Here is a 72,089-nt window from a genome sequence, read left to right on the forward strand (position 1 = left end):
ACACCCATTTCTAATGCAGGGATCCATAACAATGTACTAATTTGAATGTTATTGGTCTGTTGCTGTTCAGATGAAGATTTAAATGAACAAAATAATCACGGGTTTTCTAAACTAATGCAATTTCTACCTTCCCTCCCTTGTGTTGCTGTTGGAAACATTAGTATAAATAGCTGTTGTCTTAGACTACTGACAATCTCAATCACAAATTGTTCTGGGTGTAGCTCTTAGCTGGTATATAAATCTATAAGAGCTGGGAAGCTGGACGACCTAGATCCTGTAACACTACCCCTCCAGATGCCTTTGTTGACAGAGAAAGCTCTCCTCCCTTTCTCTCTCTATCTCTCTATTCCTTCTCTTGCTCTCTCTCTCTCTATCTCTCGCTCCCTTCTCTTCTCTCTCTCCATCACTCTCTCTTTCCTCATTGTGCCCTATGAGGAGGGGAGAGAATCAGAGACGGAAAACACACACACACACACACACACACACACACACACACACACACACACACACACACACACACACACACACACACACACACACACACACACACACACACACACACACACACACACACAAACACGGCAACAGAACAAACTGAACAAATACAATGTAATCCTGGAGAAGATGAAGGCAGACAGCTAGGAAACGGTGATCCACACAAGCAGAAGAACAAATAGACTGACGGTTGGGTAGTATTTTCACAGGGATCGGATGATCTTTTAGAAAGTTTCCCCTCTCAATTATGTCACGTTTGTTTTTCTGGGTAACCGAATGCAGTGAACAAAATGGAACATGGCATGTACTTTCAGACTGAAATCTTGAACTTGAAAGAACTCTTTGTACATGTGTTCTGTTCTGTACAGTAACTCAGACTCTCTTGTAAATCAAAAGTTCATCCGAATACAGTATTTAATCAATATGCACAATATGGTTATCGTTCTGATGTTTCTTAATCTCTTGTTTCTTCCTCTTTTTGTTTTGGGATTATTTGTGTATTAGTATTGTACTGTTAGAAATGTACTGCACTGCTGGAGCTAAGAACAAAAGCATTTCGCTGCATCTGCTTTAGCGTTTGCTAATCTGTGTACGTGACAATTCCACTTTGATTTGATTTATGGTAGGAGTATATTCATCATAATCCATCACAAATATCGATCAGAAAGGTTGAGCTGCTTTACAAAGTCACCGATTACGTAAGTAGAAAATATCGCTGCCACGTTACGTAAGGAATGACGCTGGAGAAGAAAAGCAGGTATGGGGAGTCGACATTCAATCAGAACAGACATGAAAACAGGACAGGAACAGTGTCAGTACATGGGTATACAAAGACAGACGACAATCAATGCAGCAGCGGGGAACAGAGATGGGGAACTGACAAATATAGGGGAGGTAATAAACAGGTGATTGAGTCCAGGTGAGTCCAATAATTCGCTGATGCGCGTGACGAGGGAAGGCAGGTGTGCGTAATGATGGTGGAGGAGTGCATAATGCAGGGCAGCCTGGCGCCCCCGAGCGCCAGGAGGGAATAGCAGGTGCAGGCGTGACACATTAAGATATTCAAACCAATGGAAACTTTGGTTCAGGTCGTGGATTTACAGCAGGAAATGGTTGATAAGATTTCCAATCGATTTTTTATTGGGACTGAATCAAAGCCAACAACCACTGAAACAGTAATATCAGCTCTCTTGTTTTAATTCCTTTTATAAAATAAGTCATAAAAAACCTTAAACACAATCAATTTACGAAAGCCCTGCTTTGCCCCTTTAAACTCCTTGTCCAATAGAGGAAACACAAGTAAAGAAGAAATAAGCCTGTATGTCCGTGTGGTTTTTGGGAGGCAGTAGAAAGCAATTAAAGTTAATCATATAACGGTTTTATGGGCACTTTGTCATCTGTTTCATAGGACTGGGAGGCTGCTGCCCTGAAACAAGCATTTAGGTCAGATCACACATCACACTTCCTCACACTAACTTCCTGCTACATTACCCAAGCCATCAGGATGAAAACGCCTGTGAAATTTAGACATGCCTAAATACAGATGTGACTGACATTGTGTGTGTGTAGAGGGGTGTGTGTAGAGTGTGTGTACTTGTAGAGGTGGTGTTGTGTATGTATGTGTGTGTGTGTGTGTGTGTGTGTGTGTGTGTGTGTGTGTGTGTGTGTGTGTGTGTGTGTGTGTGTGTGTGTGTGTGTGTGTGTGTGTGTGTGTGTGTGTGTGTTTAAACATCATGGTTGTCTGAGATATATTCATGAGGCCAAGGTGTCATTATTTACATCTAAAAACGTATGTACACTGTGATTCCTACATTGTGTGGTGGTTAATTGCTGTATTACCAAATGAGGAGAGACAAACTTCACACACCAGTCAGAGTTCTACTTAAACTACATCTTTAATAATAAGAGCTTTGCAATAGCAATGACTTTCAACGATTCCCTATTTCTAATGAACCGTTGAGAGTGACAACACAACGGCTACTGAGAGCTTGAGATCTTTTATAGCAAAGATCCACCCCCCTAGTCGACTTAACAAACCACAGATATTAGGAACAGTTCACAAAGGAAGACTTTATAATGAGAAAGGAGTATCCCGTAGCCAGATAGCATTCGCTATAAATTATCGTTCAGTTTGGTCCCTAAAACGAGGTTATAATCTCGTTCCTGGTACGGTATAGCACAAACATTACCTCATGTCCTCTGGAATGCTCTTTAGGTTTTATCACCCAAAGACATCGTAAATCTCCTCTGTCAGTGTTATCTCATAGAGGCCCCTCCTCAGTAGAACACACACACACAATAGTTAACAGAATACTCTATTCTGTCGAATAAAACAACCATTAAAATGCAATACAAGCATTATAACATAATCTTGCAATTTCTGTGACAATTGTCTGAAAATAAAATAAATCCATCTAATTATCAAAATGGAGGTTATAGCATGTCAGTCTCATTTTCTATTTTCTATTTAAGCTCCCACCTTTCAAAACAGGAGAGAACATCCAGGCGTGTTGAAAACAACAAGGTTGTGAAGCCATAACATTATGGTAGATGAATGTAGCGTCGTGTGGGGTGAACATGTCAGTGTCTCAGAATAAAGCCGTGGATGATTACTCGCTCTGATGAATTCTAGTCAGTCAAATTGAGTTCCTTCCCTCAGTTATATGCATAATATGCCTACTTCCCTTTGATCAGAGGAGAGAGAGGAAGCAGAGGAGAGAGAGGAGAGAAGAGAAAGAGGAGGGAGAGGAGAGAGAGGAGAGAGAGGAGAGAGAGGAGGGAGATGAGGGAGAGGAGAGAGAGGATAGAGAGGAGAGAGAGGAGAGAGAGGAAAGAGAGGAGAGAGAGGAGGGAGAGGAGAGAGAGGAGAGAGAGGAGGGAGAGGAGAGGAGAGAGAGGAGAGAGAGGAGAGAGAGGAGGGAGAGGAGAGAGAGGAGAGAGAGGAGAGAGAGGAGGGAGAGGAGAGAGAGGAGGGAGAGGAGAGAGAGGAGAGAGAGGAGGGAGAGGAGGGAGAGGAGAGAGAGGAGAGAGAGGAGGGAGAGGAGAGAGAGGAGAGAGGAGAGCGAGGAGGGAGAGGAGAGAGAGGAGGGAGAGGAGAGAGAGGAGGGAGAGTCGAAGAGACAAATAGAAAGGTAGAGAAAGAGGGAGAGGGAACGGCAGAGCGAGGGAGAAAAGGAGGTTGAGGGAGATAGAGAGAGAGAGGGTAAAAAAAAGTACTACAGGATAAAAAAAGGGTAGAAGTAGTGAAGGTAGCCAGTGGTAAATTTGAATGGTCAGTCAGTAATATCAATGTTTGTGACCTCACAATTGGTAATGTCAGAGAGAGGGTGAAACTAAGACAAGCCCCGAAGCACTTGTTGAGACTTTCTAAAGCCAACAGATATAAGAGCTTTACCTGAATTCTCTATATGAGAATATCATTCCCCAGGCTAACCAATTACAAAATCATTCGTAAATCTGGTGTAGTGATAGAATGCCACTAAGGGCACTAAGTGCAACGGAGGTCAGAACATTGGTCCATCAACCTAGCTATCAAAGTTAAAATGTGGAGTTCAAAACTTCACCTGAAAAGTCGCTGCAAGCGTTGGGCTAGTAGGCGGCAAACATGAGCTCTCCACAAGTGTTTCTTCCAAACAGCAATCAGAACAGCACACAAAAAAGGTAGGTTAAGCTGAATGTTTGCATCAACTTGCTAAACTCTTCCATCGGAAATGACTGACTTCCACTAGTTTGGTTGCTCAAAGTAGCCTGAATCCATAATAAGAGCACATTTGCAGACATCAACAGTGAATGACAACTGAGTGGATAACCACCCCTATTTCTCCTGGTGATTTTACTGAATGACAGTCCATAACGGATGGAAAGACCTGTTGACCTCCAGACCTGCTGTACTCTTTATCCTGTGACCTGCATGGTGGAGGAATAGATCTGCTATTGTATCCATGGTGTGGGGAGTATTTTGGTCTGTTTACTGCTGGCTCTACAACAAAAGCTCAGCATGGTCCTCTTTTTTCTATTTCATACCTGCTACCGCAGATGCTCTCTGGCTGCTGCTGTAAGTGGTACAACCTTTACACATAAAATAACACACATTTTTGAGAGCTGGAGAAAAATGTTTCATGTGATTCCTGGATCAAGAATTCAGTCTCTTGCTGTTTTGCGGATCACTATTTTGCAAGGCACTCTGCCAGATCAACAGAGTGGGGTAGCAACTTTGCTCTCTATTTTGCAAGGTACCCTGTCAGCCTGCCAGTGTGAGGTACACTGCATTTCAAAACTTTCTAAGTACAATTTACATTAAATATAAGTATCTCATTATTGTCAAATCAAGTTGTTTTTAAAAGTAGCTGTCTGAATGTGACTGACAAGGTATGAAACCATGGGCTCCTGCTACAAGACTATGTTAGCCCACTGGGCTAAAGCGTAGACCTTCAGGTCTCAAACAAAGGTACCTATCCTGCAACTGTGGTTTACTGAATCACAGCCGTGACACCAGCAGCCTACGCAGCCACCTCGGTAGGTAGTCTACTGTACTACCATCTAGTCACCTAGTAGGTAGTCTACTGTACTATCATCTAGTCATCCAGTAGATGGTCTACTGTACTACCATCTAGTCACCTAGTAGGTAGTCTACTGTACTATCATCTAGTCACCTAGTAGGTAGCCTACTGTACTATCATCTAGTCACCTAGGAGGTAGCCTACTGTACTATCATCTAGTCACCTAGGAGGTAGCCTACTGTACTATCATCTAGTCACTTAATATGTAGCCTACTGTACTATCATCTAGTCACCTAGGAGGTAGTCTACTGTACTATCATCCAGTCACTTAATATGTAGCCTACTGTACTATCATCTAGTCACTTAATATGTAGCCTACTGTACTATCATCTAGTCACCTAGGAGGTAAATCAAATCAAATGTATTTATATAGCCCTTCTTACATCAGCTGATATCTCAAAGTGCTGCACAGAAACCCAGCCTAAAACCCCAAACAGCAAGCAATGCAGGTGTAGAAGCACGGTGGCTAGGAAAAACTCCCTAGAAAGGCCAAAACCTAGGAAGAAACCTAGATAGGAACCAGGCTTTGAGGGGTGGCCAGTCCTCTTCTGGCTGTGCCGGCTGGAGATTATAACAGCACATGGCCTAGATGTTCAAATGTTCATAAATGACCAGCATGGTCAAATAATAATAATCATAGTAGTTGTCGAGGGTGCAACAAGTCAGTAACACAAGAGTAAGTGTCAGTTGGCTTTTTCATAGCCGATCTTTGAGAGTATCTCTACCGCTCCTGCTGTCTCTAGAAAGTTGAAAACAGCAGGCCTGGGACAGGTAGCACGTCCGGTGAATAGGTCAGGGTTCCAGCAGGTCTGGGACAGCAGGTCTGGGACAGGTAGCACGTCCGGTGAACAGGTCAGGGTTCCATAGCTGCAGGCAGAACAGTTGGAACTGGAGCAGCAGCACGGCCAGGTGAACTGGGGACAGCAAGGAGTCATCAAGCCAGGTAGTCCTGAGGCATGGTCCTAGGGCTCAGGTCCTCCGAGAGAGAGAAAGAAAGAGATAGAGAGAATTAGCGAGAGCATATTTAAATTCACACAGGACACCGGAAAAGACAAGAGAAATACTCCAGATGTGACAGACTGACCCTAGCCCCCCCGACACATAAACTACTGCAGCATAAATACTGGAGGCTGAGACAGGAGGGGTCAGGAGACACTGTGGCCCCATCCGAGGAAACCCCCGGACAGGGCCAAACAGGCAGGATATAACCCCACCCACTGTGAAGGACCTCGGCGTTACTCTGGACCCTGATCTCTCTTTTGAAGAACATATCAAGACTGTTTCAAGGACAGCTTTTTTCCATCTACGTAACATTGCAAAAATCAGAAACTTTCTGGCCAAAAATGACGCAGAAAAATGTATCCATGCTTTTGTTACTTCTAGGCTGGACTACTGCAATGCTCTACCCGGATAAAGCCCTAAACAAACTTCAGTTAGTGCTAAATACGGCTGCTAGAATCCTGACTAGAACCCAAAAATTTGATCATATTACTCCAGTGCTAGCCTCCCTACACTGGCTTCCTGTTAAGGCAAGGGCTGATTTCAAGGTTTTACTGCTAACCTACAAAACATTACATGGGCTTGCTCCTACCTATCTTTCCGATTTGGTCCTGCCGTACATACCTACACGTATGCTACGGTCACAAGACGCAGGCCTCCTAATTGTCCCTAGAATTTCTAAGCAAACGGCTGGAGGTAGGGCTTTCTCCTATAGAGCTCCATTTTTATGGAATGGTCTGCCTACCAATGTGAGAGACGCAGAGTCAGTCTCAACCTTTAAGTCTTTACTGAAGACTTATCTCTTCAGTAGGTCCTATGATTAAGTATAGTCTGGCCCAGGAGTGTGAAGGTGAACGGAAAGGCTGGAGCAACGAACCACCCTTGCTGTCTCTGCCTTGCCGGTTCCCCTCTTTCCACTGGGATTCTCTGCCTCTAACCCTTTTACAGGGGCTGAGTCACTGGCTTACTGGTGTTCTTCCATGCCGTCCATGGGAGGGGTGCGTCACTTGAGTGGGTTGAGTCACTGACGTGGTCTTCCTGTCTGGGTTGACGCCCCCCCTTGGGTTGTGCCATGGCGGAGATCGTTGTGGGCTATACTCGGCCTTGTCTTAGGACGGTAAGTTGGTGGTTGGAGACATCCCTCTAGTGGTGTGGGGGCTGTGCTTTGGCAAAGTGGGTGGGGTTATATCCTGCCTGTTTGGCCCTGTCCGGGGTATCATCGGATGGGGCCACAGTGTCTCCTGATCCCTCCTGTCTCAGCCTCCAGTATTTATGCTGCAGTAGTTTATGTGTCGGGGGGCTAGGGTCAGTCTGTTACATCTGGAGTATTTCTCTTGTCTTATCCGGTGTCCTGTGTGAATTTAAATATGCTCTCTCTAATTCTCTCTTTCTCTCTTTCTGTCTTTCTCTCGGAGGACCTGAGCCCTAGGACCATGCCTCAGGACTACCTGGTATGATGACTCCTTGCTGTCCCCAGTCCACCTGGCCGTGCTGCTGCTCCAGTTTCAACTGTTCTGCCAGCGGCTATGGAACCCTGACCTGTTCACCGGACGTGCTTGTTGCACCCTCGACAACTACTATGATTATTATTATTTGACCATGCTGGTCATTTATGAACATTTTAACATCTTGACCATGTTCTGTTATAATATCCACCCTGCACAGCCAGAAGAGGACTGGCCACCCCTCATAGCCTGGTTCCTCTCTAGGTTTCTTCCTAGGTTTTTGGCCTTTCTAGGGAGTTTTTCCTAGGGAGTTTTTCCTAGCCACCGTGCTTCTTTCACATGCATTGCTTGCTGTTTGGAGTTTTAGGCTGGGTTTCTGTACAGCACTTTGAGATATCAGCTGATGTACGAAGGGCTATATAAATAAATTTGATTTGATTTGATTTTGATTTGATTTGCCAAAGCACAGCCTCTGTACTATCATCTAGTCACCTAGTAGGTAGTCTACTGTACTATCATCTAGTCAACTAGTAGATGGTCTACTGTACTATCATCTAGTCACCTAGTAGGTAGTCTACTGTACTATCATCAAGTCACCTAGGAGGTAGTCTACTGTACTATCATCTAGTCACCTAGTAGGTAGTCTACTGTACTATCATCTAGTCAACTAGTAGATGGTCTACTGTACTATCATCTAGTCACCTAGTAGGTAGTCTACTGTACTATCATCAAGTCACCTAGGAGGTAGTCTACTGTACTATCATCTAGTCACCTAGTAGGTAGTCTACTGTACTATCATCTAGTCACCTAGTAGGTAGCCTACTGGACTATCATCTAGTCATCCAGTAGATGGTCTACTGGACTATCATCTAGTCATCTAGTAGGTAGTCTACTGTACTATCATCTAGTCACCTAGTAGGTATCCTACTGGACTATCATCTAGTCATCCAGTAGATGGTCTACTGTACTATCATCAAGTCACCTAGTAGGTAGTCTACTGTACTATCATCTAGTCACCTAGTAGGTATCCTACTGGACTATCATCTAGTCATCCAGTAGATGGTCTACTGTACTATCATCTAGTCATCTAGTAGGTAGTCTACTGTACTATCATCTAGTCACCTAGTAGGTAGCCTACTGGACTATCATCTAGTCATCCAGTAGATGGTCTACTGTACTATCATCAAGTCACCTAGTAGGTAGTCTACTGTACTATCATCTAGTCACCTAGTAGGTATCCTACTGGACTATCATCTAGTCATCCAGTAGATGGTCTACTGTACTATCATCTAGTCATCTAGTAGGTAGTCTACTGTACTATCATCTAGTCACCTAGTAGGTATCCTACTGGACTATCATCTAGTCATCCAGTAGATGGTCTACTGGACTATCATCTAGTCATCTAGTAGTTAGTCTACTGTACTACCATCTAGTCACCTAGTAGGTAGTCTACTGTACTATCATCTAGTCACCTAGTAGGTAGTCTACTGTACTATCATCTAGTCACCTAGTAGGTAGTCTACTGTACTATCATCAAGTCACCTAGTAGGTATCCTACTGTACTATCATCTAGTCACCTAGTAGATGGTCTACTGTACTATCATCTAGTCACCTAGTAGGTAGGCTACTGTACTATCATCTAGTCACCTAGTAGGTAGTCTACTGTACTATCATCAAGTCACTTAGTAGGTAGTCTACTGTACTATCATCTAGTCACCTAGTAGTTAGGCTACTGTACTATCATCTAGTCACCTAGTAGTTAGGCTACTGTACTATCATCTAGTCACCTAGGAGGTAGTCTACTGTACTATCATCTAGTCATGTACAGTAGTGGCCAAATGCCCATTACTCTGACCTCCTCTGTGCACAGGTTTCTGACTTTCACATCACGGTAAACCTTTCAAGTGAGCCGCAGCAATAATGAGGTTTGAATCCCCTGGCAGAGCAGAGCGGCTGGTGGTGAAATCCTCTGGGGCTGAACCCTCGTCAGAGCCTGGTACTGCTGCACCTGCTGAGGACACATCCACTCCTCATGTCCCACAAAGCCCCAGGCTCACATCCAGCTGTACAGATAATCAATGATATCACACATCAGCAGCCTGGGTGGTTAGGGTGGCAGGGTGGGTGGTTAGGGTGGCAGGGTGGGTGGGTATGTGTTCCCTAAGAGGCCTGTCTGTCTGTTAGCCCGCAGAATGAATGTGATTGCATTTCATGGAAAGATCTTTAAACATCTCACTCTTTTTCGCTTTCCTATTGGGTCCGTAGCTAATAACGATTATCAAACGGACCCGCTGAGGAATAATATGACACCCGGCATCTTATATCCACGCATGATGTAAAGACTTTAGAGGTGTAGCATATCAATACAGTTCTTATTCTCCCCTGTTCTGATCAAGCCATGTCTCTCTCTGTGACAAACTAATACAAATGGTCTCATGGATGGCATTTAAACAATGACATTATGTCACTGTGTGGTTTCATAAAATAATTAAACCAATATGAAATAATTATTTCTATCAACGCCGTCCATATGAAAGGCTTGACATTCTTACTGCGGATAGCAGACCTTATCAATCTACTCCCCAGTAATTACCTATTGTGTGGAATAATGAAAAAGTCCTCTCTCACTCTTTGCAATAGGAACGTTGTGCTTCTATTCTGATGATGTCTGATGTAAAAATGAGTCTGTGTGTGTGTGTGTGTGTGCGTGTGTGTGTGTGTGTGTGTGTGTGTGTGTGTGTTTATTTCCATCTGGGTATAGACTGTGTGAAAGGAGAAGCTCTGGTCTTCGATGCAGCAGCTCTGTTTTGTTCTTGGTGTTCTGCGTTTAATTATAACGCCACCTGACACTCCACTCTGGTAATAACGTGGGTCCACATTCAGCAGCATTGTGGGAACTGAACTAAGAGTGGAAATGAAATGTTCTAATCCCCCCTGAGTCGGAGCCTCTGAGATTTTTATTTTTACCACTAAATAGGCATGAGACAGTACATCTACCTTTATTTTTTCCGATTGTAATACACTTCATGGCCTTTAGAGAGCCAGTCACAGTTGGGCGAGTATTTTTCCCTCTCAATGTACGAAGGATTTGTTAAAGCAGTTAAAATCAGATAATAATGATATAATAATAATGAAGAGAGTTCAAATCAAAGTATATTGGTCGCATAGACAATTTAGCAGATGTTATAGATGGCGCAGCAAAATGCTTATTTTACTAGCTCCTAACAGTGCAGCCAAAATGTCAAACAAGTGCACAAATAATCATCAAAACTAGAAACAAGAAATCACGGATGTCAGAACGATTCCAGTTAACAACCCAAATAACACAGTTATCCAAATATAATCTATGCTTACAGTGCCTTCAGAAAGCATTCACACCTCTTGAGTTTACACATTTTGTTGTGTTACAGCCTGAATTTAAAATGGATTAAATGTTGTTGTTTTTTTGTCACTGGCCTACACACAATACCCCATAATCTCAACGTGGAATTATGTTTTTAGAAGTGTTTACAAATTAATAAAAAGTGAAAAGCTGAAATGTCTTGAGTCAATAAGAATTCAACCCCTTTTTAAAGGCAAGCCTAAATAAGTTCAGAAGTAAAAATGTGCTTAACAAGTCACATAATAAGTTGCATGAACTCACTCTGTGTGCAATAATAGTGTTTAGCATGACTACCTCATCTCTTACCCCACACCTACAATTATCTGTAAGGTCTCTCAGTCGAGCAGTGAATTTCAAACACAGATTCATCCACAAAGACCAGGGAGGTTTTCCAACGCCTCGCAAAGAAGGCCACCTATTGGTAGATGGATAAAACAAAACCCAAAAGCAGACATTGAATATCCCTTTGAGCATGGTGAAGTTATTAATCACCCTAGCGATGGTGTATCATTACAGCCAGTCACTACACCAGTACAGGTGTCCTTCCAAAATCAGTTGCCGGAGAGGAAGAAAACCGCTCAGGGATTTCACAATGAGGCCATGGTAACAGAGTTTAATGGCTGAGACAGGAGAAAACTGAGGATGGATCAACAACATTGTAGTTACTCCACAATACTAACCTAATTGATAAAGTGTAAAGAAGGAAGTCTGTACGGAATAAAAAATTATCCAAAACATGTATCCTGTTTGAAACAAGGTACTAAAGTAATACTGCAAAAATATAGCAAAGCAATTAACTTTTTGTCCTGAATAGAAAGTGTTATGTTTGGGGCAAATCCAGTACAACACATTACTAAGTACCATTTTCCATATTTTAAGGCTTAGTGGTGGAGGCATCATGTTATGGGTAGGCTTGTCATTGTTAAGGACTGAGGAGTTTTCATGATAAAAAATAAACGTAATGGCGCTAAGCACAGGTAAAATCCCAGAGGAAAACCTAGTGCAGTCTGCTTTCCACCAGATACTGGGAGATGAATTCACCTTAAAACAAAAGGCCAAATCTGCACTGGAGTTGCTTACCAAAAAGACAGTGCATTTTCCTGAGTGGCCGAGTTAAATCTACTTGAAAATCTATGGCAAGACCTGAAAATGGTTGTCTAGCAATGATCAACAAGTTATTTGACAGAGCTTGAAGAATTTTGAAAATTATAATGGGCATATGTTGCACAATCCAGGATTGGAAAGCTCTTAGGACTTACCCAGAAAGACTCAGAGCTGAATACTTATGTAAATTAGATATTTATTTTTCAATACATTTGCAAACATTTCTAAAAACACGTTTTCACTTTGTCATTATAGGGTATTGTATGTAGATGGGTGAGAACAAAAACCTATTTAATCAATTCTGAATTCAGTCTGTAACACAACAAGCACAGGTTGGTGGCAGTTTCATTGGGGGGGGACAGGCTCGTGGAAATGGCTGGAGGGGAATAGGTGGAATGTTATCAAATACATCAAACACATGGTTTCCATGTGTTTGATACGATTCCATTTGTTCCGTTCCAGCCATTATTATGAGCCGTCCTCCCCTCAGCAGCCTCCACTGAAGTCAAGGGGTATGAATACTTTCTGAAGGCACTGTATATTATAATGAACTATGTGAAGAAAACTGTATATGAATACACAGTGTGAAAGCAAAGGTCCAGTGTTTAATGTCTGTATATACATGGAACAGCAGCGTTGGCTATGTGTGTGTGAGTGTGTTTGTGAGTACTGTCACGCCTGCTCCTGCTCTCCCTCTTCGGCGTTCGAGGGCGCCAGGCTGCCCTTCATTACGCACACCTGTCACCATCATTATGCGCAGCAGCGCTCATTGGACTCACCTGGACTCCTTCCCTTTGCTGATTGCCCTGTCTATAACTGTCTGCTCCCCTGTTTGTTCCCGGTGTCAGCATTGATGTCGTTATTTTGTCCCCTGTCCAGACGCTGTTCCTGTCCTGTTTCACGTCCGTTGTTTATTATATGTTCTCCCTGTACCTGCTTCCTGTCTTCAGCGTCAATCCTCACAAGTACAGGAGTCCGCGTGTGTATGAGGTGTGTGTGTGAGCTTGTGTTTGTGTTTTGTGTAAGTGAGTGAGCGAGTGAGTGAGCGAGTGAGTGAGTGAGTCCATCTTTGTTTCTTACTACAGGAGATGGCTGTTCAACAGTCTGATGGCCTGGAGATGGAAGCTGTTTTTCAGTCTCTCGGTCCCAGCTTTGATGAATCTGTACTGTCTCCGTCTTCTAGATGCTAGCGGGGTGAACAGACTGTGACTCTGGTGGCTGAGGTCCTTGATGATCTTCATGGCCTTCCTTTGACACAGGATACTGTGAATCTTCCTGAGGGTTATATTTAATATTTAAGCAATAAGGCCCGAGGAGGTGTGGTATATGGCCAATATAGTCTACCACGGCTAAGGGCTGTTCTTAGGCATGACACAACGCGTGGTACATTGACCATACACAACAACCCCCCGAGGTGCCTTTGTTGCTATCATAAACTGGTTACCAACGTAAACATAAATGTTTTGTCATTCCCATGGTATATAATCTGGCATACCACGGCTTTCAGACAATCAGCATTCGGAGCTCGAACTACCCGGTTTATAATAAGCACACCACCTCATATCTTAATCATCCACACAGAAGAAATCTACTCATCTCATGAGTGAAGAGTACCATGAATATGAGACTGCAAAAGCATTTATTATTAAATCACTATTAACTTGTAATCATATAGACGAGTAGCCTGTTGTGGCCTTTCTCCCCTCTTGCCGTCCACTGAACTCCATATTACCAACATCCCTCCATATTACCCTCATCCCTCCATATCACCCTCATCCCTTCAAATTACCCACATTCCCCCATATTACCCTCATCCCCCATATTACCCTCATCCCCCATATTACCCTCATTCCTCCATATTAACCTCATCCCTCCATATTAACCTCATCCCTCCATATTAACCTCATCCCTCTATGTTACCCTCATCCCCCCACATTACCATCATCCCTCCATATTACCCTCATCCCCCCCATATTACCCTCATCCCTCCATATGGTGCCGACAGAGAGGACTGTCGTGCTTCTAGCTCTTGAGGTAGGAAACTTTGCAGTATTTTTTTTTTTTATGTATTATTTCTTATTTTATTAATTCAGAAAATGTTTTGTGTTATTACGTACAGCCGGGAAGAACGATTGGATATCAGAGTAGAGGTAACTTACCAGCACCACCAGCATGACGACCAGGAATACGACTTTCCCGAATCGGATCCTTTGTTTACACCCCCCCAGGACAATTGAACTGATTCCAGAGGCCGACCCAAAACACTGCCGGCGGAGGAGAGGTACTCGGAGTGGTCTTCTTGTGCGACTTAGGAGGCACACAAACCACCCACCGCTTCCAAGTATATTACTTGCTAACGTTCAATCTTTGGGAAATAAAGTTGACGAGCTCAGGACGAGGATTTCTTTCGACAGAGACATAAGGGATTGTAACATACTCTGTTTCACGGAAACATGGCTCTCTCGGGATATACTGTCTGAGTCCGTCCAGCCAGTTGGGTTCTCAGTTCATTGCGCAGACAGGAATAAATATCTCTCAGGGAAGAAGAAGGACGGGGGTGTATGTTTCATGATTAACGACTCATGGTGTGACTGTGATAACATACAGGAACATAAGTCCTTTTGTTCATCCGACCTAGAATACCTCATAATCAAATGCTGACCGTATTATCTCCCAAGAGAATTCTCTTCGGTTATAGTCACAGCTGTGTATATTCCCCCTCAAGCCGATACAACGACGGCCCTCAAAGAACTTCACTGGACTTTATGCAAACTGGAAACCACATATCCTGAGGTCGTATTTATTGTAGCTGGGGATTTTAACAAAGAACATTTGAAAAAAAGGCTGCCAAAGTTCTATCAACACATTGACTGTAGTACTCACGCTGCTACTCCAACTTCCGGGATGCCTACAAGGCCCTGCTAAGTACTATTCAACGCTGGTCTGGCCAATCAGAATTCATGTTTCAAGATTGTCTTGATCACGCCGACAAAGATATGTTCCTTGGTAGCCTCCAATAATAACATTGATGAATATACTGATACGGTAACTGAGTTTATCAGGAAGTGTATAGGAGAGGTTGCACCCACTGTGACTATTAAAACCTACCCTAACCAGAAACCGTGGATAGATGGATTCGCACAAAACTTAAAGCACGAACCTCCGCATTGAACTATGGCAAGTTGACTGGGAATATGGCAGAATACAAACAGTGTAGTTATTCCCTCCGCAAGGCAATCAAACAGGCAAAATGTCAGTATAGAGACAAAGTGGAGTCGCAATTCAACGGGTCAGACACGAGGCATATGTGGCAGGGTCTACAGACAATCACGGACTACAAAAAGAAAACCAGCCACATCGCAGACACCGATGTCTTGCTTCCAGACAAGCAAAACACCTTCTTTGCCCGCTTTTAGGATAACACAGTGCCACCGACGTGGCCCGCTACCAAGGACTGTGGGCTCTCCTTCTCCGTGGCCGACGTGAGTAAGACATGTAAAAGTGTTAACCCTCACAAGGGTGCCGGCGCAGACGTCATCCCTAGCCACGTCCTCAAAACATGCGCAGACCAGCTGGCTAGTGTGTTTAAGAACATATTCAATATCTCCCTATCCCAGTCTGCTGTCCCTACATGCTTCACCATTGTTCTTGTACCCAAGAAAGCAAAGTTAACTGAACTAAATGACTATCACCCCGTAGCACTCACTTCTGTCATCATGAAGTGCTTTGAGAGACTAGTCAAGGATCACATCACCTCTACCGTACCTGTCACCCTAGACCCACTTCAATTTGCTTACAATAGATCCACAGACGATGCAATTCTCATCACACGGCACACTGCCCTATCCCATATGGACAAGAGGAACACCTATGTAAGACTGCTGTTCATTGACTATAGCTCAGCATTCAACACCATAGTACCCTTTCAGGAGGCTGAAAAAAGGTTGTCCTGGCACCTAAAACCTTCACTAACTTTTACAGATGCACAAATGAGAGCATCCTGTTGGGCTGTATCACCGCCTGGTCTCAACTGCACCGCTCCGCAACTGCAGGGCTCTCCAGAGGGTGGTGAGGTCTGCCCAATGCATCATCGGGGGCAAACTACCTGCCCTCCAGGATACCTACAGCACCCGATGTCACAGGAAGGCCAAAAAGATCATCAAGGACAACAACCACCTGAGCCACTGCCTGTTCACCCCATTAACATCCAGAAGGCGAGGTCAGTACAGGTGCATCAAAGCTGGGACTGAGAAACTGAACAGCTTCTTTGGATTTCTAGTGTCAGTGTTTGTTGCAGGCATGTCATTCCTAAGTTTGCTAATCTTGCCAATGAAAAAATCATTAAAGTAACTGGCAATATCAGTGGGTTTTGTGATGAATGAGCCGTCTGATTCAAATAATGATGGAGCCGAGTTTCCCTTTTTTCCCATTTCATTTAAGGTGCTCCAAACCTTTTTACTATCAATCTTTGCATAATTTATTTTTGTTTCATATTATAGTTTATTTTTATTTAGTTTAGTCACATGATTTTTCAATTTGCAGTACATTTGCCAATCGGTTGTCCTGCCATCTCCTTAACATCTCCAAGGAGGCTCCCGTTGCCAGAGGGCGCTTTCTTCAATATCCACAGCGAGTGACATATCTCCATGGCTGGTTGGTTGGGTCGAGAACAGGAACATCCCCCAAGTCATCTTGGAGCATCCTACTAGCTCCGTTCCCCAGGGAAAGAGGAGACCCCTTCGGGGAGGGATCCCTGCAGAGTACCGGTCAGTCAGCTGTGGAGAGCCGACACAGCGGCAACACTCCACCAGACCAGAGCGGCGTCCGGCTACTGGGGTAGAAGAAAAAGAAAAAGTAGGCGGCCGTGGATTCCCCAGGAGCTTGTGTAGGCACTTCACCCATGTCGTCCTCTGTAAGCAAACAGTTGCTACATTGAATGTCTGGACGGTCCACATTGTCCCGGAATAAAGCAAAGTAACATAGCTCCTGCAGCGTTGAAAATAGCGACCACCATTTGAGACTGCAGAGCCAGCTATCCCTCATCCCCCATATTACTCTAAACCCTCCATATTAGTCTCATCCCCCCATATTGCCCTCATCCTCCATATTACTCTCATCCATCCATATTACCCACATCCTGTCATATTACCATCATCCCTCCATATTACCCTCATCCTCTCATCCTTCCATATTACTCTCATCCCCCATATTACTCTCATCCCTCCATATTACCCTGATCCCTCCATATTACTCTCATCGCTCATATTACCCTCATTTCCCATATTACCGTCCTCCCACACTGCCACCATGGAGTAGAAGAGCTTTCCATGCTGCAGGCAATCTGGGCTCCAAACAACCTGTAATAGAAACCCATGACACCATTCCATTTTAGATTCCAGCAACCTTGACACATAAACTCCAGCTATGGATATACTCCTCTGTCATATAATACACTGTCTGTGTTTCTTTCAACTCATCCAGGTGCCAACATACTGACAAGCCTACGTGTGAACCACGTCTTTTTACCTCAGTAGTCGTTGTGGCGTTTGATTTAGCGGGCACGCTTGTGTCTGACGTTTGAGTTTAGGACACAAATCAAACGAGACAACGCGTGGCGGGCGTACGGTTATTTAGTAGACGATTTGATGGATCTGACATATGTGCGAATGTGACATCTTTCAAATAGGTACCAGGCAGGCGAAAACGAGTTTGTCACTCCCATGCAGGGAAAATAGGCTGTCTAAGCAGCTGGCTCTTAGCTAGGCCATTTGGAGTTATTTTGATGTGTGGGGAGGAGTAGGCCAGAACTCAAAGTCAGGATGAACCTCCAATTTACATTGAAAGTAGTCTGTCTGGGGATGGGGGAAAAACACAATACGAGTGACAGTATATTACTAGGGGACCCTATTCATTACACAGTGCACTACCTTTGACCTTGAATGGGGTGCCATTAGGCCCTACCCAAAAGTAGTTCACTGCCATTTCAGATCGTCAAAAAAGATGAGTGTCAAGGCTGTAAAGGAGATACGCTAGGCTAAATGTAGCGTTTTAGCCTCTGAATGGTGTGACGCTAACAATGACGCTAACCTCGCTATTCGCTAGTTACAACGGATGCTTCAGACACATGGGTTCACATGCAGCAGGTAGAGGCTGTGTTCCAAATGGCATCCTATTCCCTATATCGTGCAGTACTTTGACCAGAGTCCAATGGACCCTGGTCAAAAGTAGGTCACTATCTAAGGAATAGGGTGTCATTTGGGACACACCCAGAGGCTACGGAGTGGAGCGAGTAATTAGCTAGAAAATGTTAGCGATTTTTCAAAATTCACTGCTTTGTTTAGTGACATAATGTATTTCCCTTTACATGAGATGGAGAGGAGAGGAACGACTAGGGTATGGCCTCTACTTGAAAAGTGAGGTCCAACAGAATGTCAAACTGCATGTTCAGCCCCAAGGGTACCACTTATCCAGTCACAGCTGTGCTACTGCAGTGATACTGTCAGGGATTTTTCTGCCATTGAAATCCTTGGGCAAACAGTGTAACACTTATTTTATTTTTTAAATACATTTTTGGGATGGAAAAACACTTTCAGTGTCAACTCAAACCACTAAAACCAGATATAAATGATGTAGTAAAGATAATGTGCCTATATTTTTTTAAATAATATAATCTTTGATAACTAACAATCACCAAAATAAAAGCTAGACAGTCAGGGAGAATTGAAAATTCCCAAAACAATGAATTTAGCAGTATTGATTTTGTTATTATGTTTGAGCAAAATAACACAGCATTAGCCATGGCAAAATCCATAGAATTGCAGGAAATTCTCTTTAAGGTAACAGTACAGTGAAAATCTCACTTTTAAAAGTTAATATTCTGTAAACCCAAATAATGTGGTTGACTCATCCTATATTCATATTTGTGGCAAAAATTGGAGTGGGAAGAAAACACTTAAAAAAAACACCTCAAAGCTGTTTAATATATGTCTATATGTCTTCACTACAAAACCTATAGTCAGTCAAGACAATTTTTATCCTAGATGTAATCAATAGTTCACCTCCGATCCATTATTTTAAATATTTGGCTCTGGTTCACTGTGTTCACTTCCTTTTATTGACCGTTTTTGACAGTTGTATAGTGTTGTAGAAGTACGTCAACATACAGACTGCAAACACTTTATTTGATCCCTTTATGCACTGTTTACTCCCATTTTTCATTCAAAATTAATCAAATTTGTATCAAATTACCTGTATAAATCTGAAGAAACCAGCAGATGGTACTCTGATAGATGATTATTTCCTCATATATTAGTCCTCTGAACACACCTGGGGCGCGTTCAGCACAATTACCGTATAACCGCGTAACTGGCGGTAATGGATGAAGACCGTAATGAAAATAAAATAACCGTCATAGCCGTTTGTGTGGAGCGAACAATGAAGATGGAACGGCCGGGCATTCGTGTGGTTGAGTCCATATCGGCCATAACATGGAGTTTTAACAACCTGATGAAACTTTGTTCCTCCTTGCTGAAACACGCAAACGAGTCTTCGGTTCCTTAGATTGCTGTCCTGTAATATGGTGAAGTGCAGCAAAAAAAGACCTAGCAAAGCAGCACGCCTTGCCCTTAACTGCACATAACTGTGACCGCGCTCATTTGACTGGCCAATTACAGAGGTCCAAAATTCCATGACCTTCACGGCCCTACGTTCAGCAGAACGCAAAGTTTGGGAACGTTCAGATAGATATACAGTGCATTCGGAAGGTATTCAGACCCCTTTACTTTATCCACATTATGTTACGTTTCAGCCTTATTCTAAAACGGATTAAAATAAAAGATTTCCTCATCAATCTACACACAATACCCCATAATGACATGTTTGCAAATGTATAAACATTTAAATACCTTACAGAAATACCTTACTTACATAAATATTCAGACCATTTGCTATGAGACTCAAAATTCAGCTCAGGTGCATCCTGTTTCCATTTATCATCCTTGAGATGTTTCTACAACTTGATTGGAGTCCACCTGTGGTAAATTCAATTGATTGGACATGATTTGGAAAGGCACGCACCTTTATATATAAGGTCCCACAGTTGACAGTGCATGTCAGAGCAAAAACCAAGCCATGAGGTCGAAGGAATTGTCCGTAGAGTTCCAAGACAGGATTGTGTCGAGGCACAGATCTGGGGAAGGGTACCAAAAAATGTCTGCAGCTTTGAAGGTCCCCAATAACACAGTGGCCTGCATCATTCTTAAATGGGAGAAGTTTGGAACCCCCAAGACTCTTCCTAGAGCTGGCTGCTGGCCAAACTGAGCAATCGGGGAAAAGGGCCTTGGACCAAGAACCCGATGGTCACTCTGACAGAACTCCATAGTGACCATCAGAGTGACCACCATTAAAAACAATTTAATTAATTTTAGAATAAGGCTGTAATGTAACCAAATGTGGAAAAAGTCAAAGGGTCTGAATACTTTACAAATGCGCTGTATGCTATGTAAAACGAGCATGCATCTCTGACAGGTAGAATAAAGAATCATGTCTGCTGTATTTGTGGTATTTCTATCTGCAATGTTCAAGAACGTTTTCGTACTGAACATGTCCCTGTTCACTCTCTGACTGGGAGGAGGTGGAGCTCTAGAGGGTTGTGTTCAGTTGGTTAAAAACGGAAGAAAACGCTTTGAAACAGAATGAAACAGGTACTGTCTGGACTGGTCCAATTAAGAAACACACATAGTATTCAGTTGCAAAAAGTTTTGCTACAAAGTGCCCTAATGAAAACAAAGCAGGTTCAGCTGGGACTATTATACAACTGCAGTATTATAATTAGCCAATGAGGGGAGGGTAGAGAGAAGTAGTCTTGTGTGGAACAGTTGTTGCGTGGTGTTAGCAATACCATGGTTGCGGGTTCAATTCCCGCAGGGATCACATACACCTACTAAAAATGTGTGAATTCAATGTACAAGCGTCTGCTTAGTGGTGTATAAAACTATGCTCTGTTGAAATACTGTTCAGCAGATTGGTCTCGTGATTAACTCAAACACTTACTGACACTGTATTATGTAGCATACATTGACAATATGATCCTGAGCCTAGTTCAGACTTACAGGTTGTAAATGGACATATCTTCTTGGGCACGTGGTAAAACAAGTTGACTGTAGTTAAAGTTTATTTGCTATAATATAATGATGATCTACTGTGTGAATAATTTACAGCTTTGTTGCATTTAAAGTGACAAATTAGACGTTTTGTATTTGATATCAATAGCCCAGTTACTGCCATTAAAGTTACTGTGACTTGTTTATTTAAATGAGAGGTTCTCATGGGACTTTGTTTCTGTTTCAAATATGTTTAATTATACTCTCTAAAGAGACAAACCTGCAAAACATATGAATCCCTTTCACAGTACTAGAGCTGTCTGTCTGTCAGTCCCTCATGTTTGCCCTAAATGGAAATGTGGTGCTACACAACTTCTGTGGAAATGACAGGTGGCTCCCAGTCCTCCAGTCTGCTCACCGGAGTCATCTGACTCAATTAATTAAATCATGTCATGTTCAACGTTTGATCTTTCCTGCTCCAATAAAGGGGATAGGGGAGGTGGCTCTCCCTCATGGCCTCTATCTCTGTTGTTCTTTTCTCCCGCTCTCTCTTTTTGTCTGTACCTCTCTCGGCCTTTCTCTTAGGGCTCTATTTTTGGCTGGAGGCGCAAGTGTCAAATGGAACATATTTGGTCTTGTAAAAATTGGCACAGTGGCATTTTCCAGCCCTAACACTAGGTTTGACAATTTACCTGTCGAACATCTGCTTGCTTGCACTGAGGTGAGAGGGGTGGCAATATTTTGAGGTGTGACCTTAAAAACCAGCGCAAAAGTGACAATTTCATGAAACGCTAATGGGAAAATCAGGTCTTAATGGTAACGTTGGTTATGGCATGGATTTTGAGAGCGGAAGCGCAGCCTATCCATCCCTGATGCACAGTGCCCACGGAAGGAGAGATGTGTCTTTTGTGTTGGTGAATATATCTTTTTTTGTTTCCCCCATTTCGTTTAATTTGATTCAAAACCAAGCATAGCCTAGCCTCCCATTAATGCTGGTTTAGTTTAGAAGCATTGCATTGGTGCTTCTTTTTATCCTGGCCATTATCCAAAAGTAGCCTATAAATAAAGGGGATTTAAAGAGGTTTTTTTGGACGTTTTTGCCCTCATGCTTTTTCCTTATTCACAATTCGCATACCTGCATTCCGCTTGTTCAAGTAGGATATTCAACACCATTTTCAAAGAGCGCCCCTCGTTCGATTACCAAAGACAAGCTCCTCCAAACTATTCAATCCTCCTATAATGCCTTATCAAAGACAGCTTTTTTGGGAGAATCTGGCAACGATACACTTGACAGAGCCTAGTATTTTGTATAGACATGCAAATGTTATGCATAAAGTCATTTAGGCCGACGTCTGCACACAGTGCCATGGAACGAGATAAGGGATTTATGACATCATGCTGCTGACCTAATCCTATTTAGTAATATTGTTGTTGGTTTAAAAAACAGAGTGATTGTTTTTCATTTATTTGATAAAAAATCAATCTTATTAGAAAGATTCACCCTCCATGGGTTTATGGTGAGAACGTACAGGGCTCGAATGCAATGTAATTTGGTCTGCTATAATCTGTAAAATGGCTCCATGATGTTTATAAAACAATACATTTGCAAGCAGTACAGTGGTGAGTGGACATTCCCCCTTTGTCTTTGTATTGGATTCTTCAACCAGTGAAAAGTTTGGATGTGCACATTGTCTGAGCTGCCTTGTCTGTATTATGCCCTTGGAGAGCAATTATGGTGCCTGTAACTATATTTAGACATAGCCTATTTAAAAGAAGTTGTTGTTTCGCTTTCATTAGAATTTCATTCGAATTATACACTGTCTTTTCAGGCCTTATCAATAACCTAGTGAAATTAATCTTGCTTATTGACTACTTTTGGCATGTCCAGACTACAATTTACAGTATGTCTAGTCCCTATATCAGTTTGAATGCTATAGACTATGTTTAACAATGTATTTCCATATTAAAGTAATGCAATTAGAACAATGTGGACTGCAAACGTGTTCAAACAATGTATTTAACAAATTAGGCTATAACGGCCTAACATTCAAATTGGAGTTGATGACAATGCAATAAATTAAAATACCGGAAATACTCAACTTGAAGCAACCACATATTTAGCCATGGAGCACTTTCTGATTGGCCAGTGAGTGGGCCAAGCCTCGACACACCCACAACTTTCTTATTCATCAAAACACAGTCCTTTCACGCCACCACCTGCTACTGTGCCCATAATTCTGGTTCAGAAAATTGCGAGACTATTTCTGACCACCACCGAACCTAGAACGCTACCGCCAGCACTAAGATTTCCCATTGCGTTAGGTTTGTTAAAATGGAGCCCTTAGACTCTCTCCCTTTCTCTCCCCTCCTCCCTCGCTCTCTCTCTCTCTCTCTCTCTCCCTCCATCTTCACCCTTGCTCTGTCTCTCGGTCCATGTTGAAATATCAATTTGGTTTCTATTACCATGAGACATGAAGGCAAATGGTTCTTGCTTCTGCAAATTGAACAACATGGGGGAAATAATCAAAGGCCATTACTCAGAGGCAGCAGCACCTCACATTAAAGAGAGCCATCTATCAACTAGAGATATTTACCACAGCAACAGACATATTATGTAAAAAAAAAGATTTTTGGTGGTCGATGGATACAAAGAATTAGGTACTGGAACAAGAGTAAACATTCTATAGTTATTACAATATCTGAATTACTGGCATCAATGACCATAAACACCCTATACATCTATATTAAGTTAATTTATACATGTAAGAGACTTATAGAAAGTAAAAATGCTAATGAGACTATATATACAGTAGAAAGCCTATATTGCAGGTTTTTGATGTCCTTTAGCACCATATAGAATACTTGATAACTTTATAACACAACAGACATATATTAAAATGCTGTACATTTCCCTGGGATTTCTCCAATGGGCCAAAGGTTTCTCTCTAGATGTTGATAAAACTGTGACAGTAGAAGTACATGTTGAAATGCTGAATATTCTCTCTCTCTCAACCTCCCTCTTTCGCTCCCTCTTATATCAAACCAGTCCAGAAATTGTCAGGTAAAAAGGGAAGACCCAGATGCAGACCACGTCGAATAAACAATAGTTTAATATTCCAACAGGAGCAGGAAATAGACAGGTCAAGATAGGCAGGGGTCAGAAAACCAGAGGTCAGGCAACGGTACCGGACTGCAGGCAGGCTCAGGGTCTGGGTAAGGCAGAAGTCGGTAATCCAGAGGGGGGCAGCGGTACAGGTCGGCAGGCAGGCTCAGGGTCAGGGACAGTGATAAGGGAATTTATATGTTTAAAGGTAATGACTAAACAATTCCACCCTGAAACGTAATTATGACATTATGTAACATATATAATGAATAATTAAACAAGCGTAACTATTAGTAATTATTCGATTCTGTAATATGTATAATGAATTAGAATGATAAACTTCAGTCTAATAAGGTTTGGTCGAGACAAGTAGACTAAGAAAACTGTGTGACTAAGAAAATACCAAGAACAATTAAACTGTGTTTTACCTGACCTGGCTAGAACTCTGAGAAACTTACGGCAGGAAAGGGAGTCCTATCAAGGTCCCTCTAATCTCGGGGGAATGGAACTGCCAGCTTGGTAGTGATAAACAAGGTGAGAACTATGGGGAAGGATACATCCCGCCTACTGTTCGTGTGTATGTCTGTGCATAGGCTATCTACTGTTTGTGTGGAGGTATGTGCGTAAGTAGGGAGTGAGTTATAAAATGGCATGCCTTTTTTATGGACTTTAGAATGTTCTCGTGAATAAACTTTACGGACCTTTTGCAGAAGCTGAGTCTTTGCCTAATTATTATTAAACCCAGGGTCTTACAAACCTCGGGGATTAGTCAAAGCTTAAATAATTGTTAGTTATTATCATTGGGATTGAAAATTCTCGTGACAGACAGGCAGAGTGGTCAGTCAGGCGGGCTCAGAGTCAGGACAGACAATGGTCAAAACTGGGAGGGCAAGAAAAGAGAGACTAGAAAAAGCAGAAGGTGAGACACAAAACGCTGGTTGACTCGAACAAACAAGACGAACAGGCAACAGACCAACAGAGAACACACAGGGGATAATGGGGAAGATGGGTAACACCTGGAGGGGGTGGAGACAATCACAGAGACAGGTGAAACAGATCAGGGTGTGATACAAACACTTTGCACAGCATATCATCTCATATCATTCTTTCTCTTGTCTCCCCAGCCAGCCTCCATCAGGGCCCTGTGATAGTTTAGTGACATAGTTAATCTGTCTCCGAGGCCCTCAGGAGCAGATATGTTTAAACCACAGAGCTCAGTAAACAGTCACACCCCAAAGAGCACATGCATACTCTGGCAGTGTTTCAAATGGCACCCTATTCCCTGTATAATTCACTACTTTTAACCAGTGTCCATAGGGAATAGTGTGCTATCATTCCTCTCCGGCTAATGAAAACCAAACAGGCATGACATGATATGGAGGCCCCATGCCTTGTTATGGTTGCACTCTCACATCTCCAACTACAGTAGCATGGCTCATACTGAGCATTAAAGTGGAACTGACAGCGTTTTAACTACTTTGCAGAAACAAACAGACAACCCTAATATCAGTCATAATATGAAATGGAAAAAAAGTATCTTTATATTAGGTTTTAAAAATAGGTTCTATTTGACTCAACATTCCATGGCGTGCAATGTTGGCAGAATAAATGGATGCCATTTAAATGCATGATTAATATAATTCACCAATACATTTTTTGGTAGTCCAATAATATTGCTATCAGGTTGTAAATCACAGCTGGCCTGGTACATTGTTTGCTGCATCCATTCAGGATGCACTGTTTCAGTTTCAATGACTCAATATTTTGGACAAAAACTGACAAATGTCACTAAGGCTGGAAATGTCAATACAATCAAACTAGCAAGGGCAATGATCAAAAGTCAGTCATAACGTAGCTAATAGGTTAGCGTATCTATTTATGTAGCAAGCTAGCTGCTACATAAATGTCATGTTACTGGAGGAGTGGGTGAGTGACTGACTTTTTACCCTCATATCGTTTTTCGTTGGCTACTCAGCTAGAGATGCAGGTGTCATTTGGTTAGCTAGCAAGAACTTGATCGACTGTTATCCAGTTAGCATATTCGCAAATTCACTCTGGCTATATACTCCGATTTTAGAGCACTCTCTCGTCTGAGTGTGCAAGAGCGCAGAATAACTGATGAATTTACGAATGCGCAACAACCACTGAATATGACCGGTGTCAGTAAACGTAGGCAAAGAAAGTTATAGTTAGTCACGAACGAGCTACATAATATGTGCAGTAAACAGCCTAAAAACAGATCTGCAAGGGCAAGTAAATTGGTCAGAGTGTTCTCCCATTTGTGTCTGGAAGTAGCTTGCTAGCAAGCTAGCCAATTGTATCCAGTTAGCTTGGGTGCTTGGTTGGGACAAGCAATCATTGGCAGGCAAGCTGCAGAAGGACAGTAGTCTACAATTCCCCATTGTTTATCAGTGCAAGTTTGACGACCAACTTTCTGAAAAAGTTACAGAGGGTTTATCTAATGTTCCTTTGTTAGTTTTCAGCTCGTTTTGCTCTAGCTAGCGTTAGTTGTTGATGTTGTTGTTGTAACTGAGGGAGAGAGAGCCTACCTTTTCATGGTTGTTTGATCAATATGAATGTAAAGTTTTCCAAATGTAAGAGGCCTCCCATGGTGTCTACATATTTGCAGAAATCCATTCAGGTGTATTTTGTGGCTTTTGGTGAATGCGTTCTAATGATCTAAAGTCGCGTGTTGCAACTGCCTGTAAACACACAGTCCAGTTCAAAGTGAATGATGGCAGGCCTGTGTGTCTGCGTAGACTCCGGTCCTGGACGAGACAGATGTTTTTATCAGGTTTTATTTACTGCAATGTTTTTATTAATTGTCCAAACGCGCGTCCGTTTTCCCACTCTATATTACTATAGAATTTTCACAATTGCCTTAGTATACTGGTACGTACACTGAACAAAAATAGGGAGTATTTCTGTCTGTAATAATGCCCTTTGTGGGGAAAAACTCACACTGATTGGCTGAGGCTGGCTCCCCAGTGAGTGGGCCTGGCTGGCAAGTGGGTGGGCCTATGCCCTCCCAGGCCCACTCATGGCTGCACCCCTGCCCAGTCATGTGAAATCCATAGATTAGGGCCTAATTAATTTATTTCAATTGACTGATTTCCTTATATGTGGCCTCCATCCATCCATCCTTTCCTCTTTCCATCCTCTCCTCCTTCCATCCTCCCCTTCTTCCATCCCCCCCCTTCCATCCTCCCCTCCTTCCCTCCTCTCCTCTTTCCCTCCTCCCCTCCTTTCCTCCTCCCTCCTTCCATCCTCTCCTCTTTCCATCCTCTCCTCCTTCCATCCTCCCCTCCTTCCATCCCCCCCTCCTTCCATCCTCCCCTCCTTCCGTCCTCTCCTCTTTCCCTCCTCTCCTACTTCCCTCCTCTCTTTCTATCCTCCCCTCCTCTCCTCCTTCCCTCCTCTCCTCTCACCATCCTACCCTCCTTCCCTCCTCCCTCCTTCCCCTCTCCTACTTCCCTCCTCTCTTTCGATCCTCCCCTCCTCTATTCCTTCCCTCCTCTCCTCTCACCATCCTACCCTCCTTCCCTCCTCCCCTCCTTCCCCTCTCCTCCTTCCATTCTCTCCTCCTTTCCTCCTTCCATCCTCTCCTCCAAAAGAGCTACCCGCACACATACACACCGATGGTCCTCAGCTCCATATCGCCTGCCAGGTAGCAATATTGAAAATACATTGAAGACTGGAACAATATCACGTATCATTTCCCCCTCCACTCCTCGACCACCTGTGGCCTCCCTCCATCCCTCTATCCACTCCTCCAATGCTCCTCTCCTCTCCTCTATTCCCTCCCTCCTCTCCTCTATTCCCTCCCTCCCTCCGCTCCTCTATTCCCTCGCCCTCCCTCTCATCACCTCCCTCTCGTCCCCTCCCTCCCTCCCTCCACTACTCCACTCCCTCCCTCCCTCCCTCCCTCCCTCCCTCCCTCCCTCCCTCCCTCACCTCTCTGATTCCATCTGCTCTCTGGGTCTGCAGGAGAGCAACTCAAGCCCATTAGGAATGTTGGGTGAAATAACCTCAGCAATGAAATGTAAGTGCTGCTTCTGAAAACTATATAGTGATAGGAAAGCAGAAATAGTTGCTGACTGGAAAACACAGTCTGTCGAGGTGGAGGTCCAATCAAATGTGTGATTTCTCACAGGCAAGAGACTATTTATAATGATCAGTACTACTGCTGTTACGGTTGGTATTCTGGATGTGCCAGAACATTGCTCTTGGTGTTTGCATTTGGTTAACATGGCGCCGACAGAGAGGGCTGCCTCACTTCTAGTCCTTGGAAACTTTACAGTATTTTGTTTTTTTATGTATTATTTCTTACATTGTTAGCCCCGAAAATCTTAAGTGTCATTACATTCAGCCGGGGAAAACTATTGGATATCAGAGCGGGTCAACTTACCAGCACAACAAGCAGGAATACGACTTTCCCGAAGCGGATCCTTTGTCCGCACCACCCAGGGCATTTGAACTGATTCCAGAGGCCGACCCAAAACAACGCCGCCGGAGAAGAGGGAGTCAGAGCGGTCTCTAGTCAGACTTCGGAGGCACCCTATATTGCTCGCTAATGTCCAGTCCCTAGATAACAATGTTGATGAAATCAGGGCAAGGGTTGCTTTCCAGAGAGACATCAGGGATTGTAACATACTCTGTTTCACGGAGACATGGCTCTCTCGGGATATGCTGTCGGAGTCGATACAGCCACCTGGATTCTCAGTGCATCGCGCCGACAGGAATAAACATCTCTCCGGGAAGAAGCTGGGCGGTGGTGTATGTTTTATGATTAATGACTCATGGTGTAATTATAACAACATACAGGAACTCAAGTCCTTTTGTTCACCTGACCTAGAATTCCTCACAATCAAATGCTGACCGTATTATCTCCCAAGAGAATTCTCTTCGGTTATTGTCACAGCCATGTATATACCCCCTCAAGCCGATACGACAACGGCCCTCAAGAAACTTCATTGGACTTTATGCAAACTGGAAACCATATATTCTGAGGCTGCATTAATTGTAGCTGGGGATTTTAACAAAGCAAATTTGAGGAAAAGGCTACCTAAATTCTATCAGCATATCGACAGTAACACTCACGCTGGAAAAACACTGGACCATTGTTACTCTAACTTCCGCAATGCATTCAAGGCCCTCCCCGCCCTCTTTTTGGCAAATCTGACCACGACTCCATTTTGCTCGTCCTTTCCTGTAGGCAGGAAGTACCTGTGCTAAGGACTATTCAACGCTGGTCTGACCAATTGGAATCCACGCTTCAAGATTGTTTTGATCACACGGACTGGGATATGTTCCGGGTAGCCTCAATAATATTGACGTATACGCTGATTCGGTGAGTGAGTTTATAAGGAAGTGTATGGGAGATGTTGCACCCACTGTGACTATTAAAACTTATCCTAACCAGAAACCGTGGATAGATGGCAGCATTCGCGGCAAGGCGACTGGGATCAAGGCAGAATACAAACAGAGTAGTCATTCCCTCTGCAAGGAAATCAAACAAGCAAAATGTCAGTATAGAGACAAAGTGTAGTCGCAATTCAACAGCTCAGACACAAAACGTATGCGGCAGGATCTACAGACATTACGGACTACAAAAATAAAACCAGCCACGTCGCAGACACCGACGCCTTGCTTCCAGACAAACTATACACCTACTATACCTGCATCGAGGATAATACAGTGCTGCCGATGTGGCCCGCTACCAAGGACTGTGGGCTCACCTTCTCTGTGGCTGACGTGAGTAAGACATTTAAAGGTGTCAACCCTCGCAAGGCTACAGGCCCAGACGGCATCCCCAGCCGTGTCCTCAGAGCATGCGCAGACCAGCTGGCTGGTGTGTTTACGGACATATTCAATCTCTCCCTATCCAAGTCTGCTGTCCCCACATGCTTCAAGATGGCCACCATTGTTCCTGTACCCAAGAAAGCAAAGGTAACTTAACTAAATGACTATCGCCCCGTAGCACTCACTTCTGTCATTATGAAGTGCTTTGAGAGACTAGTCAAGGATCATATCACCTCCACCTTACCTGTCACCCTAGACCCACTCCAATTTGCTTACCGCCCCAATAGGTCCACAGACGATGCAATCGCCATCACACTGCACACAGCAATATCCCATCTGGACAAGAGGAATACCTATGTAAGACTGCTGTTCATTGACTATAGCTCAGCATTCAACACCATAGTACCCTCCAAGCTCATCATTAAGCTCGAGACCCTGGGTCTCAACCCCGCCCTGTGCAATTGGGTCCTGGACTTCCTGACAGGCCACCAAAAGGTGGTGAAGGTAAGAAACAACATCTTCACCTCGCTGATCCTCAACACTGGGGCCTCCAAGGGTGCGTGCTCAGCCCCCTCTTGTACAACCCTGTTCACCCATGACTGCATGGCCATGCACGCCTCCAACTCAATCCTCAAGTTTGCAGACGACACTACAGTGGTAGGCTTGATTACCAACAACGACGAGACGGCCTACAGGGAGGAGGTGAGGGCCCTCGGAGTGTGGTGTCAGGAAAATAACCTCACACTCAACGTCAACAAAACAAAGGAGATGATCGTGGACTTCAGGAAACAGCAGAGGGAGCACCCCCTATCCACATCGACGGGACAGTAGTGGAGAGGGTAGAAAGTTTTTAGTTCCTCAGCGTACACATCACGGACAAACTGAAATGGTCCAACCACACAGACAGCGTGGTGAAGAAGGCGCAGCCTCAGGAGGCTGAAGAAATTTGGCTTGTCACCAAAAACACTCACAAACTTTTACAGATGCACAACTGAGACCATCCTGTCGGGCTGTATCACCGCCTGGTACGGCAACTGCTCCGCCCATAACCGTAAGGCTCTCCAGAGGGTAGTGAGGTCTGCACAACGCATCACCGGGGGTAAACTACCTGCCCTCCAGGACACCTACACCACTCGATGTCACAGGAAGGCCAAAAAGATAATCAAGGACAACAACCACCCGAGCCACTGCCTGTTCACCCCGCTATCATCCAGAAGGCGAGGTCAGTACAAGTGCATCAAAGCAGGGACCGAGAGACTGAAAAACAGCTTCTATCTCAAGGCCATCAGACTGTTAAACAGCCATCACTAACATTGAGTGGCTGCTGCCAACATACTGACTCAACTCCAGCCACTTTAATAATGGAAAAATGTATGTAATAAATGTATCACTAGCCACTTTAAACAATGCCACTTTTATATGCTTACATATCCTACATTACTCATCTCATATGTATATACTGTACTCTATACCATCTACTGCATCTTGCCATCTTGATGTAATGTATCACTAGCCACTTTAAACAATGCCACTTTTATATGCTTACATATCCTACATTACTCATCTCATATGTATATACTGTACTCTATACTATCCACTGCATCTTGCCTATGCCGTTCTATACCATCACTCATTCATATATTTTTTATGTACATATTCTTATTAATTCCTTTACACTTGTGTGTATAAGGTAATGGTTGTGAAATTGATAGGTTAGGTTACTCGTTGGATATTACTGCATCGTCAGAACTAGAAGCACAAGCATTTTGCTACACTCGCATTAACATCTGCTAACCATGTGTATGTGACAAATAAAATTTGATTTGATTTAGTAGGCTTGATTACCAACAACAACGAGAGCCTACAGGGAGGAGGTGAGGGCTCTTGGAGTGTGGTGTCAGGAAAATAACCTCTCACTCAATGTCAGCAAAACAAAGGAGATGATCGTGGACTTCAGGAAAGAGCAGAGGGAGCACCCCCCTATCCTCATCAATAGGACAGCAGTGGAGAAGGTGGAAAGTTTTAAGTTCCTCAGCGTACATATCACTGACAAACTGAAACCCACACAAACAGTGTGGTGAAGAAGGCACAACAGCGCCTCTTTAACCTCAGGAGGCTGAAGAAATGTGTCTTTACACCTAAAACCCTCATAAATCTTTACGGATGCACAATTGAGAGCAACCTGTCTGGCTGTATCACCGCCTGGTACGTCAAATGCACAGCCCACAACCGCAGGACTCTCCAGAGGGTGGTGCGGTTTGCATAACACATCACTGGGAGCAAACTACCTGCCCTCCAGGACACCTACAGCACCCGATGTCACAGGAAGACCAAAAAGATCATCAAGGACAACAACCACTCGAGCCACTGCCTGTTCACCCCGTAACCATCCAGAAGGCGAGGTCAGTACAGGTGCATCAAAGCTGGGTGTAGTTGGTGTAGTTGACCTGCCAAAAATGATGCCAATGTGGCCGTGGTATCATTCCACTGAGGTTTCTTTCTAAGATTACCTAGTTTTACAAACTTTTGTGACGATTAGTCTAGTTCAGGTCTGCGTTGGTAAATTACCCCTCAATACTCTAAATGGAATGTACTCCTATAGGTCTACCGTAAATGGGATGTGATCCTCTATAGGTCTACTGTAAATGGGATGTGATCCTCTATAGGTCTACTGTAAATGGGATGTGATCCTCTATAGGTCTACTGTAAATGGGATGTATTCCTACAGGTCTACTGTAAATGGGATGTGATCCTCTATAGGTCTACTGTAAATGGGATGTGATCCTCTATAGGTCTACTGTAAATGGAATGTAATCCTATAGGTCTACTGTAAATGGGATGTACTCTATAGGTCTACTGTAAATGGGATGTACTCCTATAGGTATACTGTAGATGGGATGACTCCTATAGGTCTACTGTAAATGGGATGTGATCCTCTATAGGTCTACTGTAAATGGGATGTGATCCTCTATAGGTCTACTGTAAATGGGATGTGATCCTCTATAGGTCTACTGTAAATGGGATGTATTCCTATAGGTCTACTGTAAATGGGATGTTATCCTCTATAGGTCTACTGTAAATGGGATGTGATCCTCTATAGGTCTACTGTAAATGGGTTGTGATCCTCTATAGGTCTACTGTAAATGGGATGTATTCCTATAGGTCTACTGTAAATGGGATGTTATCCTCTATAGGTCTACTGTAAATGGGATGTATTCCTATAGGTCTACTGTAAATGGGATGTTATCCTCTATAGGTCTACTGTAAATGGGATGTTATCCTCTATAGGTCTACTGTAAATGGGATGTGATCCTCTATAGGTCTACTGTAAATGGGATGTGATCCTCTATAGGTCTACTGTAAATGGGATGTATTCCTATAGGTCTACTGTAAATGGGATGTTATCCTCTATAGGTCTACTGTAAATGGGATGTATTCCTATAGGTCTACTGTAAATGGGATGTTATCCTCTATAGGTCTACTGTAAATGGGATGTTATCCTCTATAGGTCTACTGTAAATGGGATGTATTCCTATAGGTCTACTGTAAATGGGATGTTATCCTCTATAGGTCTACTGTATATGCAATGTGATCCTCTATAGGTCTACTGTAAATGGAATAGCCTTCTGCTCCCCCTCTCCGATAGAGAGGTTGATGAGAAAAAGAAAGTGACACGCTGAAAGTGACACTGGGCCGGTTGCACCAACATGGATTAACTCTTGAACTGGGTTAAATCAAGCCTTAGCTATTAATCTTGTTGCACCAAACTTTAAACCTAGTTTAAAATTAATCCTAGTTAAATTAAATCCTTCCTCTAAGTTTAGTTTTCACTTTAAATTGAATATAAACTTATTTTGGAGATTAATTCTAAACTGCCACTTGAGGTGGTTTAACTGCTAAAATTGCAGCGTATCTACTGTGGAGAGACCAAAACGACAGTTCCCCAGAGAATAACTAGAGGCAGGTTGAATCCTGTTGAGTTTTATGATAATGATGAGTTGTCAAGGAGATATTGCTTCTCCAAGGACTCTGTAATGCAACCGGAAAGACAGGTTGGACCCACCATTAAGCATTTTTTTTATAAGAAACATTCATGTGTTGAAAATTCCAAATTGTTTGCATAGTCAATTTATGCAAAGCTCTGACAGACACCCTTACCCCACCAGACATGCCACCAGGGGTCTTTACACAGTCCCCAAATCCAGAACAAATTCAAAAAAGCTTGCGGTATTATACACTGCAGAGGCATTATTGCATGGAACTCCCTTCCATCTCATATTGCTCAAATGAACAGCAAACCTGGTTTAAAAAAACTGATAAAGCAACACCTCACGGCACAACGCCTCTCCCCTATTTGACCTAGATAGTTTGTGTGTATGTATTGATACAGTATGTAGGCTATGTGTTCCATTTTTAAATGTATGTAGTTCTGTCCTTGAGCTGTTGTCTATTAATGTTCTGTACTATGTCATGTTTCATGTTCTGTGTGGACCCCAGGAAGAGTTGATGCTCCTTTCGCAACGTCTAATAGGGATCCTCCCCTTTCAAACCCCCAGACACCTGAAGAGAGAGAAAACAACGCCTCTCATATTCTGGCAAGAGAGCACGAGTGGGGACAAGATTGAAGAACATCAAATTGCTTGGGGAAGCATTGTTTTAATAAATTATTGTTTAAATAAATTCTTGTTTAAATGAAATAAAAATATTGGTTTTGTACAGCAATTTATTTGGGCCTTATGATACGCCCAGCCTGATGACTTTATGCAACGTGCTGTAACTGATAATGGTACCATTGTAGTGAAGTAGCATTAACGTTAACTTTAGCGTGCATTATAGTAATTGATATTGACCAGTTATTTATGCTTACTAAATATTGTTGGGTTGAGTTGTCCGTCGTCATCATATGGGTTAAGGAGAGGGGCAAACTGCTGGGGAATCATCTGCATATTTTCTGGGAGAGATTACCAATTCCCTTGGACGGAGGCCACCCTCTGGTCTGAAATAGCCCCTCCTCTCCTCTGACATATCCTTTTTGGCTTTGGCTTTTAAGTTTTTCCAGGCCGTCTTCATCTGTGTCACTCTTCTCTTTAATCCCTGACAGAGAGAATAAAGTAGACGGCGCGCATCAAATGTCTGATTTATGACCCAATGTCCGGATGACGCGTACATGCCCAAATATGGGCATCCGTTTAGGACATCCTGGCGGGAAGGAGTCACGTGGTTATGGCCATATAAGTGCATCCTGTTCCTGTTGTCACATGTTAGAGTGTGGGTTATTTTATATCTATATTGCATCTATTCCTTTGAAGTTGTCATGATGATTGATGTGTAGGGACCTCGTTGAACTGGGGGGGGGTTGAACATTTCAAAGAGGATGGCCCCACACCCCACCTATTTTATTGCTCTTAGGGTTGTTGTCTATGAAGCAGGAATGTCTGGGGGGGGGGATTGTGTAGGCGGCAGACGCATTATAAATAAGACCCAGAACAACACATGCGGCCCCAGAACACAAAACAAGATTTAAAAAATAAAACCCAGAACATTAAACAGAAAATTATGTCTCCTAGGCCAATTCTCGGGGTGCTATGCGTCTCTTGTCAAGAACCCAATGATAAAAGCATCGAGGAATTTTGGATACGAGTGATGGCCATATGACCTACATATTCCAACCTGAGGATTCAACTGTGAAGATTTTCACAGACAGCGGCCCCAACCCCCTTTATCATGCAAAACCCAGGAGTTTTTCTCCTGTGCTGGGTTTGAGAGAATGGCTTAAGATACGGCTAGCGCTCTGTCAAATTGAACAGGCCCTGAGTGGTACAACCCTGCCAGGCTATGCATTGGAAGAGCTTGTGTGGGGGCGCTATGATCGCAAACACCATAAGGATCTCTTCAATGGCTTATAGCCCCGACTCCAAAGTGACAATTTTAGCATGTGAATAATTTGATAGTACAAATGTGACGAAATCTGTCAGTTCATATGTATTTTCCAAAGCCTGCAAGGATGTAAAAAATGTTATGCCAGAGTTTAGCTTTAAATGGATTGATTACCCTATATTCATAACCCTGATGAATAAGCTGGACAGTCTTTTCCAAAATCGTGAACAATTACGTCGCTGGTCGCTTCTATCCTTAAGACATACCCAGGGTCTACACGCAAGACGTTTGATCTATCCATGGAGTGAAAACTTACGGAGCCTTGACGGATCGTGCAAGAGAGTCTGTCTTGACGATGGTGAATTAGAGATGGATGGCTGTCAGGGTTAAACCTATTATCTGTAAGAAAGGAATAGTAAAAATGTTTAAGTAATTATAGCATGTTTTAAAAGGTCTGTACTAAAGATTTAGAATTAAATAAAGGGTATTAATGCTATATCTCAACCCTTAACGAACAGGAATCTCTCGTTTTCGCTCTAGCCCCGGTCTGTCGTGGAGAAATGCAATGTCTTAAAAAACAATGTCTTATTTTATACGAATACAGTCTTTCCTACAACAACATGTTAGAAACATTAAAGGTTATTAAAAGTGTAGTACTGTCTGGTAATGCTGTATAACTGTTGTACAACCAATGTCTATACATAAAAAAACATACGTGCGTGTTTCAATATTGCGCAGTAAAAATGTTTAACTAATTATAAGCTGTTTTAAAAAGGTCTGTACTAAATATTATGAATAAATGGTTTTAAAGCGGTATCTCACCTTTAACGAAGGGGCTCTGGCTTTTCGCTCTATCATCATTCATGTCCAGGAGAAAAAGGATTTCGGAAAGACGTGTGCGTGCGCGGGGGTGTGTGCGTGTGCGGGGCATGTATGTGTGTGTATTTCAAAACAAAAAGGGGGTGGGGATGTGTGTCTCTGCATGGGGCGTTTGATACCAAAAAAAGTGTGTGAGGCTGTTTAGGATTGTGTGTGTGTCTCTTCAATTGGGCTTGGCACTTTCGATTCATTACCCCACATGCCTTTCAAATATGTATTTATCTCACCCCCAAGGATGTGGGAGGCTAAAAAGTCAAACAACCCAGGCAGAATATATCTTGTCGAGACAACCTCCTACGGTTTAAAACATATGTTATTTCTAATCAGTGCATATAGTAACGGTCCCCCCACCCCGGGCTATAAATTTACAACGGACACCCCCCAAGCTGCTACCCCTGAGGTTGTAGGGAAACAAAAGGAAATACAGGCACACAGAATATGTCGAGACACCCTCCTGTGGTTTTTGGGTCTCTAAACATTCTGGGGTACTATATGACCATTTGATTTTGCATACAGGATGCCGCCTGAAAAAACGGCACCCCCGCTCTGTAAGCTCATTACAGAATATCTCTCCTTAGAGCCACGACCGCGGAGCGAGGCTAGTGAAACAGATACTAGCCATTCTGTACGAACGGCAAAAGCGCAACTCCAGACACCAGGCCCAACATCCCAGAGGAGTTATCATCTCAGAACAGCTAAAAGATTATCTGTGAATCCGTCTGTCACGGTTGTCGTAGGAATGAGAGGACCAAGGTGCAGCGTGTGTGTCGTTACACATTTTTATTTACACTGTGAAACTATGCAATACATAAATAAACTGAAAGACAAAAACAACAAACCGTGACACAGAGGTGAAACATACACAACTCAAAATGAATCACCCACAAAACCCAGGTGGAAAACCCCCTACTTAAGTATGATCTCCAATTAGAGACAATGAGAACCAGCTGCCTCTAATTGGAGATCATCCCAAACAAAAACCCCAACATAGAAATACAAAACTAGAACCTAAACATAGAAATAGAAAACATAGAGAGAGAAAAACCCCGTCACGCCCTGACCTACTCTACTCCAGGACGTGACACCGTCCTAATGGAGATTTCTGAAGGTGAGTTAGTGAAAATAATATATTAGATTTGGAGGTGTTAGGTATTTTCAGGGAATTATTTGGATATTACAATTTGATATTATTGTAATATTAAACAGGAGTTATATGTTTTTTTTAAACCAGGGGACAACAATGTTTTAGGTAATGTGTCAAATGCACGTATTCTTATAAGTTAAAATGTATATATATATATCGGATAAATATATGTTAATATTATCTAACGTTTGTAGGATATCAATCCTTTACCCAGTTGCTCTGGGGAATAAATGATTTGGAACAGCCTTTGTTAGAAGGGGATTCAGTAGAGCAAAACGCGTGCAGCCAGTCCCCATCACACCATTGTCGACGGAAGTCCAATAATAAAATCCATAAAAATATTTATACATTAAAAACAAAAAGTGTGCACCCTATATTAAAAGCTATTTTTGTGTTTACAGCTGACAGACCGCAAAGAAGGATCACGGCTGCATTATGTACTCTGAACGACTACGGTGGAGATGATGACATAGATGCTATTCCAGACCCAAACAAGCAATGCACAACTTATGCGCAAATGCTTTGCGCAGAATCACCCCAGCCCGAAAAGTGTTACTGGGCCGGAAACTTACTGCTTCAAGAAACGGCGCTACATGGACACGGTATGAAGCCATTATATATATATATATATATATATATTATTAGTTATACATATTTTAATATTATTTATAGATTTTTATGATTGAATATGTTAAAACAATGACAAATAATGTTTTTTCAGACTCCAACGAGACATGCCCGGCAGAATCTGGAAGGCCTGGTGAAAAAAGTCTAGAGCCCACGGTTTCCGCGATTCGTCAGAACAGCCCGCGTCAAAAAAGCCGAGGTAATTTAATTATGTATTGTTAATATATAGTATTATATCTGAAATGTATTTGACATTTTTTACCTAATATATTTTATGTTTAATAATCTATTTTGTATATATTATTTTCTTTCAGACTCCTCCCCGGCGTATAACGGCACAGAAGACCATACACACCGAGAGCACGCGGACGATTTCGGCGCACCGGACATTCACAATAAAACAACAAAACCGGATGATTTCACCGTTTTAAATAACATTTCAGAGGTAGACGACTTGATATTATGTGAAGCGGCCAACCTTCTTGATTCCTCCAATTCTTTTGTAGAAACACCCAAACCTGAAATAGAACAAGCTAGGTTTCTCACAGCCTTTTCTTGGCCTCTAAAATCCAGAAAGGTTTTGCTACACAAACAAATGGTGGCTTTACTCGAGCGGCAATACAGTCAGGATCTATCCTTCTGGCATAGAACAATGCCACGTTTGTTAAACAACAAACCGATTAAAAAATGCAAATACATGTAACATGGATCCTTCCAGAATACCACAAGAACACACATCATTAATTACCCAAATGGATGAGCCAACAGACATAATTGAGACAGTTGAAACCCTGTTATCCCAGATACCGCACGAACTCCAAGCTTTAATTCACCAGATGAATGAGGCTGGGGTAACAGACATAATTCCGATAGATGAAAGCCTATTATCCCAGATTCCCGCCGAACTCATCAAATTAATTAATCATATGAGTGAGTCCGGGATGACCGATGAAAACCTGTTATCCCAGATTCCTGACGCCCTCATATCGTTAATTAACCAGATGAATGAGAGCATAAGATCTTATACACTGGATCCCACACCGGCCCGCCATTAACTCCCATGTCCGAAGAGTCTGAAATGCAATACGATGTTTTGAGGAATTGGACAATTGTCTAATAAATCAGGAGGGAGATGGTCTTGATAGAAGTGTCCGGGTTGTATACCGAAATAAATTCAGCAATACAGAGATTCGACAGTTTTTCAATTTCACATAGATGAATCAGAATCTTGACTATGCGGTGTTTTATGTGATGATATTGGATACTCTGAACGACCTGTTAGACAGGGCAAGAGATTATGGCGAACCTCGTGATGTCATATAGTTGGACATTTGTGGAGCTAGCATGCAAAACACTTTATCTCTTATTTTACCCAATGATGAAGCAGATCTTGAACAATTTATAGCCCTGCTGGAACGACTTGTTCAATCAAATATATCTGTCATAGCCGATAGGACCCTCGAGCTTGTGGTGCAAATAATACGTCAACCCCTGGGTGGTGGGGGGGCAGAGAAGGAAACTAGATAGCCTAATGCAATCAGAAATCATAAACAATAGAAGGGCATACCTCATAAACGTTCACAATCCCGGTAATAAGCTATGCTTTGCAATAGGCCTAGCACATTTACTCAACGACGGCTCTAGCAGCGTTACAAAAGGCTAGAGAGCTCCAAATGGCCGTGGGTCTAGGTATACAGGATGCGGTGGCATTCTCTGACATAGTCAAATTTGAAAACTTTCTGAACATCAAGATTGTGGTTTTGTACCACAGTAGAGCTAATGCAGCTCTCTTGAAATTCCAAAACAACCCACAACCTCATCCTCAGATTCTGTACTTATATGTGCAAAACGACCATTATTATGCTATTACCAACATCACCGCGTTTTTAGGCGCACCATGTGTGTCCAGCCTCATACAGGCTACACCAGAAAGGGGGGGGGGGCACTCGTGCAGTTATAACTGTTCAGTATGTCTGGATGAAAATTGTCCGATGCAACCCTTAAACCTGACACCATATGCGGATTGTCACCGCACATGTCGTTCGGCCTACTGTTACAAAAAACACAAAATTGAACCATGGCACCCCAAGGCCTGTAAATCTGTAAGCAGTTGTGACATTAACAAGAAATGTACAAAATGCCAGTGCAACTACAACCTTAAAATAGACAGCCCTAAACCTCATGTGTGTGGAATCATACATTGCCTAATCTGTAAAGGGCCTTTGAAAAGCAGAGACGCTGAAGTGGTTCAAGAAGTGCCACACGAATGTTATATTCAGCCCTTGGCTGAAGATGAACATTCAGAGAAATACGTTTTTTTATGATTTTGAGACTAATCAGCAATCAGGGGTTAATTTGCCTATTTTTGTATCTACCCTGACTTTCAAGGGTGATAAGGGGTCAGCAGAGGGGCCCAATTGTGCGCTCCTCTTTCTAAAACACTTTAGAAAACCCCAGTACCGAAACTTCACATTTATAGCGCACAATTCTAGAGTCTATGACTCATACCTTCTTTTGAACCCTCTGATACAGCAAGGCGTTGCACCAAGTGTCATAGCTCAAGGTAGTAAAATCTTGTGTTTTGTAGACCCCGCCTTCAACCAGAGATACATTGACAGTTTAAGCTTCTTACCCATGAGATTGGCTCAAATGCCTGAGGCCTTGGGTTTTGAGAACTCTGTGAAAGGCTGGTTTCCCAATTTCTTCAGATCTGAGGAGAATCTACATTATATTGGATCTTATCCCAGACCCGAAATGTACGGGTGTGATCAGATGTCTCCCAAAGAGCGAGAGAGATTCATGACATGGTACGAGACAGTATGTCACAGCACTTTTGATTTCCACAAAGAGATGGAGTCATACTGTGACAACGATGTAGTTATACTTCGTGAAGAATGCCTCAGATTCAGAGAAGAAGAAATCAAAGACGCAGGCATTGACCCCTGGAGTTGTACAACTATTGCATCGGCATGCATGAAAACCTATTGTACACACTTTCTACCTACAGCATCTTTAGCTATCCCCTCACCTGACAACTACCGACGCCAATTGAAGTCATACTCTAGTGGGTCCATTCAATGGTTGGAGTACTTGGCCCAGGATAAAGACATTTTTATTCAACATGCTTTGAACAGGGGTGAGAAGGCGTTTGGGCCTTATCATGTAGATGGATACACACAGATTGACGGTGTTGAGACCGTGTTTGAGTACAACGGTTGTTTCTTCCACGGTTGTAAATCTTGCTTTGAGCCACAGGCCATGTGTGTCCTAACCCAAAAGACTTTTGGGGAAATGTACCAAGAGTTTCAAGACAAATTGGAATCTTTACAGGCTACTTATGGTTTGAAAGTGAATGTGATGTGGGAGCATGAGTGGACCGCACTCAAAAAGTCTGATCCTCATGTTCGATTCTTCCTTTCCAGCTTTGACACACCAGAACCCTTGGAACCATGACAGGCCTTGTATGGAGTCCGTACCAATGCTTTGACATTGCGGTACGTAGCGCAACCCGACGAGACAATAGGATATGTTGATTTTACATCCCTTTATCCTCATGCAATGAGTTCCTCATGCTATCCTATGGGTCATCCTTAAATTATTCACCGCGACTTTGACTTACCCCAAAACTATTTTGGTCTGATCAAAGCAACTGTCTACCCTCCTAGGGGTTTGTTTATACCAGTGTTGCCTTACAAGGGACCTCAAGGAAAACTTTTCTTTCTTCTTCGTTGCACCTGCAGTGAAAACAACAACCAGGAAAAGCCTTGTGATCACTCAGATCAAGAAAGAGCCCTGACAGGTGTATGGGTCACAGTTGAATTCTCTAAGGCTCTAGAGATGGGGTATCGTGTGGCCAAAATCTTTGAAGTTTGGAACATTTCCAGGAAATCAGACACTCTTTTTAAAGAGTACATCAAGACCTTCTTGAGATGCAAGCAACTGGCTTCAGGCTATCCTGCATCGGTCACTGATCAAGAGAGCAAAGACAAGTACATTCAAGACTATCACGACAGAGAAGGCATACTTCTTGACCCTGACAGAATAGAGGTCAACAAAACCAAAAAAAAATTGTCGCAGAGATGCAACGTCGATCATTAAAGACCCCGAAGAATTTTTGGAATTAGTTTTTTCGGACCAATACGAAATTTCACATTTTCATTCTTGAGTCAAGACATTGCCCTGGTGCAATGGAGACGTAACAAGAATTGGGTTCTACCCCCGGGTAATGTAAATGTGTTTCTTGCAGCATTTACCACGGCTTATGGCCAACTTGAACTGTACGCCCTCATGGAGCAGCTTCAGAGGCGGGTTCTTTATCATGACAGACTCTGTGGTCTATGTAAGCAAACAGGGTGATTGGAGCCCCCCACTTAGCAACTATCTGGGTGGTTTAACGAGTGAACTCAAAGATGGTGACCATATCACAGAATGGTCCTCCTGTGGTCCCAAAAGCTATGCTTTTAGGACTAAAGACAATCATGCGGTGTTGAAAGCCAAAGGCGTGACTCAGAACTACGAAAATTCCCCGCGTGTAAACTTGGAATCAATCACACGCTTGGTCGAGGGGTTCATAAACAACCGGAATAGTGACTTGGAGATTTTGAGCTCCTACAAAAAAATTGTTAGGGATAAAAAGGGCTTCCATCTAAGGAATTCCCCACTTACTAAAAGATTCAGGGTAGTCTATGACAAGAGACTGCTTTTACCTGATGGGACCACATTGCCCTTTGGCTACTGACTTACGCTACAAGCCCCAGTGTGTCTTAAAGCTTAAGATATAATGGCTGCTGTAGAAGGTTTTGACCCCCGGTTGCAACTACCATTTTCGGCCTTAATCGCAGGCCCCTCCAATAGTGGTAAAACTTGTTTTGTAAAAAGTATTTTAGAGAATTCTGAACATGTGTTATCTCAGAAGCCTGAAAATATTGTGTGGTGTTATTAACCTTTGTATGATGAACTGTTGAAGAAAATAAAAATCTAGATTTTTGAAGGAATGCCTGAATCCCTGTCTGATGATGAACTTTTACCTCCTCATAAAAACAATCTGCTGGTTTGGACGATATGCTATTTGCAGGTAGCGAACATCCTGAAATTGCATAAGCTTTTACCCAATATACTCATCATAGAAACCTGTCCGTGCTTTACTTGGTGCAGAATGTGTTTCACCAAGGTAAAAATAGCAGTACCATTAGTTTGAACGCCAATTACATGGTTTTGTTCAAAAACCCTAGAGACAAACTACAAATTAACACTCTAGCTCAGCAGATGTACCCGGGAAGGAAATCCTACTTTATGGATAGCTATGAGGATGCTACCAAAGCGTCATTTTCTCATTTAATCGTGGATTTAAAAGCAAACACTTCAGAACACCTGAGGCTCCGAACCGGCCTGTTCCCGTGGGAGTGGCCGGCTGCGTACCTTCCTAAAAAGTAACCGCTATGTCTCTGCGTTTAAAAAGAAACCTTCCCCTCTTGAGAAACTTAGTTGGGGCTACAGCTAAAGAACGGAAGGCCATCTTGGGTCACTGTTCTTCAGATCTCATATTATACCTACAGTGAGGGAAAAAAGTATTTGATCCCCTGCTGATTCTGTACGTTTGCCCACTGACAAAGAAATGATCAGTCTATAATTTTAATGGTAGGTTTATTTGAACAGTGAGAAACAGAATAACAACAAAAAAATCCAGAAAAACGCATGTCAAAAATGTTATAAACAGATTTGCATTTTAATGAGGGAAATAAGTATTTGACCCCTCTGCAAAACATGACTTAGTACTTGGTGGCAAAACCCTTGTTTTGGTCAGACGTTTCTTGTAGTTGGCCACCAGGTTTGCACACATCTCAGGAGGGATTTTGTCCCACTCCTCTTTGCAGATCTTCTCTAAGTCATTAAGGTTTCGAGGCTGACATTTGGCAACTCGAACCTTCAGCTCCCTCCACAGATTTTCTATGGGATTAAGGTCTGGAGACTGGCTAGGCCACTCCAGGACCTTAATGTGCTTCTTCTTGAGCCACTCCTTTGTTGCCTTGGCCGTGTGTTTTGGGTCATTGTCATGCTGGAATACCCATCCACGACCCATTTTCAATGCCCTGGCTGAGGGAAGGAGGTTCTCACCCAAGATTTGACGGTACATGGCCCCGTCCATCATCCCTTTGATGCGGTGAAGTTGTCCTGTCCCCTTAGCAGAAAAACACCCCCAAAGCATAATGTTTCCACCTCCATGTTTGACAGTGGGGATGGTGTTCTTGGGGTCATAGGCAGCATTCCTCCTCCTCCAAACACGGCGAGTTGAGTTGATGCCAAAGAGCTCCATTTTGGTCTCATCTGACCACAACACTTTCACTCAGTTGTCCTCTGAATCATTCAGATGTTCATTGGCAAACTTCAGACGGACATGTATATGTGCTTTCTTGAGCAGGGGGACCTTGCAGGCGCTGCAGGATTTCAGTCCTTCACGGCGTAATATGTTACCAATTGTTTTCTTGGTGACTATGGTCCCAGCTGCCTTGAGATCATTGACAAGATCCTCCCGTGTAGTTCTGGGCTGATTCCTCACCGTGTTCTGGGCTGATTCCTCACTCATGATCATTGCAACTCCACGAGGTGAGATCTTGCATGGAGCCCCAGGCCGAGGGAGATTGACAGTTCTTTTGTGTTTCTTCCATTTGCGAATAATCGCAGCAACTGTTGTCACCTTCTCACCAAGCTGCTTGGCGATGGTCTTGTAGCCCATTCCAGCCTTGTGTAGGTCTACAATCTTGTCCCTGACATCCTTGGAGAGCTCTTTGGTCTTGGCCATGGTGGAGAGTTTGGAATCTGATTGATTGATTGCTTCTGTGGACAGGTGTCTTTTATACAGGTAACAAACTGAGATTAGGAGCACTCCCTTTAAGAGTGTGCTCCTAATCTCAGCTCGTTTCCTGTATAAAAGACACCTGGGAGCCAGAGATCTTTCTCACTGTATGTGAGATTGCTTTGAATCTTCTCAAAGGACGCATTCCACTCACCCTGACCCAATTAAAAAAATTAAAAAGACAAAAGACTGCGATCAAACTCTTTGCCAGTCTTCAAAAGAAAAGACATAGCATACAACAGTCTGGGGGTTTTCTTCTGCCTTTGCTAACTATAGCTGTGCCCTTCATCACCAGCCTTATTGCTGCCAGACGTGGGGGTTGAACACTGAGTGTGATGGCAAATAAAATGTACTTGGTGCCTCAACAAGAGTTGGATAGACTTAAAAAACAAATGCAGTGTCCTGAAAATATCAGACAAACAGCCGAAAATGATTTGGATACAGCCATGAAGGATATTTTGAACCAAAAAGGATTGAAAAGGTCCAAAAACGCACAAACCTCTTGCAAAGGTATTTGGCCTTGGTAAAACAAGGTGAGAGAGAGACCAACCATTTAACACTTTCCATACCGGAACCTTTAAAAGATGATACGCCTAGAGAGAGCCAAGCCCTGTAATGCCTGTACCTGCGATCTTACCGGCTGAAGATCAAATGCCTGTTGAAGATAATGTTATGCATGACATGTTGACACATGTTCCAGCACGTAACAGGAACATTTTTAGATACATTATGAACAAGATAAAAGACTCAAAGGGGACCCCTACTTGGAATGACAAAGGAGAGTTTGTCCTTCAGGGCGCTGTTGTCAAGGGTTCACATATGCTTGACTTGCTTAAAAGTACCACGGCAGCCCACAAGATTGCTGATGACAGAAGACCTCCAGGGTGGCGTCAGTTTCTTAAGGCCCTGGCAATCCTCAACATTCCCTTCTCGGGGTTACCCAACTATAAGCTTCGTCAACAGATTCAAGCTTTAAAACAAAAACCTTAAACGAGCTACAGCACCCCTAAAGATGTCCCAACAACCCCTCCCCCCTATGAAAGGGATGATGATAACTCATTTAACCCCATGAACACCTCTGGACCTTTTCCTAATCCCGATCTCTCGGGGTGGTTAGACTTTTGAATGACTTTTGAATGACTATGATTAAATTCAATACATTTTATTTGAAAAATTAAGCAAATTAACATTTATGGCATTCTTAAAACATTTGACGTGAGCATACACCTTGATTACACGTTCTTAAAGGACACATATTTGAACACTTTTGATATTTTGTAACAAAACAAGCTACAACGTTATCATTACTTCTTAAATCATCATTATAAAGAGACATAACATCTTCAAAAGAAACTCCCCGGGCTCTTTGGCATAGGTAGAATACACAGTGTTGACCACATGTAGTGGAAAGATTATCTTGCACTTGTTTGACGCTGTAGTATATATTTGATCCGTTTTGGGTCAAAAAATCTTTAATAGATTTGGGGAAATGTGAAAAACTAGGGGGAAAGCCGTAGGAAACAAAAAAAGTTGAGATTTTTCTTCCTCCTTCATCTTCTAGTGTCACAGCTAGCCAATGTTCACCCGGCATGTGTTTAGGATGGCCGGCCGCTCCGGCCATTTCTCAATAGGTAATTCATCACAAGCCCACACTCCACACATTTTTTTTCCATTCAAGCGGGTCATGAGCCCCTCCAACTCTTGGGTATTCATGTTTTTGCTCAACGATCCTTAATAATAATCCACTAAGACCTGTCTTCAGGCATTCACTTCCAAGATTGCATAAACAATCTTGCTAACTGTACAGGCTAAAGGTGTACGGAAACGCATTTCCAGCCTGAGGTTACCTTGGGACACCACAGACAGATTTCCTGAGGTGTCATCATCAGGAGATAAATTGAAAGCATACAATGTGTAACCCTCTGCAAAATCATTTCTGTCAATAGGTAAAGAGAGATCTTTTAGATGCCTCCCGGTAGCCAGGAATAGATTGTAAAATTCTCGCACAGATATGTTGTTATTAAATTGCGGTTGGAAAGCCTTAGCAGGGACCTGACGTCCATCCTGACAGAGAGCTACATACTCTGCATAGCTTCAACATAGCTACAGTGTGTAAATCAGCTAGAAAGATGTGTCGGCATCGAGTAATTGTCTCTGGCCCCCTCCCAGTTAGGGGGAGTGATGAGCTCTACAGCAGAGTCTCACAACTCAGTCGCTGGTTGAAAACTGTGTTCTGCCACTCCCAAAAGATAGAATTTGTAGATAATTGGCCCTCTTTCTGGGACTCACCCACAAACAGGACCAAGCCTGGCCTGTTGAGGAGTGACGGACTCCATCCTAGCTGGAGGGGTGCTCTCATCCTATCTACGAACATAGACAGGGCTCTAACTCCTCTAGCTCCACAATGAAATAGGGTGCAGGCCAGGCAGCAGGCTGTTAGCCAGCCTGTCAGCTTAGTGGAGTCTGCCACTAGCATAGTCAGTGTAGTCAGCTCAGCTTTCCCCATTGAGACCGTGTCTGTGCCTCGATCTAGGTTGGGCAAAATTAAAGATGGCGGTGTTCGCTTTAGCAATCTCACTAGTATAAAGACCTCCTCCATTCCTGCCATTATTGAAAGAGATTGTGATACCTCACATCTCAAAATTGGGTTACTTAACCTGTTGGGGATAGGGGGCAGTATTTGCACGGCCGGATAAAAAACGTACCCGATTTAATCTGGTTACTACTCCTGCCCAGTAACTAGAATATGCATATAATTATTGGCTTTGGATAGAAAACACCCTAAAGTTTCTAAAACTGTTTGAATGGTGTCTGTGAGTATAACAGAACTCATATGGCAGGCAAAAACCTGAGAAGATTCCTTACAGGAAGTGGCCTGTCTGACCATTTCTTGCCCTCCTTGATCATCTCTATCCAAAACAGGGGATCTCTGCTGTTACGTGACACTTCCTACGGCTCCCATAGGCTCTCAGAAGGCCGGAAAAAGCTGCATGGTGTAATTCCAGCCCCAGGCTGAAACACATTAGCGCTTTTGGCAAGTGGCCGATCAGAGGACAATGGGCTTAGGCGCGTGCACAAGTCGACCCCATGCTTTATTTTCTTTCGTCTTTTTACCTAAACGCAGATTCCCGGTCGGAATATTATCGCTTTTTTTACGAGAAAAATGGCATAAAAATTGATTTTAAACAGCGGTTGACATGCTTCGAAGTACGGTAATGGAATATTTAGAATTTGTTTGTCACAAAATGCATCGTGCTCGTCACCCTTCTTTACCATTCGGATAGTGTCTTGAACGCACGAACAAAACAGAGGATATTTGGATATAACTATGGATTATTTGGGACCAAACCAACATTTGTTATTGAAGTAGAAGTCCTGGGAGTGCATTCTGACGAAGAACACCAAAGGTAATAACATTTTTGTTATAGTAAATCTGACTTTGGTGAGTGCTAAACTTGCTGGGTGTCTAAATAGCTAGCCCTGTGATGCCGGGCTATCTACTCAGAATATTGCAAAATGTGCTTTCACCGAAAAGCTATTTTAAAATCGGACATATCGAGTGCATAGAGGAGTTCTGTATCTATAATTCTTAAAATAATTGTTATGCTTTTTGTGAACGTTTATCGTGAGTAATTTAGTAAATTTTTAGTAAATTCACCGGAAGTTTGCGGGGGGTATGCTAGTTCTGAACGTCACATGCTAATGTAAAAAGCTGTTTTTTGATATAAATATGAACTTGATTGAACAAAACATGCATGCATTGTATAACAAAATGTCCTAGGTGTGTCATCTGATGAAGATCATCAAAGGTTAGTGCTGCATTTAGCTGTGGTTTGGGTTTTTGTGACATTATATGCTAGCTTGAAAAATGGGTGTCTGATTATTTCTGGCTGGGTACTCTGCTGACATAATCTAATGTTTTGCTTTCGTTGTAAAGCCTTTTTGAAATCGGACAGTGTGGTTAGATTAACGAGAGTCTTGTCTTTAACCTGTTGGGGCTCGGGGGCAGTATTGAGACATTTTGAAAAAAATATGTGCCCATTTTTAACTGCCTCCTACACCAACTCAGAAGCTAGGATATGCATATTATTAACACATTCGGATAGAAAACACTCTGAATTTTCTAAAACAGTTTGAATGGTGTCTGTAAGTATAACAAAACTCATATTGCAGGCAAAAACCTGTGAAAAATAGATCAAAAAAATGTGAATTTTGTGACTGTACTATTTAGTGTCATTGTTTTATAGATACCATAGTGAGAAAGGATTCATTTTGCAACACCTACGGCTTCCACTAGATGTCAACGATCTTTATAAAGTTGTTTGAAGCGTCTATGATAAACAGAGAGCAAATTAGAATCCAAGGAAGTTGACATGTCATCACTTCATTTTTTTGCGCCTGCGCATAAATCTGAGAAACGTGAGTTTTGTCTTCATTTTTTATCTAGACATAGGATAGGTTGTGTGAAAATATTACTGATGTTTAACGTTAAAAATGGACAAAAAGATTAATGCTAAACAACATTTGACATGTTTGAACGAACATAAATAGATTATTTACTAGTTTTTTTTAGCTTTTCGGCGTGATTTTACAGTCCCCCCACCACGTTTTGTGGGAGCATAATGAACGCTAAGTACTTGGTGTTATTTGGACATAAATTATGAACTTTGTCAAAAGAAACCACATTTGTTCCGGACCTGGGATGCCTTCCGGACCTGGGATGCCTGCCTTCTGATGGAGATAATCAAAGGTAAGGGGATATTTACAATGTTATTATCGATTTTAGATGATGCTAACTGTATAGCATAGCCTGTTGTTCTTAGCATAGCACCCCGTTTATTGCTAAATGTGATTTCCCAGTAAAGTTATTTTGAGATCTGGCCATTCGGTAGCAATTACGAGATGATAATATATTATTCTTTGAATGACAATATTATAATTTACCAATGTTTTCGAATAGTAATTTTGTTATGTTCACCGGAAGCATTTCAGAGAAGAAAAAAATCTGAATTTCACGCTACTGTAAAATGCTGTTTTTGGATATAAATATGAACTTGATGGAACAAAAAATGCATGTATTGTATAACATAATGTCCTAGGAGTGTCATCTGATGGAGATTGACAAAAGTTAGTGCATAATTCAAGCTGGTTTCTGCTTTTGGTGACGCCTGACCTTGAATTGAAAATGGATGTTTGTACTTTTGTGGCTATGTACTGTCTTAACATAATCTAACTTTATGCTTTTGCCGTAAAGCCTCTTTGAAAATCGAACAATGTGGTTAGATTAATGAGATGTTTATCATTTAAATTGTGTAAAATAGTTGATTGTTTGAGAAATTGAAATTATTAGATTTTTGATGTTTTGAATTTCCAGCCTTGTTAGCAATCCCGTCTCGGGGTTCATTGCTAACCTGTAGCCCCAACAGGTTTACCTCTATGGGCTAGGTGGGACGCTTGCGTCCCACCTACTCAACAGCCAGTGTAATCCCGTGGCGCGTTATTCAAATACCTCAAAAATGCAAAAACTTCCATTTTTCAACCATATGACTATTTTACACCATTTTAAAGACAAGACTCTCGTTAATCTAACCACACTGTCCGATTTCAAAAAGGCTTTACAACGAAAGCAAAACATTAGATTATGTCAGCAGAGTACCCAGCCAGAAATAATCAGACACCCATTTTTCAAGCTAGCATATAATGTCACAAAAACCCAAACCACAGCTAAATGTAGCACTAACCTTTGATGATCTTCATCAGATGACAACCCTAGGACATTATGTTATACAATACATGCATGTTTTGTTCAGTCAAGTTCATATTTATATCAAAAACCAGCTTTTTACATTAGCATGTGACTAGCATGTGACTAGCATTCCCACCGAACACTGCCGGTGAATTTACTAAATTACTCACGATAAACGTTCACAAAAAGCATAACAATTATTTTAAGAATTATAGATACAGAACTCCTCTATGCACTCGATATGTCCGATTTTAAAATAGCTTTTCGGTGAAAGCACATTTTGCAATATTCTGAGTAGATAGCCCGGCATCACAGGGCTAGCTATTTAGACACCCAGCAAGTTTAGCACTCACCAAAGTCAGATTTACTATAACAAAAATGTTATTACCTTTGCTGTCTTCGTCAGAATGCACTCCCAGGACTTCTACTTCAATAACAAATGTTGGTTTGGTCCCAAATAATCCATTGTTATATCCAAATAGCGGCGTTTTGTTCGTGCGTTCAAGACACTATCCGAAACGGTAAATAAGGGTGACGAGCATGGCGCAATTCGTGACAAAAAAATTCTAAATATTCCATTACCGTACTTCGAAGCATGTCAACCGCTGTTTAAAATCAATTTTTATGCCATTTTTCTCATAAAAAAGCGATAATATTCCGACCGGGAATCTGCGTTTAGGTAAACAGACGGAAGAAAATAAAGCGTGGGGTCGACTCGGGCACGCGCCTAAGCCCATAGTACTCTGATCGGCCACTTGCCAAAAGCGATAATGTGTTTCAGCCAGAGGCTGCCTCGATATCGTTCAGCTTTTTCCCGGGCTCTGAGAGCCTATGGGAGCCGTAGGAAGTGTCACGTTATAGCAAATATCCTCAGTCTTCAATAAAAAGAGCCAAGATGAAACACAACTTGTCAGACAGGCCACTTCCTGCATGGAATCTTCTCAGGTTTTGGCCTGCCATATGAGTTCTGTTATACTCACAGACACCATTCAAACAGTTTTAGAAACTTTAGGGTGTTTTCTATCCAAAGCCAATAATTATATGCATATTCTAGTTACTGGGCAGGAGTAGTAACCAGATTAAATCGGGTACGTTTTTTATCCGGCCGTGTCAATACTGCCCCCTAGCCCTAACAGGTTAAAATGGTGTAAAATAGTCATATGTTTGAGAAATTGAAGTAATAGCATTTCTAAGGTATTTGAATAACGCGCCATAGGATTCCACTGGCTGTTACGTAGGTGGGACGATTTCGTCCCGCCGACCCTAGAGAGGTTAATGTTAGATCCCTCACTTCCAAGGCAGTTATAGTCAATGAACTAATCACTGATCATAATCTTGATGTGATTGGCCTGACTGAAACATGGCTTAAGCCTGATGAATTTACTGTGTTAAATGAGGCCTCACCCCCTGGTTACACTAGTGACCATACCCCCCGTGAAGCAAGCTTCCAGAAAATTGGAACGGAAATGGAAGTCTTCCAAACTGGAAGTCTTCTGACTAGCTTGGAAAGACAGTACCGTGCAGTATCGAAGAGCCCTCACTGCTGCTCGATCATCCTATTTTTCCAACTTAATTGAGGAAAATAAGAACAATCCGAAATTTATTTTTTGATACTGTCGCAAAGCTAACTAAAAAGCAGCATTCGCAAATGGAGGATGGCTTTCACTTCAGCAGTAATACATTTATGAACTTCTTTGAGGAAAAGATCATGATCATTAGAAAGCAAATTACGGACTCCTCTTTAAATCTGCGTATTCCTCCAAAGCTCCATTGTCCTGAGTCTGCACAACTCTGCCAGGACCTAGGATCAAGGGAAATCCTAAAGTGTTTTAGTACTATATCTCTTGACACAATTATGAAAATAATCATGGCCTCTAAACCCTCAAGCTGCATACTGGACCCTATTCCAACTAAACTACTGAAAGAGCTGCTTCCTGTGCTCGGCCCTCCTATGTTGAACATAATAAACGGCTCTCTATCCACCGGATGTGTACCAAGCTCACTAAAAGTGGCAGTAATAAAGCCTCTCTTGAAAAAGCCGAATCTTGACCCAGAAATTATAAAAAACTATCGGTCTATATCGAATCTTCCATTCCTCTCAAAAAAAATTGAAAAAGCTGTTGCGCAGCAACTCACTGCCTTCCTGAAGACAAACAATGTATACGAAACGCTTCAGTCTGGTTTTAGACCCCATCATAGCACTGAGACTGCACTTGTGAAGGTGGTAAATGACCTTTTAATGACGTCAGACCGAGGCTCTGCATCTGTCCTCGTGCTCCTAGATCTTAGTGCTGCTTTTGATACTATCGACCACCACATTCTTTTGGAGAGATTGGAAACCCAAATTGGTCTACATGGACAAGTTCTGGCCTGGTTTAGATATTATCTGTCAGAAAGATATCAGTTTGTCTCTGTGAATGGTTTGTCCTCTGACAAATCAATTGTAAATTTCGGTGGTCCTCAAGGTTCCGTTTTAGGACCACTATTGTTTTCACTATATATTTTACCTCTTGGGGATGTCATTCGAAAACATAATGTTAAATTTCACTGCTATGCGGTCGACACACAGCTGTACATTTCAATGAAACATGGTGAAGCCCCAAAACTGCCCTCGCTAGAAGCCTGTGTTTCAGACATAAAGAAGTGGATGGCTGCAAACTTTCTACTTTTAAACTCGGACAAAACAGAGATGCTTGTACTAGGTCCCAAGAAACAAAGAGATCTTCTGTTGAATCTGACAATTAATCTGGATGGTTGTACAGTCGTCTCAAATAAAACTGTGAAGGACCTCGGCGTTACTCTGGACCCTGATCTCTCTTTTGAAGAACATATCAAAACTGTTTCAAGGACAGCTTTTTTCAATCTACGTAACATTGCAAAAATCAGAAACTTTCTGTCCAAAAATGATGCAGAAAAATTAATCCATGCTTTTTTTACTTCTAGGCTGGACTACTGCAATGCTCTACTTTCCGGCTACCCGGATAAAGCACTAAACAAACTTCAGTTAGTGCTAAATACGGCTGCTAAAATCCTGACTAGAACCAAAAAATTTGATCATATTACTCCAGGGCTAGCCTCCCTACACTGGCTTCCTGTTAAGGCAAGGGCTGATTTCAAGGTTTTACTGCTAACCTACAAAGCATTACATGGGCTTGCTCCTACCTATCTTTCCGATTTGGTCCTGCCGTACATACCTACACGTACGCTACGGTCACAAGACGCAGGCCTCCTAATTGTCCCTAGAATTTCTAAGCAAACAGCTGGAGGTAGGGCTTTCTCCTATAGAGCTCCATTTTTATGGAATGGTCTGCCTACCCTTGTGAGAGACGCAGACTTAGTCTCAACCTTTAAGTCTTTACTGAAGACATATATCTTCAGTAGGTCCTATGATTAAGTATAGTCTGGCCCAGGAGTGTGAAGGTGAACGGAAAGGCTGGAGCAACGAACCGCCCTTGCTGTCTCTGCCTTGCCGGTTCCCCTCTTTCCACTGGGATTCTCTGCCTCTAACCCAATTACAGGGACTGAGTCACTGGCTTACTGGTGTTCTTCCATGCCGTCCATGGGAGGGGTGCGTCACTTGAGTGGGTTGAGTCACTGTCGTGGTCTTCCTGTCTGGGTTGGCGCACCCCCCCCTTAGGTTGTGCCGTGGCGGAGATCTTTGTGGGCTATACTCGGCCTTGTCTTAGGACGGTAAGTTGGTGGTTGGAGACATCCCTCTAGTGGTGTGGGGGCTGTGCTTTGGCAAAGTGGGTGGGGTTATATCCTGCCTGTTTGGCCCTGTCCGGGGCTGTCATCGGATGGGGCCACAGTGTCTTCTGATCCCTCCTGTCTCAGCCCCCAGTATTTATGCTGCAGTAGTTTATGTGTCGGGGGGCTAGGGTCAGTCTGTTACATCTGGAGTATTTCTCTTGTCTTATCCGGTGTCCTGTGTGAATTTAAATATGCTCTCTCTAATTCTCTCTTTCTCTCTTTCTTTCTCTCGGAGGACCTGAGCCCTAGGACCATGCCTCAGGACTACCTGGCATGATGACTCCTTGCTGTCCCCAGTCCACCTGGCCATGCTGCTGCTCCAGTTTCAACTGTTCTGCCTGCGGCTATGGAACCCTGACCTGTTCACCGGACGTGCTTGTTGCACCCTCGACAACTACTATGATTATTATCATTTATGAACATTTTAACATCTTGACCATGTTCTGTTATATTATCCACCCGGCACAGCCAGAAGAGGACTGGCCACCCCTCATAGCCTCGTTCCTCTCTAGGTTTCTTCCTAGGTTTTTGGCCTTTCTAGGGAGTTTTTCCTAGGGAGTTTTTCCTAGCCACCGTGCTTCTTTCACATGCATTGCTTGCTGTTTGGGGTTTTAGGCTGGGTTTCTGTACAGCACTTTGAGATATCAGCTGATGTACGAAGGGCTATATAAATAAATTTGATTTGATTTGAAGTGTTGAAAATGAAATACGTTTTTATGTAAGCTGCCCGTATTAGAGGCGTGATCAACCAAACCTATAACCATGTAGCGGGGTAAAGGGCCTAGAAAAGGTTTTCTTGACTGCAGATTCTACTGCCCACAGGTATGCTAAAGGTTTTCATGGTAATTCTTTGGAGAGGGTAAAGGGCATTTCCTTTCATCAAAGCCTGTGACTGACCCATACAAAATCCCGGAGATACAGACACTTTTTTAATAAAAAGCGTTGCCCCCAACACTTTTAAACTAAAGTCACCTTCTTGGGCAGACATCAGACAAAACTCATCATTGGCCCTGGTTAATTTTAGTCTTAAATCAACCGCATTTAAGAGTAAACGTTCTTGAAAGAAAATGTCAGAGTGTATAGGCCCTAGCAGATGAAACTCTTGAGATTCGGCACAGTAGCGAGCGCGTGCCTCCAGTCCTTTGTTTGCACCGGTGGAAGGGTCTATTGATTCCATAGAGACTCCTGCAGTATCCTTGCTAAACAGCCTGGTGCTGAATTGTGTCTTGAGAGTGTCTTCGGAGTAGTTGAGTAAACACTCCATGATCGCCCTATAAGGGTATGTGGCATTGCTTTGACTGATTAGGCGTTCACCCAAAGTCACATCCACTTGGGAGAACATGATGGCCACGGGGTAATTAATGAGACTCACTTTGGCATCGTTTGCAATATTAGTACCATCTCCTTTGGTCACTTTTAGACGTAAATGCACCAAGGTGTTGTTGAGGTCCAGATAGTTGTCACCGTGTCCTGGTATGAAAAATTCTATAGGACCGTTGTCGGTAATGGCAGAGAGTGGGGCTATCTCCATATAACTGGACCTATCTATTGAATGTTGGGTTAAGCGGACCGTGAAAAGATCGAGCTCTGTCTTTATAGCTTCAGAGGACATGCGGTGTAAAAGAGCCATGTTGCTTGGTTCTTTTAGAAAATACTTCCGAGTATTCTTTTTGTCGTTTTTGGTCCAGACCTCCTCACTTTACTACGTCTTTGAGTTACTGAGTTTCTTTAAACGGTTAACCTCTGCTTTTTAGGGGCAGGCCTGCGCCTTATACCCAGAGGTCTCTTTTTTGGTCTTCGAGACAACATCATAAGCCCCGAGCCTTCTTGATGCTCGGCATCTGGTGACGCCCTTCGTGTCATAGCATTGGCTACAACCTCACTTACAAATATTTTTAGCCGCTGATTTTAAATGTGATTTGGCTATGCTGAGGCCTCTCTTCATAAACGGTAAAACCATCCTAAAGAGGTTACAAAATATACCTCCTATCCCCGAACCGTACATGGTTGGGGATCCATGATAGCCGGGTAACCCATTACCCACTTGATCAACATAGTATAAGACATAGCGGTTAGGGTCGAGATGGTGGTTGTGTTCCATAACCATTTTAATTTATTTGTATTATGTTTATAAAATAAATAAATATATATATATATATATATATATATATATATATAAAATACTAATAATATATTATATATAGAGAGGTTTTGGTGGGTCTAAAGTGGAGTTTTATAATCGTTTTACCATAAGTAAATTCGATGTTTTCGTTCTGATCCGTTTTAAACTCAACCAGAATGTTTTCAATATATTTCTTGCTTACACATACGTAGTGTGGCTTGTCGTAGGTGACAGTGACTATCCCTCCATCCTTTCCCTCTATATGAACTGTTCTCAGGAGGGGCACACAACTGTCTCCTACCCTTTGATAGGATATGATGTCGGTATACACAAATATGTTGTAAAACCATGCATGAATATCCACAGGGGTTGGGAATAATTTATCTTTCACATACGTCCATTTATTGGGACCCAGCCCCAACATGTAGGCTAAATTACCGGTGGTATTTATACCCATATCCGCAGCCCCTGAGATTTGTACACGTTTATGAATAGGGTTGTAGATCAAGAGTATTTCCATATTGTTCAGGGTTAGGAGTTCATTCAACTCTGAGACGATCCTGTCGACGGTTCTATAGAACCCTTTTTTAATCTTTCTAAGTTTCACAGGTTCAAATATCCTTTTGCAATAAAAATCCCGGTCCTTATCCTTGATATTATACCAACTATTGGGGTATGTAATCTCACTGAGACCTACTTCCCAGGCCTCAGATAACTCTATAGGCTTTGGAAAATTGGTTGTATAATTCGAACTTTGGTTATTACGATATATATGTGCAGACGCATTACTGGGGATGGTCAGGTAGAAGCCGCTGTGTTCCATGATGCACTCCTGTGTACACGCGAATGATGCTGTATTTATCATGCATGAGGGTTTAAGTTAACCCCCGATGCCTCCACCACATCGTGCTCTAATACCCAACTGTTGAACTTTTGGGGCCAGTTTTTCCAACGGACCCAACACCCATTTTTTACCCTTTTCTCTCTAATGATCTAGAATCTCCTCCACGTGAAAGACTTTGTCTTTACCCATCTGTACCTTCTGTAGTTCCTTCTCATAAAACGATCCCTCTATAAGCTCCCCGTCATAATCTTTTAACTTGTAGACAGGAGGTATGCGCGGTAGACATTCGGTAACAGTGAACACCTCATCGCTGTAGCCTTGCTCATATTTTTGGTCGAAAACACCCCTCAACTTGGATATACGTACCAAGTCCTCCACTATGAATTTAAAATCTTTTTTTTTTCTTACGGCGAAGGGGGAACAAACCATACAGATTTTTAAAGACTTGAAAAGAGTTTTCAGAAGAGACCTCGGAGGGCTTCATCCATAGACTCTTATGGTAGCTGTAGTTGTAAACTTTTACTAAATCTTGAACTATATCTATATATCTATGCATGTTGTGAGCTGTAAAATATCTCCACATCCGCTCCTTCAGAGTTCTGTTAAAGCTTTCTGAAACTGAAACTTTCAAATCCGAGCCTGTAGCAAAATATACTATATTGTGCTTCTTCAGGAGTTTCTGAAAAGTATTATTAAAAACGTATTTTCCGCAATCAGATTGCACTTTCTTGGGGACTCCTCCTTCCATCAAGATAGAGTCAAAGGCCCTGGTCACCTCTGCCCTGCTCTTTTTTTTAAGACCCTTACAAATGCTATTTTAGAGAAAATATCTATAACCGTTAGCATGTATCGATTTCCATCATTTTTATCTGCAAGGGCCTGCATGTCACATAGATCCGCCTGAAACTGGGACAAGGGATGAGTAGAAAAAAAACTATATTTCTTGGAAATTGTTTTCATACAGGTGTAACGAGTGTCGTGTGTGGAGGACCAAGACGCAACAGGGAAGTGTATACTCATCTTCTCTTTTTAATATAAGACGGAGAAACAAAATAAACACGTATACAATTAACAGAAACGACACTAACAGTTCTGTCAGGTGACAAGCACAAAACAGAATACAACTACCCACAATCCACAATACAAACACACCCCTAATTATAGGACCTTCAATCAGAGGCAACGAAGGCCCCAACACCAATTAACTAAACATAGAAATACAAATGACTAGACAGAACATAGAAATAAACTAACATAGAACAGTCACCAAAACCCTGGACTAATAAATCAAATACCCCTCTCTACATGGACACATACACACAACCACCCTGAACCACATAAAACAAATACCCCCTGCCACATCCTGACCAAACTAAACACTAACAAATAACACCTTTACAGGTCAGAACGTGACAACAGGTTTATGCAGAGTATAAGCATCCTGCTCTGCTAACCACTCATTCACATGAGCAACGCCTAACCAGCTACCTGTTTCTTCGGCTATAGCTCTCTGTAAATGCTCCTTACCCCCATAAGAACCAGGGTTAGAGGGGGTATTTACATTTACATTTAAGTCATTTAGCAGACGCTCTTATCCAGAGCGACTTACAAATTGGTGCATTCACCTTATAATATCCAGTGGAACAACCACTTTACAATAGTGCATCTAAATCTTTTAAGGGGGGGGTTAGAAGGATTACTTTATCCTATCCCAGGTATTCCTTGAAGAGGTGGGGTTTCTGGTATCTCCGGAAGGTGGTGATTGACTCCGCTGTCCTGGCGTCGTGAGGGAGCTTGTTCCACCATTGGGGTGCCAGAGCAGCGAACAGTTTTGACTGGGCTGAGCGGGAACTGTGCTTCCTCAGAGGTAGGGAGGCGAGCAGGCCAGAGGTGGATGAACGGAGTGCCCTTGTTTGGGTGTAGGGCCTGATCAGAGCCTGAAGGTACGGAGGTGCCGTTCCCCTCACAGCTCCGTAGGCAAGCACCATGGTCTTGTAGCGGATGCGAGCTTCGACTGGAAGCCAGTGGAGAGAGCGGAGGAGCGGGGTGACGTGAGAGAACTTGGGAAGGTTGAACAGCAGACGGGCTGCGGCGTTCTGGATGAGTTGTAGGGGTTTAATGGCACAGGCAGGGAGCCCAGCCAACAGCGAGTTGCAATAATCCAGACGGGAGATGACAAGTGCCTGGATTAGGACCTGTGCCGCTTCCTGTGTGAGGCAGGGTCGTACTCTGCGAATGTTGTAGAGCATGAACCTACAGGATCGGGTCACCGCCTTGATGTTGGTGGAGAACGACAGGGTGTTGTCCAGGGTCACGCCAAGGCTCTTAGCACTCTGGGAGGAGGACCCAAGGGAGTTGTCAACCGTGATGGCGAGATCATGGAACGGGCAGTCCTTCCCCGGGAGGAAGAGCAGCTCCGTCTTGCCGAGGTTCAGCTTGAGGTGGTGATCCATCATCCACACTGATATGTCTGCCAGACATGCAGAGATGCGATTCGCCACCTGGTTGTCAGAAGGGGGAAAGGAGAAGATTAATTGTGTGTCATCAGCATAGCAATGATATGAGAGACCATGTGAGGATATGACAGAGCCAAGTGACTTGGTGTATAGCGAGAATAGGAGTGGGCCAAGAACAGAGCCCTGGGGGACACCAGTGGTGAGAGCACGTGGTGCGGAGACAGATTCTCGCCACGCCACCTGGTAGGAGCGACCTGTCAGGTAGGACGCAATCCAAGCGTGGGCGGCGCCGGAGATGCCCAGCTCGGAGAGGGTGGAGAGGAGGATCTGATGGTTCACGGTATCAAAGGCAGCAGATAGGTCTAGAAGGATGAGAGCAGAGGAGAGAGAGTTAGCTTTAGCAGTGCGGAGAGCCTCCGTGACACAGAGAAGAGCAGTCTCAGTTGAATGCCCAGTCTTGAAACCTGACTGATTAGGATCAAGAAGGTCATTCTGAGAGAGATAGCAAGAGAGCTGGCCAAGGACGGCGCGTTCAAGAGTTTTGGAGAGAAAGGAAAGAAGGGATACTGGTCTGTAGTTGTTGACATCGGAGGGATCGAGTGTAGGTTTTTTTCAGAAGGGGTGCAACTCTCGCTCTCTTGAAGACGGAAGGGACGTAGCCAGCGGTCAAGGATGAGTTGATGAGCGAGGTGAGGTAGGGGAGAAGGTCTCCGGAAATGGTCTGGAGAAGAGAGGAGGGGATAGGGTCAAGTGGGCAGGTTGTTGGGCGGCCGGCCGTCACAAGACGCGAGATTTCATCTGGAGAGAGAGGGGAGAAAGAGGTCAAAGCACAGGGTAGGGCAGTGTGAGCAGGACCAGCAGTGTCGTTTGACTTAGCAAACGAGGATCGGATGTCGTCAACCTTCTTTTCAAAATGGTTGACGAAGTCATCCGCAGAGAGGGAGGAGGGGGGGAGGGGAGGAGGATTCAGGAGGGAGGAGAAGGTAGCAAAGAGCTTCCTAGGGTTAGAGGCAGATGCTTGGAGTTTAGAGTGGTAGAAAGTGGCTTTAGCAGCAGAGACAGAAGAGGAAAATGTAGAGAGGAGGGAGTGAAAGGATGCCAGGTCCGCAGGGGAGGCGAGTTTTCCTCCATTTCCGCTCGGCTGCCCGGAGCCCTGTTCTGTGAGCTAGCAGTGAGTCGTCGAGCCACGGAGCAGGAGGGGAGGACCGAGCCGGCCTGGAGGATAGGGGACAGAGGAAATCAAAGGATGCAGAGCGGGAGGAGAGGAGGGTTGAGGAGGCAGAATCAGGAGATAGGTTGGAGAAGGTTTGAGCAGAGGGAAGAGATGATAGGATGGAAGAGGAGAGAGTAGCGGGAGAGAGAGAGCGAAGGTTGGGACGGCGCAATACCATCCGAGTAGGGGCAGAGTGAGAAGTGTTGGATGAGAGCGAGAGGGAAAAGGATACAAGGTAGTGGTCGGAGACTTGGAGGGGAGTTGCAATGAGATTAGTGGAAGAACAGCATCTAGTAAAGATGAGGTCAAGCGTATTGCCTGCCTTGTGAGTAGGGGGGGAAGGTGAGAGGGTGAGGTCGAAAGAGGAGAGGAGTGGAAAGAAGGAGGCAGAGAGGAATGAGTCGAAGGTAGACGTGGGGAGGTTAAAGTCACCCAGAACTGTGAGAGGTGAGCCATCCTCAGGAAAGGAACTTATCAAGGCGTCAAGCTCATTGATGAACTCTCCAAGGGAACCTGGAGGGCGATAAATGATAAGGATGTTAAGCTTGAAAGGGCTGGTAACTGTGACAGCATGGAATTCAAATGAGGAGATAGACAGATGGGTCAGGGGAGAAAGAGAGAATGTCCACTTGGGAGAGATGAGGATTCCAGTGCCACCACCCCGCTGGCTCGATGCTCTAGGGGTATGCGAGAACACGTAGTCAGACGAGGAGAGAGCAGTAGGAGTAGCAGTGTTATCTGTGGTAATCCATGTTTCCGTCAGCGCCAGGAAGTCTAGGGACTGGAGGGTAGCATAGGCTGAGATGAACTCAGCCTTGTTGGCTGCAGACCGGCAGTTCCAGAGGCTGCCGGAGACCTGGAACTCCACGTGGGTCGTGCGCGCTGGGACCACCAGGTTAGAGTGGCAGCGGCCACGCGGTGTGGAGCGTTTGTATGGCCTGTGCAGAGGAGAGAGAACAGGGATAGACAGACACATAGTAGACAAGCTACAGAAGAGGCTACGCTAATGCAAAGGAGATTGGAATGACAAGTGGACTACACGTCTCGAATGTTCAGGAAGTTAAGCTTACGTTGCAAAAATCTTATTGACTAAAATGATACAGTACTGCTGGCTGGTGGAGTAGGCTAGCTAGCAGTGGCTGCGTTGTTGACTTTGAACGTGTAGCTGGCTAGGTAACCTCGGTAGTTTCAGTACTACACCTTGTCATGATACAAAGCAACTTTGTAGCTAGCTAGCTAACATAACACTAATCAAGACGTTCCTTGTAGTGTATTTAGTTTCAACAATGCTGCTCGTCGGTAATAGTTGGCTGGGTTAGGAAAAATGGCGTCGCGGGGGACGGAAATAGCTGGCTAGCTAACCTCGATGGCTGGCTAGCTAACAATTATCAAGCTATGACAAAGACAACTAAGTAGCTAGCTAGGTAACACTGCACTAGTCAAATCGTTCCGTTGTAAAGTATTAGTATCTACAGCGCTGCTAGTCGGTAACGTTTGGCTAGCTGGCAGTGGGTTAATGATGACTAGGTGTGTTGAGTAAGTCTGGCGCCGCGTCGCGGCTGGCTGGCTCACCTCGATAATACTCAAACTCAAACTACACAATTATCTTAGATACAGAGACAGCAAAGACAACTATGTAGCTGGCTAACTAACACTAACACCACACTAATCAAGTCGTTACGATGTAATAGTTTCTGCAGTGCTGCTAGTCGGTAGAAGTTGGCTAGCTAGCAGTGATGACTAGCTAGCTAGCAGCTAGTAGTGTTGACTACGTTAGGAGGACGAAGATAGCTAGCCTCGATAATTACTCAGTTACTCTAAACTACACAATTATCTTTGATACAAAGACGGCTATGTAGCTAGCTAAGAAGAATTGCTCAGATCAAACAAATCAAGCCGTTGTAATCTAGTGAAGTGTAATATTACCTGTGGAGCGAAGCGTGGTGCGGCTGCTCGCTCCAAACCGGAAGTCAATACATGTTTTTCAACATCTGCTCCACCATCCTTCTTGCCTCTCTGAGGTACAATATCATTAATGAGCCACTTTCAAATAACGACTACATTTCATTTTCATTTTGAATTTTTACTTTTGCAAACATCAAGTATTACGTATACAGACAATTCAGGATTCGTTGCAGGATACTTGTCCCTGTTTTCTCAACGATCCAAGCATGCAACACCCTGTATATTTGGTTTAGATTTACAGGCTTGTGTCGCTGAATTTTTAGAACACACACATCCGCTATATAAGTATATAAACAACAAATATGATACATGTTACAATTAAATGGTGTTTCAAACAAATAAAGTAAAATCTTAGATAAAGTTGTTTCTAGTTCTTCAGAATCATCCACAAAACGGGAGACCAGTTGTGTCCATTGTAGACTCTCGCCCGTATGTTGTACATGATTCATGATTTGCTCCATTTTTAGCACACGCTCTACATTAGCCCATGTATTGTGGGTTGTGTAGAACGATACATTGTTCACTTTATTTTTAATAATTTGATGCATCACATTTGTAAGTTCTCTCAAAAGAAAAAATATATTTATTCTCTCTAACATCGTATGCATATAGTTACCCATTGCTTTACATCTAAATAACAAATATGTACTGTCACTCAGTCTCTTGGGGTTTATTGAGCCAGAAAGTCATCACATCAGCCACCACAGCTTCCCTGTATTTGTTGTCGTCCACCAGGGTGTGTCGGATTTCTTTGAGTTTCTCGTGGATGTAGATCGCCTCCTTCAGTTCATGTAGGAAAGCCTCGGTTACCCCATAAACTCTGGGAATAGACGGCACAAGACCCATAGACTCCAGGGCTCTGACCAGCGAAGGTATAAACCTGCAGGACCACAGTCTTTTCACCAGCTCCTCAAAATGGTTGAAGAAGTAGTATCTTGGGGGCTCGTATAAACACGGATGCCGGCGCTGGCTGGGGTGATTGATCTCACAACCGATGCATTTTTCTCTTATATACTCTCCAATCACCACGTCTAAAAGTGTGGCTACAGAGGCCTTGATGGTGTCTACAAAAATACTACTGACCACCCCATCAAACACATCCTCAGGCTGTGTACATGTAGGGAGTGTCGGGGATCTTGCCTGGGGGGAGTAGAATGGTGGGCTGCGAGGCATAGAGTCCTTAGGGTCTGGCCCAAATGACGTATCGGAGTCCTGGTATGTTGTATGAATATCCATGGTATATGCTGAAATGAAGAACCGAAGGCTTTATGGGCACTCCTTTTATTGTTGAACCAGTCCTTTGGGTATCAGGGCGTGGTTAACGCAGCCGCGTACTTAGTTTTCTTTGGGGGCTGACCCTTCTGAGGATGACCCTTCTTGGGGTTCCTTTGAATCATAATCCTCAGGATTCGTATATATTATGCACTTCCTTAGCCGAATAATGCTCTGCCGCAAGAGCGTCCAACAACTCTAACATTTTCAATTCCATTAGATCCTAACTTTTAAAAGGAATAATCATGTGCAACCTAAAATCCCCAGTCAAGCCACCATCACGAATGTTTCGCTTGCGGGTTTCCTCGTTGCTGATATAGAACTCCACGCTTCCACAAGGAAGTCCATTCTTTCTCTGTATTTTCACCCTGTGAAATACTCTTCCTGAGGAGTCTGGGGTACATTCCCAACGGGTCTTGTAGCCCGTGAACACCCTATACCCCTTTATGATAACTCTCAGTTCGGGACACACAACCTTGCGAAAAACCGGCCAGTCTTCAACCCCGTAGTCCACTCCTAAAGTCTGGTCTGTATATTCTTCACCTTTGGCTACGGTATAGAGTTTCACTCTACAGGCCTGGTAATCAAATTTATACCCCCATTGCTGTCCATTAGACATCATCACTTGATCTTTCAGGGTAGTTGCGGGCGGTATTTGGGTTCTATACACACTTAGAAACCACTTTTTTGGCGCATCGTATATTGTTGCTTTATACTTGGCCCTTTCTCTATGTTTCAGCAACGGTCCTGCTTCCGTTGTTACGGTCATCACTGCTTTGCCACTGATCACAAAATCCATGTTTATTTTTAAAATCTTGTTTTGTGTTCTGGGGCCGCATGTGTTGTTCTGGGTCTTATTTATAATGCGTCTGCCGCCTACACAATCCCCCCCCAGACATTCCTGCTTCATAGACAACAACCCTAAGAGCAATAAAATAGGTGGGGTGTGGGGCCATCCTCTTTGAAATGTTCAACCCCCCCCCCAGTTCAACGAGGTCCCTACACATCAATCATCATGACAACTTCAAAGGAATAGATGCAATATAGATATAAAATAACACACACTCTAACATGTGACAACAGGAACAGGATGCACTTATATGGCCATAACCACGTGACACCTTCCCGCCAGGATGTCCTGACCGGATGCCCATGTACGCGTCATCCGGAAATAGGGTTATAAATCAGACGTTTGACGTGCGCCATCTACTTTATTCTCACTCTCCTGACGATCCATTAAATCGGTCGCATAAAACGGCCAAGGTGTCTTCCTTCTTTTTGACAGTCATGTTGTCTGTCTTTTTATCCTCCAGTGTGTTACTAAATTCCTCCATCAGCTCTGACAAGAGGTCTTTTTCATATGCAGAGAAATGTGAACTTCTTTGGCGTGCCGTGATCAGGTGGCTACTGAACTAATAATAAATGGCTAAATAATGTTAAGTAATGAAAGTATTTTATCAAAGAAACAACAACTTTGTTGCCTCATTTGTCAAGTTGGCTAGCTATTTTGTTTCAACTCACAAAATACCTCACATATTAGTGTATCATGTCGCTTATCATTGTTTAAAACCGTTAATCGTAGATTTACTGATCCAGATAAAAAATTAAATGGTGCAACACATCTCTGATTAATTATAAACCTGGATTTAAAAAACCTAGATTAGCTCTAATCCTAGATTCATTTAAACCATGTCGGTGCAACCCACCCAATGTGTTTTCCTGCCCAATCAGCATTTTCCCAGAAATCCGAAGTGATCCGTTGATTTAGGTTCCATACATAGTCAAGATGGATGTCTGTGGAACTGCAGGACTTAGTATCGATTGCTCATCCGGCTGCTCGTGGATATGAAACCTTATCAACAGCAGGCAGAGCATTTGTCACTTTTAAGTACAGCTATAAAAGCCTGTTCCCATCTCTGATCTCAGCATTAAAATACAAGAAATGAAGTCAATGTAAATTATATTATTATTGCAATAACATACATAAATATTGGATTTTCCTATGAAAGTGAGTCACTATGTTACAGTTATGTTATAGATCATCCTCACACGAGTCAAACCACCACGACAGATTGTCAGGCCAGTCAATTCGATGGATCTGTCATCACAGTGAAATGGACCAGGTTCTCTGTGGGAAGGCACACCATTGATCTGGTATAGAACACTATGACATTCATCAGGTCAGTCAATCAAACACCTCAAGGTGGACAGCAAGGCGGTGTCTAAAATGGCACCCTATTCCCTATATAGTGCAATACTTTTGGCCGGGTTGGCCGAAAGTAGTGCACTATATGGGGAGTAGGGTGCCATTTTGGATGCATACCATTGATCTGGTACAGAACAGTATGAGGTTAATCAGGTCTGTCAATCAAACAAGGTGGCCACTGTCCTCAAGGTGGATGGACATTGGACAGTTTGTGTTTTTCCCACAGCGATACGGTGCTTTTGTTGACTGCTCTACTAATCATCCTCCATCTATCAGTCTCTCCCTGCTGTGGTCTCAGTGCAAGATCCAGCCATACGGTGTCCATATTAGGACAGTGGCTCTGACACAACCTTCAATTGACTGTCTGGCACAACATCCGTGTGACTCTGTCCTAATATGGACTCTGTACAGCCAGGATCTCACCTTGATTCAGTCTTGAGGTGATACAGTACAGCTCACTCATTCACGTAGAAGTGCTTCTGCTTTTGTTGACTGCTCTACTCATCACCATCGATCACTTTCTCGCTGGTATCAACTTAGGTCATGTCTAAAATGGCCCCTCATTCCCTATGTTGTGCACTACCAAGGTCAAAAGTAGTGCACTAAAATTGCACCCTATTCCCTATGAAGTGCTCTGGTGTCAATTTAGGTAATGTCTGAAATTACCCTTATTCCCTATGAAGTGCCCTGCTTTCATTTAAGGCTACACCTGAAATGGCCCCCTATTCCCTATGTAGTGCACAAAGACATGGGGTCTTCACTTCAGTCAACCCTGATACGGAAAACTTTTTTGAAGGAACTTGTCAATTCCACTTGTATCCATTCGCTGGCATGTCAGAGTCACAGAGTCCCTGGGCTTTGCATATCTTACATGCTCCCTGATTACGACAGCCAGTGGCAGCAGCAGCCATCCGCCGGGGAGACCACATCAGGCTCCCAGATTTACACCACGGCCCCGGGGCAATGGCATTACATGAGACATTGGCAGGAAAAGCCTGGTCAACATGAAAGACATCGTCCACGGGATCCCTGCTGCAGCCAACAGAAACCACCAGGGTGCCGTGAGCGACGTATTTCCACCACACTAGAGTGTGGGTCTGTGGGTTAGGATAGACCATTAGGGGATGCCTGCAGCCTGGGGGTGTATGAAATCATTTACAGTGGCAGCTGGAACTGGACGAATAACTGGAAGACGGTATCTTACCAGGTAAAGGGTACCATCCTACATGGACATTTCTCTATGTTTTGGTGTCTTACAGGATATTTGTGTTTGTACCACAGATTGGTTAGAAGGGTATTCTAGAATGGACATTAAAACCATTGTTGGGTCGCGTCAATTCGAATCTGGTATCAGAACAAAATAGTCAGCACATAGTAACTTCTGATTTCTTTGTACTTTAATTAATGCAAACACTTGAATGGTAAATATGTTGTTCGTATATACCGCTCACTGTAACACCACGCAGGGCAGACAGAGAACTAGAATGACATCACAAGTTCTTCTTTAAATACTTGACAGACTTAGTTCCCTCTCCCTGAGGGCCTGTCATAGTAGAGGCTAGAATATGGTTTAGACTTATTCCAGCCTATCGTTGGCGTGCAGGTTGGTCCCAACCTCTAGACACACTCCTGCTTCCTGGCATAGCCATTGTCTCTGGCGGATGTCTCATCTTGTGACTACACCATGCACAGTTCTCTAAAACCCTTACACCCCCCCCCATATACCTTTCACCCATATCCTGTTATTGCTATTATTCTACAGAAAATCCTGTTTTTACAGCATCAGCATTCTTTCCACATGACCCACCATCACATGAGCCACTTCCTCTAACATATAGCAGTATTCAATTATCTATAGTTTATATACTTATTATTATAGCATCTGTGTTATATTATATAGGTTATGCAAACAAATTGTTATATTATATAGGATATGCACACAAATAGTTGGTCAAACCCTAACACCAGATATCGGAACAGTTGGAAATGATATCGGGATACACCTTGCAATCATGACGCAATATGTGCCCACATTTGCAGACCGTACTTGCTACAAAGTTACAGAAAGCTAAACCAACAACCACATAAACCGAAATTGGATACATTGTAAACACAGGTCCAATGAGGAAACACTTAGATAACATTAGCTAGATAGCTAGCATTGATTTGTTTTTGCAGAGGGTCATTTTCTTGGAGCATCTGATGACCTAACGTGGTGAGTGGTGAACATTCATTTCTCTGGTCCCTATGTTGCAGAAATAGTGCTATGTTGTCAAATCCTACCATATGTTCTCTAGTTTAACCGGCTGATTTCAGCAACAGGTATTTTAGAATTCTGTTGTTATTGGAAGTTTTGCTAGCAACAAGCTATTTAGCTAGCTTCTAGCCTAGTGTTTGATACTCCTCGTAATGAACAGTGTCGAGTGTCCTGACGTGAAACTTTTTCAGCTATGCCAGGCAAAATAAGGCATCATCAGCTCATTGCTATGGATGTATCCAAATTAATGTCAATAGAAAACAGCTTAAACAAACGCAAATGCAGCGACTTTGCTCTTATCCTGGCTGCCGCGGTCGTGACTGACATATAGAACGAACTACTGGGTCATTTCCATAAATATCGAACTAATCAAATGAACGACTTGGTCGCGTCTCTAGCAACCGAAAGACGAGAAAGTAGGAATTTGTTTATATTAATAAAAATATAAACGAATGTGTGCTTTAGTGTTGTTTTCTTTGGCAACTGTGGTATAAGTGGGAAAAACGCCTCCATTCCGTACATTATCTTGGCAAAATGAGCTGCGTCGTCCATTATTTCCAAGGTAATGTACAGAACGTCAGCGTTTATCCCTTACATAATATAGCATTATATTGTACTTCTGTTTTACAGTTAAGCTTTCACAAACAACATGTCAGTAATGTTCTCTCCATTACAGTGAATCACAATCACGCAACAACAGAAACCAGGAGATACTGGCGATAAGGGTATGCTGATTGTGGCTACATTAATATGCAGTATGCACCTCTCAGTCTGCCTGCACACAACACTCCACTGAAGTGGATTGTTTAGGCCCAGCAGGCCTCCAGCTGAGAATGGATGAGTAACGTCAAGATTCTTCGTATTCATCTCACTCTCTGCAAACAACCCATTTTCCTTATTCAACGTACACAACTCCATCCAGTAAGCTACTGTACAATTGCACTGTATTCCTTGCAGTATTGTGCAATGAGATAACAGACAGCAAAAGGACCAATTTCCATTTCGATTGACAATAACATATTGTAGAATTGTACAGTAATTGTACATTAATTGTACAATGATGCAGTGTTTGCATAGGCTATTAGATTGGCTAGTGTGGGACAGAACTGAGATGAAACAGAAGTGCAGTGTGTACAAAACAGCTGTGTGATGTCATTGTCTCTGCTCTCTATGGGTGTGTGATTAGATAATTGTGCATATTGTTTCCTGAGAAAAATGTTAATTAGAAAAAAAGAGATAATTAACATGCCTGGAAGAGCTACATTGAGCGCCACACACGCACGCACACACTTAATTGCTCTAGCTTGTTTTCAATAAGACAATGAATTGTCAACCACGTTTCTTGTTACCCAAAACCCCAAAATGTGTTCAAGAATGTTCATACATTCTTCCAAATTCAGTATTTTACTCTAAATGAAGTATTATGTTCCCATAGCAACTGAGAAATACTTAATTCTACTAATAAATAATGAGAATAATTTTCAATTCTTCACACAGAGCACTACCCATTCACTGAATCCATTCAAAACATCGTTGCCAGTCTTAATTTCAGCTCCAGAAAAACATCTCGTTAGCAGATTGTTAAGTGGTGAACATCAATTAGCATTGTACAAAATGTTGTACGAATGCGTTGTAAATAATTGAGGGAAGGGGTGAGCAGTAATGAGCAGGTCTGGGGAAAAGTTTCAATTCGTTTTAAATGCTTTGGAAAAAGCATACATTGCAGTGAAGTTTTATTTTTCTCACTACTGCTTTCTGTATGTAGTTGTCCTTCAAAACCTACACTAATGACAGTAAGGTAACCAATCTAACGACAGTTGGTCATTTTAAACAATTTGCATCTTGTTAAACGGCATGAATAGCTTGCATATACTGTAGGAACCATTGAAAATTCCTTTAAAAACAAATATCTTCGTTTCTCATGTTGATATCATCATTATCAAAAATGAAGGACAGTTTCTGTGTTGTACATGGTACTTTAGCATTAAACTCTTCTTGTGTATTGGAAGAGCTTTCAGTGCAGCCTTCCTTCCTGTCTGGACAACCATGGTGATTCCTTTCCACGGCTGTGACCTAATTTTCTGTTACAATTTGCTGATGATATTTCACATAAAGCTTAACAGAGAAGCAGGCTGGTTTAAAACTTTCAATATGCACTACGACTAATGTGAACTGCCACGAGTGCTGTCTGCCATTAAATACAACAGGACCCTTTGTAGCACTGCCACCCAGCCCAGTGAAATGCCATCTGGCATCAAGCTGCATTAGTGACGCCACATTAAACCAGGTAGGACATGAATCTTTCACAGCTCCAGGTATACTGGGGAATGTGCAGCTCTGGTCTGGCAACACACTGACTCTATGGCCTTTTACTCTCTGCAACAAAACCACCCTGCACATTTTATTATCTGCGAACTAGGAGAGATAATAATGTCTCCACTCAGACCAATGATTATCATACAGAACCCATCCAGTACAGTACACAAACCTGGGTGATACTTACAGGAGCTCATCTGACATGAAAAATATGTAACATAATCTGTTTCATGAAATCATGTCTCTCTCCAGATATACTGTCCCTGTCCATACAGCCGTCGTTGTTCTCCGTACATCGTGCAGACAGGAAGAAAGAACTCTCCGGGAAATAGAAAGGTGGAGGTGTATGTTTCATGATAAACTAGTCATGGTGTGATTGTGGTAACGTACCGGAACTCAAGTCCTTTTGTTCTCCATATCTGTAATACCTTGCTATCAAATGCCGACCGCATTACCTCCCAAGAGAATTATCTTCGGTCATCGTCACAGCCGCCGATATTCCCCCTCAAGCTGACACCACGACGACTCTCAAGGAACTACGCATATCCTGAGGCCACTCTCCCTTTGGCAAA

General features: G+C 43.0%; 1 long non-coding RNA gene across 1 annotated transcript; it reads left to right on the forward strand.

Annotated features, from left to right (window-relative positions):
• The first annotated feature begins 38,419 nt into the window (after positions 1-38,419).
• On the forward strand, positions 38,420-40,390 carry LOC106602391 (uncharacterized). The gene is made up of 3 exons (XR_001328209.2): positions 38,420-38,492; positions 38,612-38,716; positions 38,832-40,390. It is a non-coding gene; the product is annotated as an uncharacterized lncRNA (long non-coding RNA).
• The last annotated feature ends 31,699 nt before the right edge of the window (positions 40,391-72,089 follow it).

This window comes from Salmo salar, chromosome ssa04, assembly GCF_905237065.1.
Source record: "Salmo salar chromosome ssa04, Ssal_v3.1, whole genome shotgun sequence".
NCBI classification, from domain to species: Eukaryota; Metazoa; Chordata; class Actinopteri; order Salmoniformes; family Salmonidae; genus Salmo; species Salmo salar.